The 70719-nt window shown below is 45.9% G+C and overlaps 2 protein-coding genes across 2 annotated transcripts; one reads left to right on the forward strand and one right to left on the reverse strand.

Moving 5' to 3' along the window:
- Nucleotides 1-1454: 1454 nt before the first annotated feature.
- Nucleotides 1455-30332, reverse strand: LOC125338778 (CGRP receptor component). Its single transcript, XM_048329778.1, has 6 exons — nucleotides 30235-30332; nucleotides 21336-21372; nucleotides 15665-15763; nucleotides 13408-13502; nucleotides 7813-7870; nucleotides 1455-1735 (listed from the first exon to the last, which is right to left on the reverse strand). Exons 1-6 carry the CDS (start codon nucleotides 30240-30242, stop codon nucleotides 1586-1588), a joined length of 447 nt encoding a protein of 148 aa, XP_048185735.1. The 5' UTR covers nucleotides 30243-30332; the 3' UTR covers nucleotides 1455-1585.
- Nucleotides 30333-37433: 7101 nt separating this feature from the next.
- Nucleotides 37434-47590, forward strand: Asl (argininosuccinate lyase). Its single transcript, XM_048329535.1, has 17 exons — nucleotides 37434-37457; nucleotides 37864-37916; nucleotides 40956-41150; nucleotides 41470-41553; nucleotides 41740-41796; nucleotides 41911-42008; nucleotides 42564-42641; nucleotides 42730-42807; nucleotides 43775-43827; nucleotides 44116-44178; nucleotides 44361-44475; nucleotides 44612-44696; nucleotides 44795-44854; nucleotides 45198-45281; nucleotides 46969-47049; nucleotides 47203-47309; nucleotides 47400-47590. The coding sequence occupies exons 2-17, from the start codon at nucleotides 37905-37907 to the stop codon at nucleotides 47542-47544; spliced, it is 1395 nt and encodes a 464-aa protein (XP_048185492.1). The 5' UTR covers nucleotides 37434-37457; nucleotides 37864-37904; the 3' UTR covers nucleotides 47545-47590.
- Nucleotides 47591-70719: the final 23129 nt, after the last annotated feature.

The raw sequence follows: 70719 nt of genomic DNA on the forward strand, positions 1-70719 counted from the left end.
AAAAAGCCGGAAGTGGCACTGTGGCTCAAGTGGTAAGAGTACTAGCCTTGAACAAAAAGAAGCCAGGGGGGGGCTGGGGATATAGCCTAGTGGCAAGAGTGCCTGCCTCGGATACACGAGGCCCTAGGTTCGATTCCCCAGCACCACATATACAGAAAACGGCCAGAAGCGGCGCTGTGGCTCAAGTGGCGGAGTGCTAGCCTTGAGCGGGAAGAAGCCAGGGACAGTGCTCAGGCCCTGAGTCGAAGGCCCAGGACTGGCCAAAAAAAAAAAAAAAGAAGCCAGGGACAGTGCTCAGGCCCTGAGTTCAAGCCCCAGGACTGGCAAAAAAAGTTTGGTGCAAGCTGTTCAGGGCTGCAGGCCTTTGTAATTGGTTGCCTGCAGACCGCAAACACTCCAATAAAGACTCCAAAATTCAACCTCTTAACATGTGGCTTCTCTTTTTCCTCTGGACTGGATTTATATCTGATTTAAGGTATAGTTTACTACACAACACCAACAGCGCTGTAAGCACCTTCCCCAGGAACTTCCTGGGGAAACAGATGAAATCCATTACATCCTAGCTCATCAAAGGTAACAGGGGTAGTTTACCAACTGTGTGCTCAGCCTCTCCAAAGCTGTGGCTAAGCTGTGGCTAAAAGAGTCTCTACGGGACTGGGAATGTGGCCTAGTGGTGGAGTGCTTGCCTCATGTACATGAAGCCCTGGGATCAATTCCTCAATACCACATACATAAAAAAAGGCCAGAAATTGTTGGGAGTTTTTTTGCCCCTCCCGGCTCAGACTCTTCCTTCTTTCTTTCCACCCTCCTTTTTCGCCCTCTCCCCTAATCACCCGACCTGCAGGTAAGTTAGAGTGGAATGGGGGGCCAGCTCCGACCTGACGTGCACGGGATCTGCCGCAGATATGTGATCGCCTCCTTATGCTAGAAGTCTGGCAAACATATGCAACGGGGCCGGCTTCTTAGAGCGAACTGACTTTATTAAGAGAAGGACAAGGGGAGATGATTCTGAGGGAGGGGTTTGGCCAGGATGTCGATAGGCTGAAAGCTATCACCTGACCCCCACGGGCTAACGTCACTCGAGCACGCCAAACCAGGGCGGCGCCAGGCTGGCTAGAGGGTTGGGGGGCTGTTTGCCCAACCGGTTCCTCTGGATTCCAATCCAGAGGGGGTAGAAGGGCCGCATTCCCCAGGGCTGGGGGAGGTGCATCAAGCCCCTTCCATCAAGGGGAAAGATGGATCCCAACAAGAAATGGTGGTGTGGCTCAAGTGGTAGAGTGCTAGCCTTAAGCAAAAAGAAGCCAGGGACAGTGCTCATGCCCCGGGTCCAAGCCCCAGAACTGGCAAAAAAAAAAAAAAATCTCTACAATGGAGGACCCAGTCATCACCCTCCCCTTTCATTCTTGGCCTGTTTTGTGTTTCTTTTCCCGGAGGCATCGATACTTCTTTTCAGCTTATTTTTGTGATTTCTTCCCAACCTACCATGAAATCAGGGTAAAATCAAATAAACAACTCCATCAGTGTCCAGGAAATGGCTGCTGGGCCCTAACTCCATCACAGTCCTGGGCCAGCTGCATGTGCTCTTCTAGGCTGGGTCCTCCTCCTCCATTGCCTTCTCGTTGCTGGAGGTTTTCTTTTCCTCAGCCTCAGGCCCTGCAGGCAAGATGCTGGTAACCGTGAGGAGAAGGGCCTCAACCTGTTCCTCTGTGAGCCTCTCTTCACTCTCTTCCACCATCTGCACAGGAACAAGACCCCTGGGGTCAGTGAGCTTCCAGCCCCAGCCCCAACCCACTCTGTCCCACTCTGTGACTCCTGCCTCATGGCACAGAATAACACCCAATCCTGAGCCACACCTGATGCCCATGTCCTCATCTAGGCTCCACAGCAGGATGAAGCCAGCTCAAACCCCAGGCTAAGCCAAAGTGAACACTCAAAACAGATCAATGAAAAATCTGAGTTGCAGGATACTATTTCTCTTAAAGAAAAAGGATGTGCCTGGCATCCCAGCTGCATGATAGGCTGAAATTGGGTGGATCAGTAAGATTTGGGGTTCAGGGCTGGGAATATGGCCTAGTGGCCAGAGTACTTGCCTCGTATACATGAAGCCCTAGGTTAGATTCCCCAGCACCACATATATAGAAAATGGCCAGAAGGGGCCCCATGGCTCAAGTGGCAGAGTGCTAGCCTTGAGCAAAAAGAAGCCAGGGACAGTGCTCAGGCCCTGAGTCCAAGCTCCAGGACGGGCCAAAAAAAAAAAAAAAATGATTTGGGGGCCTGGGAATATGGCATAATGGTAAGAATGCTTGCCTAGCATGCATGAAACCCCTGGATTCCATTTCTCAGTACTACATAAACAGAAAAAAAAAATCCAGAAGTGGCTCTGTGGCTCAAGTGATCGAGTGCTAGCCTTGAACAAAAGAAGCTCAGGGATAGTACCCAGGCCCTGAGTTCAAGCCTCAGGACTGGCAAAGAAAAAGAAAGAAAAAAGAAAAAAAAAAGATTTGTGGTTGGGCAGGGAATGTGGCTTAGTGGGGGAAGGCCTGCCTAGCATGCATGAGTGAAGCCTTGGGTTTGATTCCTCAGTACCACATAAATAGAAAAAGGCAGAAGTGGCACTGTGACTCAAGTGGTAGAGTGCTAGCCTTGAGAAAAATAAATAAATAAATAAATAAGCTCAGGGACAGTGCCCAGGCCCTGAGTTCAAGCCCGATGACTGGGGGTAGGGGGGTGGCGGTGTGAAAAAAAAAAAAAAAAAAAAGAAAGGTTTGTGGTTAACCCAGTCAGGAAAACTTTGAATGACTCTATCTCAACAGCTACCCTGGCTACAACAGAAAGCCTAAAATAGGCAGATTTCAATCCAGTTCCTACCTGGGCAAGAACTGAGACCTTACCTCAGAAATAACTAGTGTGTAAAGCCGAATGCTAGTGGCACATGCCTGTAATCTTAGCTACTCAGGAGGCTGAGATCTGAGGATTGAGGCTCAAAGACACTATAAACAGGAAAGTCCAAGAGACTCATTGCCAATCACAGAAAAGGCCAGAAGTGGTACTGCTATAGCTGAAGTGGTAGAGGGCTAGCCTTGAGCAAAAGCTTAGGGACAGTGCCAGTGGAGTTCAAGGGAGGAGGGGGGAATAACCAGTATAAAAAAGGGCTGGAGGGTATGGGAATGTGGCCTAGTGGTAAAGTACTTGCCTTGCATACATGAAGCCCTAGGTTCAATTCCTCAGTACCACATACACAGAAAAAGCCAGAAGTGGCACTCTGTGGCTCAAGTGGTAGAGTGCTAACCTTGAGAAAAAGCAGCCAGGGACAGTGCGCAGGCCCTAAGATCAAGCCTCAGGACTGGCAAAAAATTAAAAAAAAAAAAAAAAAAAAAAAGGGCTGGAGCAGTAGAGTATCTGCCCAATAAGCCTGAGGCTAAGATCAAACCACAGTACTGTCCCCCTCCAAAGCAGTAATCTAACAGAGTATCCACAAAGAACAAAGGAGGGAAATGAGAAAAGGACATCTCCAAGCATATGATAAATAAATTTTTCCAACAGTGTATCTGTGCAGTGCTCTGTAGCTTTTGAGGGGCATTCCAGAAATCACTGCCAACAAGGCAGTGAGGAGGTACTAAAGTCAGAGCCTAAAACCTATGTCAAGACAATTACACTAATTACAGTAATCTAAGGAAAACTTCAGTGGAAAATTCCACAATTGGCCTCCCATGACCAGCTGCAGTAAAAATGCAAATATACCAAAACTTATATATAAAATTATACAACGCCTATGTGTTAGGTACATATGAAACCTCTGTGAATTAATTCTGTATTGAATCTTGACTCCTATTCCCCATGTACCTCACCAGGTAGGTATATTGCAAACACACACACACACACACACACACACACACACACACACACACACACACAACCTAGAAAAACCAAACATTTCTGGTCCCAAGCATCACAGATATGGGATACTTGACCTAAATGGAGCAAGAGTAGTAACTTTGAACTATCTGTCCCAGAACAGTCCACAAAACCTCTCTAAATGTGAACTTCCTCTAAGGTCAAATGAAAGTGAGAATATGGAACAGTGAGTTCCAGGACTTGACCTGACTCAGACCAGAGGCCCCAAAAGAACACAGTAGGCATGCTGGAGTCACACAGCCAGCCTCATTTGCTCACAGACACTCTCAGTCATTGGCAGACACCAGAAGTCACAACAACCATGGCTGGTTTAAAGAGGCTGGACACTGACAACATGGGGTGATGGCCTACGTTAGCCACTCCGCAGAACACATGACTGCAAGGTTGATACAGGGGAGTTCCTCTGTTCTTTCCACTCTACATCACACTCATTTCTACCCTTCTCTGGGCTACAAGCCCTTGAAAGTGGTTTATTATCTTTGTTTCCAAATCCTAGGGTGGGAAAATTTTGGCTGTAAAATGGCCCAAGAGGGGTGACATTATCCAAAAGGAAATGTACTCACCATCTAACTTATATAACTGTAACCTTTCTGTACACTGTATTTAAAACAGCAATTAGGAGCTGGGAATATGGCCTAGTGGTAGAGTGCTTGCCCTGTACATGTGAAGCCCTGGGGGGTTCGGTTCCTCAGTACCATATAAACAGAAAAGGCCAGAAGTGGCACTGTGGCCCAAGTGGTAGAGTGCTAGCCTTGAGCAAAAAGAAGCCAGGGACAGTGCTCAGGCCCTGAGTTCAAGCCGAAGGACTGGCTAAATAAATAATGGCCCAAGGCCAGGCACTATAATCAGGATTGCAGTTCAAAGCCAACCCAGGCAGGGAAGTCCATGAGACTTATCTCCAATTAACCACCAAAAAGCCCAATAATAGAGCTGTGGCTCAAGTAGAAGGGCATTAACCTTGAGGAAAAAAGCTTGGGGACAGCACCTAGACCCTGACTGAGTTCAAGCCCCAGGACCAACACACAAAAAAATCTTCATGGTGGGGGCTGGGGATATAGCCTAGTGGCAAGAGTGCCTGCCTCGGATACACGAGGCCCTAGGTTCGATTCCCCAGCACCACATATACAGAAAACGGCCAGAAGCGGCGCTGTGGCTCAAGTGGCAGAGTGCTAGCCTTGAGCGGGAAGAAGCCAGGGACAGTGCTCAGGCCCTGAGTCCAAGGCCCAGGACTGGCCAAAAAAAAAAAAAAAAAAAAAATCTTCACGGGCTGGGAGTATGGCCTAGTGGCAAGAGTGCTTGCCTCGTATACATGAAGCCCTGGGTTCGATTCCTCAGCACCACATATATAGAAAATGGCCAGAAGTGGGGCTGTGGCTCAAGTGGCAGAGTGCTAGCCTTGACCAAAAAGAAACCAGGGACAGTGCTCAGGCTTTGAGTCCAAGCCCCAGGACTGGCAAAAAAAAAAAAAAAAATCTTCACATTATGTACTCTGTGGAAAGAAGAGAAGCACTGAGGAAAGGCCACACAGACCTTAGTTGTCATGGTAGAGTTCAGGAGCTAAACTAAAGAATATCCAGAGAATTAGTCAAACATAGCTTTTAGGTGGGGCTAAAGAGCCTGGTGTGTGAGTTAGTTTGGTGGAAGGCCTGAAGGGGAAAATCTGTGCTATGTTGATAACATCTTAGTGGCAAGGGCCAAGATGGACCTCTCTCACCTTCTGCTCTTGTCCCGGAACAAGGGCACTCTGGTCAGGACCTTGGTCATCAGAACTCTAGGCCTCTGAACTCAAAAAATGCAGGCAGGCATCTGGCCTTAGCCTGAATCAAACCACCAATTTTTTTCATTCTGAGAATTTTGCTTTTGGTGGATTGAGCCATTCTATTGGTATCCCAGGATCTTCAGCTTATAGCTGGCCTACTGTGAACTTCTCAGCCTCCACAGGCCCATTCTTCTAATGAATCCCTGTTCACATTCTCTGTTCAGTCCCTCTGGGACCTTGGACTAACATACCATGCCAAGTTTATGGCTTGAAAGAAGGAACCAGACCCCAGGCAGCCACCACATAGTCCTCTAGCTAAAATGGACAGAATACCTGTCCCCTTCCAATACTCTGGTGAGGGTATTCAAAGTGACGCAGACAAAGCTCCCTGGACATACTGACACATACTTCATACTCTTAATAGCAGGTACCAAGCAATGGTAGAGCTTTCTACAGGCTTAGGGATAAAATCATCTAATCCTCCCCATGCCTCTTTTGCCTGTGGCTCAGCCACAAGTAACACATGTTACTGATTAAAGCTAGAGGAGACAAGACATGTGATCTTTCACCCAGAGGGCCAGAGATTAATTTCTTGCTGTTTTGTTTGTCTTTTCTCTCCTGTGAGCCGGGGTCTCTAAGTCTAAAGCATTATAGTAATGAGGATATACAAAAGGAAGCTCTATTTAGCCCAAAGGCCAGTTCTCCCAGAAAGATACACTGTATGGAAGGAATTTTCTAATTTAATTTGGAGAAAATTTGAAGGACAATCAACTCTAGGAGAATAATGAAGGTTTGAGTCAAAAATTAAATACAACCCTCTATCCTTTCTACATTTTCTAGAATATTTTTTTTCTTTTCTTTTCCTTTTTTTGGCCAGTCCTGGGCCTTGGACTCAGGGCCTGAGCACTGTCCCTGGCTTCCTTTTGCTCAAGGCTAGCACTCTGCCACTTGAGCCACAGCGCCACTTCTGGCCATTTTCTGTATATGTGGTGCTGGGGAATCGAACCCAGGGCCTCATGTATACAAGGCAAGCTCTCTTGCCACTAGGCCATATCCCCAGCCCTTCTAGAATATTTTCTTCCATACTTTTCTGATGGAAATTCAACAAAGAACTGAACATTGCTTAAATTTTCTTTTCCTCCTCTTCCCCTTCTGCAATACTAGGGTTTAAACTCAGAACCTCCTGCTTGGTGGGCAGGCACTCTACAGCTGAGCCATGCCTCCAGCCCTTCCTCCTTCCTCCTCTCCCTTTCCTTTCCCCTTCTCTCTCCTTCTCCCTCTTACTCAGGATTATATAATCTGTTTAAATAGCTGCAGATTGCTGATAGCCCTGCCTAATAGAAGGAAACTGCCAGTGTCCATCATGGCAGCCTCTCATTCTGTACCACTAGCCCTCATCCTCACTCTCCTTAACCCTCCTAAAGCCTCCAGCTTGCTGCTTGCTTTCCCCAGTTCTGAAACATATGTTTGCAATATGTTTTACAAATGCTGATGCTCCACTGAAAGCCTTTATGCAGAGAAACAAGAACACACTTGTGGTTAGAAAGTGATCTTCAATAGTGGTGGAGAAGATGAACACAAGGCAGCCATGCTGGAGGCAGAGAGACTGGAAAGACAACTTCAGGGGAGGGTTGGGAAATGGCAGAAATGAATGCCATGCAATAGGGAAAAGAAGAAAGAGTAAGAGTAGTTAGAAGCAACAGGACTTAGGGATGAACTAATGTGAGGTAAAAGGGAGAGGATGATTCCTGGGTTCTGGCCTGGAAGACTAGGTCAGGAGGGTGAAAGGAAGAGAACATATGAGAATGTGCACATATGCTCTATTAACTAAGAAGGAAAGAGTGGAGCTGAAGGGTGGGAATGGAGGACATAAATCCCACTGGCAACATGCTGAGCTTGATGTTTTCAGCAACATCTGGTTGGCAACAACCTCTATGGACACTAGGGCCAGAATGGCCAAGGACATCGGAGAAGACAAGGCCACTGAAGTCCATGGAGAAGTTATATTCCCTCCAGTCTTCTACAGCGGTTGTGAGGTCTCCTGGCACTTGTAAAATGGGGAGTCTAGGCAATCTCAGCCTTTCTACATGTCAGCTCCTGAATACAGCCCCTCACACAAAGCGTTCCCCCCAACTCACCAGCTGGATTTCAACAGCAGTCACAGGCCTGTGATTCACCAGCTGAAGCTTTTCTGCTCTGTCAAAAGAAAAGTACAAAACATGTAAAACCCCTCCAAGACTTGGGTCTTGACCAAGCTGTTAGAAAAATACTGTTAGATAAAGAGTAGGAGAACCACAGCAGCACACCCTCAGTTTCCAACTGTAAAAGCAGAGTGAGAATGGGCCTCACCTAGTAACACAGACACACAGCAGAGTCACAAGGGTTGTAAGGCATCATGCTTAGCAAGTAATGACCTGGGTGTGGGGGCAATGCCTATTATCTTAGCACTTAGGAGGCTAAGGTAAGAAAATCATAACTTTGAGGCCAGCCCGGGCTACATCATAAGCTACATGGAGACTCTCAAAAAATTGAAAAAAGGGTGGGACAACAAAAGTGTAGCTCTAAAAACCATAATTGAGTTGGGCAGCAGTGGCTCACAGCTATAATCCTAGCCACTCAGGAAGCTGAGATCTGAAGATTGAGGTTCAAAAGCCACCCCGGGCAGGAAACTCTGTGAGACTCTTATTTCCAAATAACCACTAGAAAGCTAGAAGTGGCACTGTGGTTTAAAGTGATACAGCTTTGAGCTCAAAAGCTCAGGGTCAGTGCCCAGGCCCTGAGTTCAAGCACCATGACCAACTAAATAAATAAATAAAAGCCCTAACTGATAACAAGGAGACAGTGGTTCATGCCTGCAATCCTATCTACTCAGGAGGCTGAGACCTGATGATCATAGTTCAAAACCAAAAATTAATGCCAAAGAAGGGAAGTCAGAAGCAAAAGGAGTTAGGAATGAACAGATGCAAGATAAAAGGAGATGGGTGCCAGTGGCTCACGCCTATAATCCTAGCTACTTAGGAGGCTAAGATCTGAGGATCACGGTTTAAAGCCAGCCAGGGCAAGAAAGTCCATGAGACTCTTGTCTCCAAAAAATCACTCAAAAAAAGCCCGAAGTGGCACTGTGGCTCAAGTAGTAGAGCTCTAGCCCTGAGCCAAAGGAGTCAAGGACAGTACCCAGGCCTAGAGTTCAAGCCCCAGAAATGGAAAAAATAAAAAGATAAAAGGAAAATGAGGGGGCTGGGAATGTGGCCTAGTGGTAGAGTGCTTGATTAGCATTCATAAAGCCCTGGGTTTGATTCCTCAGCACAACGTATACAGAAAAAGCCAGAAAAGGTACAGAAATAGCTCAGGTGCCCTACAATGGACAAAAGAAGAAAATGTGGTGTACATATACAATGGAAGTTTACTCAACCATCAGAAAGAATAATATTATGTCATTTGCAGAGAAATGGATGGACCTGGAAAAATTATGTTAATTAAAGTAAGTCAGGCTCAGAGAGACACAGGATGCATGTTTTCTTTCAAATGTGGAAGTTAGATCTAAGTTATAAACATACATAAATATATATATATAGTCACATGCATGTGTGTGAAGAATATGAGCCTAAGCTGCAGAGAAACTGGTAAGGCACAGAACATTTTAGCAGGGATTTTGCAGACCTACCTGTAATGAACAGTCAGAGCCCTCACTATAAATAACATGATTACTTTTGGGTTTTGCTTTGCTTTTTTGGGGGGGGCCAGTTCTGAAGTTTAAACTCAGGGCCTGAACACTGTCCCTGGCTTCTTTCTGCTCAAGTCTACCATTTGAGCCACAGCGCCACTTCTGGCTTTTTTCTATATATGTGGTACTGAGGAATCGAACCCAGGGCTTCATGTATGCAAGGCAAGCACTCTACCACTAGGCCATATTCCCAACACCTTGCTTTGCTTTTTTAACTACCACCACCACCACTAATATGAATGAAGAATGAGAAAAGAACAGAGCAAAGATACAGTGGAATAAATGAGTAATGCCACCCCAAGTCAGGCAAAATAATGGAATTCAGTTCATCAAACTGTGATCCTTTTACCAATGGAAATGTTTTTATGGTCACCACAGAAGGTCTCTTAGCAACAGAAACATCCACAGGCACTCTCTAAAGAGCCTGATTCAAAGTCAAACGGGGCAGAGGAGAATGTCTGTAATCCCAGCTACTAAATTGAAGATAGAAGGTACAAGTGATAGAGTACTTGCCTAGCAAGGTGAAAAGGCTTTGAGTTCAAATCCCAGATGGCATGATATCAAAGTAATCTGAACTCAGACAATGAAACTTCAACTGCCAGAAGGGCACAGGAGAAACAAGTTGGAGAACTGTGGAGAGACATGAGGCAGGATTCTATGCTCTGAAAACAGATGGGATAAACAAGACAATACGGAAATCTGGTCCCTGAGATATGTAAGTCTAAGAAGCCTAATCCAGCTACTTAGGAGGCTGAGATGTAAAGATTGCTGTTCCAAGCCAGCTCAAGCAGGAAAGTCCATGGATTCTTATCTCCAATTAATTACCACAGAAAAGAAAGAAACAGGCAGGAAAGTCCATGGACTCATCTCCAATTAACTACCACAAAAAAGGGAAGGAAGGAAGGAGGGAGGGAGGGAGGGAGGGGGGAGGGGGGAGGGGGGGAGGGAGGGAGGGAGGGAGGGAGGGAGGGAGGGAGGGAGGAAGGAAGGAAGGAAGGAAGGAAGGAAGGAAGGAAGGAAGGAAGGAAGGAAGGAAGGAAGGAAGGGAGTAGAGCTGTGGCTCAACCGGTAGTTTGCTAGCCTTAAGCAAAATAAAAGTTCAGGGACAGCACCCAGGCCCTGAGTTCAAGCCCCAGGTGATCAACACCAATAAATTAATTAAGTAAAATAAATAGGGCTGGGAATGTGGTTTAGTAATAAGAGTGCTTGCTTAGCATGCATGAGGCTCTGGGTTCAATTCCTCAGTACCATATTAAAAGTTTTTTTTTTTTTTTTAATTCACTGTCAAGGGCTGGGAATATGCCCTAGTGGTAAAGTGCTCACTTCGTATACACAGGAAGCCCTGGGTTCGATTCCTCAGCACCACATATATAGAAAAAGCTGGAAGTGGTGCTGTAGCTCAAGTGGTAGAGTACTAGCCTTGAGCAAAAAGAAGCCAGGGACAGTGCTCAGGCCCTGAGTTCAAGCCCCAGGACTGGCAAAAACCAAAACAAAATAAAAAATACACTGTGAAACCTTAGGAGTAACTTGTGCACAGAAGAGTTTTGTTTTGTTTTTTGACAGTCCTAGGGCTTGAACTCAGGGCCTGAGCACTGTTCCTGGCTTCTTTTTGTTTGCTCAGGCTAGGACTCTACCACTTGAGCCAATTCTGGCTTTTTCTATATATGTGGTGCTGAGGAACTGAACCTAGGCTCTATGTGTATGAGGCAAGCACTCTACCACTAGGCCATATTCCCAGCCCTCACAGAAGAGTTTGTAGGGACTCAAGGCCATTTATAAACCTAAGCTGGGCTATAGGGCAAGGCCTCCCCCTCTATTCTTAGAAGACATGGATGTGTGTCATGATGGCACCAAGCACTGAGAACTTAATGTTTCAAGCAACAACTAAAATGATTAAAGAACCAAAAATCTTTGGGTGGCAGGAGAATAAACACATGAAGAATTTAAGTGGGGCCAGAGTTGAGCTCCAACCTAAAGTTTTGCCGAGTAGGGCCATGAAGTCAAACAAAAAGTGGTCCAAGTCCACTCTAAAGATTCTTGTAGGAGTGAGCCAGGGAAGGGGTGACATTATCCAAAAAGAAATGTACTCTTTAACTGACTTATGTAACTGTAACCCATCTGTACATCACCTTCATAATAACACTTAGCCACTGGGGATATTTAGACAAAGCAGTTTCCTGTCTTAAACTGCTCAAGCCAGCACAAGCAGGGCCATGCAGGGCAAGTAGCCAAAGAGTTTGTCCACCAGGCCAGGAGAGAGAGGAACAGCCCCAGTGAAAGAAGCCTGCTTGCGCCCTCTACTGGCTTCTGCTTGGACAGTCATAGAACCAACTAAAAGGCACAGATTACAAGATCAAAAAGGGCCAGGCAACAGTAACCCATACCTGTAATCCAGCTACCGCAGAGGCTGAAATCTGAAGACTGTGGTTCAAAGCCAGCCCTGAAGAAAGTCCATGAGAGTCTTATCTCCAATTAATTACCGAAAAGCCAGAAGTCAAGCTGTGTCTCAGGGGGTAGAATGCTAGCCTTAAGCAAAATAAGCTCAGGGACAGGGCACTCAGGCCCTGGGTTCAAGCCCCCAAACCAACACACACATATTAGACACAAAGGATTTTGTGAGTCCTCAACTTTGGGATCACATATGGAAAAAGGAAGTTAATTAATCCTTGAGGGCCAAGTGCTTTGGAGGCTCACTCCTGTATCCTAGCTACTCAGGAGGCTGAGATCTGAGGATCATGGTTCAAAGCCAGCCTGGGCTGGAAAGTCCATGAGACTTTTATCTCCAATTAGTCACCAAAAAAAACCTCGAGGAAAAGAAGCTCAGACAGTTTTGAGGCCGGAGTTCAAACCCCAGGCACCAAATTATCATCATTAGTCATCATTGTCATCCTTGAACATCATGTAGATTACAACCAATCACAAATCAGCTTGCAAGGTATTCCTATTTGTGGGTTTTTTGAATGGTAGCCAGGTCCCTATTTATAGCAGAAAAGATGTAGGGATTTGGAAGTGAAATATGAGCCCAGATAAATCAATGCGAAGCGACTTAAACATCAACTACTGCAACTACACAACATGAAACAAGCCTACTAACAATATCTCAAGAAATTACAAAAGCAATAATCAAAGCATTCCGAAAAGCAAAAGCAGGTGGGTTGGAGGAAATGTTCCCAGCTAGATAGATGTGAATTCTCAGGGTTGTTTCCCTGGCTGAGGAAGGGGAGCCCCTAGGATCTGGAACTTGAAGTGAAGCTCACAATGCAAGGCCTGCTCATAGATGAAGCAACAGTAGCAGGTGAGGTCAGGAAGGAAACCCACTTTCTCTCCCTGCCCCACATCAGTACAGTAAACACCCTGCAAGTAAGCCTGTTAAACCAACACTCCAGTCTCACACTAAAAAACAAACCAACAAACTAATGTGCAGGGCAAAGGTCTAGACAAGCATTGAAATTTCTCCGACGGAAAGATTTACTTGAGGTCTAAACATAACTAGGTTGATCACATGATCACATTCTATATGAAAAAATGAAACCAACACAACTCAGCAATGTTGCCCAGACTTTCAGCAAAACACAAGTGTTTAAAAACTATTTGAGTAATACTCAAAATGCACAGGATACAATTTAAAACTACTTCAACCTGGAAAATACAACTCAATTCACAAGGGAAATGGAAAATCAGATCCAGATCTTGGCGTTATCCATATTAGCTACAGGGGCTGGGAATGTGGTGTAGTGGTAGAGTACTTGCCTCGCATACCTGAAGCCCTGGGTTCGATTCCTCAGCACCACATATATAGAAAAAGCCAGAAGTGGCACTGTAACTCAGGTGGTAGAGTACTAGCCTTGAGCAAAAAGAAGCCAGGGACAGTGCTCAGGCCCTGAGTTCAAGCCCCAGAACTGGCAAAAAAAAAAACCCCAAAACCCAAAGCTCAACTAAATATAAATACAGTGGCTGAGGATAGCTTCTCACTATTTTACTCTTCTCACTTAGGATAACCTTTACTTACTTGGTCAATTTGTGGCTTTTCATTGCTGTGAGAAATTCTCTGACAATCTCAGGACTCTGGTGTCTGCATGGTGTTTTGGATATGTATTTTAATGTCTATAAAAAAATGAAAAAAGCAAGCATAAGATGAAGAAATCTAAATAAGAAAAAGGGAAAACAATGGTTACAATTTAGTGTTAGGAAATTTTAAGAAACTTCTAAGCCAGTGGCTCATGCCTATATTCCAAGCTATCTAGAAGGCTGAGACCTGGAGAATTGTAGTTCGAAGCCATCTAGGCAGAAAATTCCAGAAGACTCACTTGTTTCCTATTAACCAACAAAAAGTCAAACTGCAGGACAGTTCAAGTGGTAAAATGCCAACTATGAGCAAAAAAGCTGAATCAGAGCTCAAGGCCAAAAGTTCAGCCCTGGCACCAGCACTAAAGAGGAAAAGGAAGAGAAGCCAAGCACAAATAGTTCATGCCTATAATCTTAGCTACTCAGGCTACGATCTAAAGATCACAGTATAAAGCAAATCAGAAGCAGAAGCATGACTGTACTGGAAGAGTACAAACTGTTAAGAAAAAAATGCAAACAAAAGCCAAATGAGAGCTCCAGGACCTAAGTTCCCAGTATTAGGAAAAAGAAATATAAGTATATAAAGAAATATAAGTTTCCTTTGCTCGGCACCAGTGGCTCACACCTGTAATCCTAGCTACTCAGGAGGCTGAAATCTGAGGATCATGGTTCAAAGCCAGCCAGGGCAGGAAAGTCTGTGAGATTCTAACATCCAATTAACCACCAGAAAACCAAAAGTGGGGCTTTGGCTCAAAGTAGTAGAGCAAAAAAGCTCAGGGCGGGCTGGGGATATAGCCTAGTGGCAAGAGTGCCTGCCTCGGATACACGAGGCCCTAGGTTCGATTCCCCAGCACCACATATACAGAAAACGGCCAGAAGCGGCGCTGTGGCTCAAGTGGCAGAGTGCTAGCCTTGAGCGGGAAGAAGCCAGGGACAGTGCTCAGGCCCTGAGTCCAAGGCCCAGGACTGGCCAAAAAAAAAAAAAAAGACTTAAAAAAAAAAGCTCAGGGCAGTGTTGGGGATTCATCTTGGCCTTAAGTGGGGGAAGGGTGATGAGAGCACTACCGAGACACCGCCCTTCCCCCAGCCGTGGGGCAGTGTGGAAGTGAGCCACACCTATCTCCTTCTGGGTCCGAACCAGAAGGGATAGCTTTGAGACCATCCCCCACCTTGCGCCAGCGAGTACATGTGCTCCCTTTTCGCAGGCTTTACCCAGAGGGTGGTACTATGGGAAGTGACATTAGCCCATGAGGGAGGTCCTTGGGAGCAGCTCTGGGATGGACAAGCTCGCCAGCTTATCGCCAGCTCATGCTCAATCCTCGTCATCACTACTATATTACTGTGAGCCCCTCCAGAATAAACCGGATTGCTCTCCAAAGCGTCTCTGAGATCCGTCTGCGCCTGGCTTCCTTGGTGGGTAAGGAGGGAGGAAAAGGGGATCTCGTTCGGCTGCGTGCACTTTAGGCTTGCCCGTGTCCCTTTGCTCCACCTTGGCCGCCCGCGGGTCGGGTGCCCAGGGGAGAGGGTGAAAAGGGGAGCACTGATAAGGGAGTAAGCTTAGCATCCCCACACCAGGGGAGGTAAATCTAGCCCGGCAAGGGCAGTGCCTAAGCCCTGAGTTCAAGGCCTAGGACTGACAAAAAAATAATTTAGCTTTCCTCAAAGTTTTCATCCTTGCCCCAGGCTTCTGGGGATGATCCCTGAGCCCTTGGAATGCTCTGTCTAATAGGCATATAGTTGCCCAGGCCCCAATTACAATAGATAGGTTTAGCTATCTGACAGACAGTAGAGGCTAATCCTATCTGTAGTTTTAGATGTCTTGGCTGGGAGGGAGGAGGATGATCCTGCAATGTTTCCTAAACTATTTCTTCTTCTGTTGGCCATTTCCCTATAACATACTATAGCTGTCAACATAAGAGGTTTGATGAGTTCTGTTGGTCCTTCCAGGGAAATACAGAAGCTGACAGTGGTTCTAAGTAGGAATTCCCAAACTTCAAGTGTTCACTGTGAGAGAAGTTTTACATATTACTCCTAGCTTTGAAGTTTACTGATCCTGGCAGCTGGCCAAACACCTTTCACTTTTATGAGAATACCATCTGGATCCAGGTAAAACTACCCCAATCAGGTGAGAGGTAGCTAGTCTTCAGCAGAACAAACCAATGTCCCTCATGACAGGGAGGCCTAGAGCAGGCCAGTCTTACTTCATAGGTGATGGTATTCAAGTTCTGTTGCCCAGAACTGTGCTTATTTTTTCCACTCTCTTTACGCTGCTCTTTCAGATCTGTTAGTAACTGGAACACCTGAGAAGAGATACACAAGACTTTTGTGAGTAAATTTGAGACGTATACTCCAAGGTCTATGATTTTGAAGGAAAATCAGGAAATACCTCCTTTCTTTTAACAAACCCACTTCCCAACTTTTGGTTTTCTTTCTTCTCAAAAACCTACCTCCAAACTTTTGGTGTAGAGAAAATAAAACCTTTTAAATGCGCTAAGTCAAATATCCCAAATTCATGAGTTTCCTTACAATATTTAAAATGTTTCAGGGGCTGGGAATATGGCCTAGTAGCAAGAGAGCTTGCCTCGTATGCATGAAGCCCTGGGTTCGATTCCCCAGCACCACATATATAGAAAACGGCCAGAAGGGGCTGGAGATATGGCCTAGTGGCAAGAGAGCTTGCCTCGTATACATGAGGCCCTGGGTTCGAGTCCCCAGCACCACATATACAGAAAACGGCCAGAAGTGGCGCTGTGGCTCAAGTGGCAGAGTGCTAGCCTTGAGCAAAAGGAAGCCAGGGACAGTGCTCAGGCCCTGAATCCAAGGCCCAGGACTGGCCAAAAAAAAAAAAAAAAGGCCAGAAGTGGCACTGTGGCTCAAGTGGCAGAGTGCTAGCCTTGAGCAAAAAGGAAGCCAGGGACAGTGCTCAGGCCCTGAGTCCAAGGCCCAGGACTGGGAAAATAAATATATATATGTATACATATATATATATTTAAAATGTTTCATATCAACACATACCAGATAACTAATATCCTCTGGTTTCAAGGCTATATTGAGTATATGAAAGTAAATTTTCCTCAAAGAGGGGTTCTAGCCAAGTGCTGGCATCTAATGCCTATAATCCTAGCTATTCAGGAGGCTGAGACCTGGAGGATCACTGTTCAAAGCCAGCCCAGGCAGGAAAGTCCATGAACTCTTTTCTCCAATTAGCCACCAGAAAACTGGAAGTACTGCTGTGGCTCAAAGTGGTAGAGTGTTAGCCTAAAGCAAAAAATGCCCAGGCAAAGAAACATATGAGGAAATGTTCAACATCCCTGGTAGTAAAGGAAATGCAAATAAAAATAACCCTGAGATACCACCTCACTCCAGTTAGAATGGCCTATACTCTGAACTCAGGTAACAACAAATGCTGGAGGGGGTGCGGGGAAAGAGGAACCCTTCTCCATTGTTGGTGGGAGTGCAAATTAGTACAACCACTTTGGAGAACAGTATGGAAGTTTCTCAAAAAGCTCAATATAGACTTACCCTATGACCCAGCCATACCACTCCTAGGCATCTATCCTAAACAGCAAGTCCCAAGATATCAAAAAGACATTTGTACTTCCATGTTTATCGTGGCACAATTCACAATAGCCAAAATATGGAAACAACCCAGATGCCCCTCCACAGATGAATGGATCCAAAAAATATGGTACCTATACACAATGGAATACTACATAGCGATTAGGAATGGTGAAATATTGTTATTCGCAGGGAAATGGTCAGAACTCGAACAAATAATGTTGAGCGAGACAAGCCTAGAACACAGAAAACAAAGGGGCATGATCTCCCTGATATATGACTGTTAAAGTGGGGGGAGGGGGAGACAGTAGAGACCAGGTCTATGAAACCAAAAACTACTTGTCAAATGGTATTGGTATTTCCCACAGGATTGGGGCAGCGACCCAACAGTATGTAACTAAAACCAAACAACTACTCAACATATAAAGGTCAAAAATCGACCTCTCAGTGGAATACAATAGCTCAAAAGCTATGTATGTACGTTCATATAAGACTACTGTTGACATATTGTCTAATATCGACATTACATTTAAAGCCCTAGGCGAATTTTCTTGGGCTTGGCCACGTGGCTACTGTATATGTTCTTGATACATTGTATACTGTATATATGCCTACCTGACCTAGAGAAGGGAAAGAAAAACAGGGCGTAAGATATCACAAGAAATGTACACACTGCCCTACTATGTAACTGTACCCTTTTTGCACAACACCTTGTCAAAAAAATTTGTGTTCAATTAATAAATAAATTAAATTTTAAAAAAATGCCCAGGGGTAGTGCTCAAGTCTTGGGTTCAAGTCCCAGGACTAACAAAAAATAAAAAAATACAAATAAAAAATAACTTAATCAAAACAGGCTAGAGCAACTGAAAGAGCACTTGACTAGCAAGTACAGGCCCTGAGTTCAAACTCCAATCATTAACAAATACATAGTTTAGTGATAGCTTATACATATATAACAAATAGCCAACAACCACTTCTTTCCTGTTACAAGGAGCAACTACTTGGGATAAGCCTTTAAGGGATAATCTAGCCAACTGTGTGTTGTTTTTGTTTTTGCCAGTCCTGGGGCTTGAATTCAGGGCCTGGGCACTGTCCCTGAGCTTCTTTTGCACAAGGCTGGCGCTCTACCACTTGAGTCACAGCGCCACTTCCGGCCTTTTCTGTTTATGTAGTACTGAGGAATCAAACCCAGTCTTTCATGTATGCTAGGCAAGCACTCTACCACTAAGCCACATTCCCTGCCCCAACTGTGTTTATTCTGTAATACTTACCTGATATGCACAAGGCCCTAGGTTCAATCTCTAATAACAATCAATCAACCAATCAACGAAAAAAATATAGATTCTTAAAAGGAAACTTCCCCACAAGAAAAAACAATTGGTGTTTCGGTGGGTGGGAATCTCTTTCCTATTTTTTTTTTGTTTTTTGTTTTTTGTTTTTGGCCAGTCCTGGGCCTTGGACTCAGGGCCTGAGCACTGTCCCTGGCTTCTTCCCGCTCAAGGCTAGCACTCCGCCACTTGAGCCACAGCGCCGCTTCTGGCCGTTTATCTGTATATGTGGTGCTGGGGAATCGAACCTAGGGCCTCGTGTATCCGAGGCAGGCACTCTTGCCACTAGGCTATATCCCCAGCCCCTCTTTCCTATTTTTAAGAGCCTAAGCCAGGCACTAGTGGCTCACACCTGTAATCCTAACTACTCAAGAGGCTGAGATCTGAGGATCATAGTCAGAAGCCAGCCCAACATAAAAGTCCCCCAGAGGCTGGGAATGTGGCTTAGGGGTAGAGTGCTTGCCTAGCATGCTTCATGAAGCCCTGGGTTCAATTCCTCAGCACCATACAAACAGAAAAAGTCGGAAGTGGCACGGTAACTCAAGTGGTAGAGTGTTAGCCTTGAGCAAAAAGAAGCCAGGGACAGTGCCCAGGCCCTGAGTCCAAGCCCCAGGACTGGCAAAAAAAAAAAAAAAAAAAAAATTTCATGACAGTCTCATCTCCAATTAACCAGCAAAAAGAAGCAGAGCTGTGTCTCAAATGGTAGAGTGCTAGCCTTAAGTGAAGAAGCTAAAAGACAGGGCCCAGGCCCTGAGTTCAAGTCCCAGTATCAACACACACAAAAGTCCATCAGAAATTTAAGAAAGTATGGTCTTACAGACGCCTACTAGAGACAATGTAGTCCCACCTCTTTTGGTGAGACCCAATGATTGCAAATTTTCCCCAAAGAACAAACACCTAGCATAGTCCAGGCTGGACAAGGAGACTCCTAAAAGCCAGTGGCTTTTTCTGTTATAAGGAGCAACCACTTGGGATGAGCCTTTAAGGAAAAATCTGGTCAAGTGTGTTTATTCTATACACACAATTCACACAATGGAAATCCAGACTTCCTCTCTGTTTTTCTGAGTTTAGACTTAGACATAGGGAAAACTGACAGTGAATATATGAAAGGTCTTCTGACACCTACAATTAACCTGCAACACCTAAGAGGACCCAGGCAAAATAAGAGATATTACCTAGAATTTTCCTCTCACCAACCTACTTCTTTCCTTCTTTTCACTAGCCCTAACATCAACAAAAATTATAAATCTGTTATTCTTACTAACAATGGTAAGTCAGCTAAATTTGTTTCTTCTTTTTTTCCTTTGGTGCCAATACTGAGGCTTAAACTCAGGACCCAAGCTCTGGCTTGGCTTTCTTTCTTCTTGCTCATGACTGGCACTGTATCACTCAAACCTCATCTGCAGTCCAGTAATTTTTTGCTGGTTAATTGGAGTCAAGAGTCTTACAGAATTTTCTGTCAGGACTGGCTTTGATCCATGATCTTAGATCTCTGCCTCCTGAGTAGTCAGGCTTACAAGTGTGACCCTTAAGCATCTCACCTAAACTCTCTTTCAAATTTAAGATGTTAATACCATTGAGACTATTTCAAAGCATTTTTATAAGGATGGTAATTAGGAAAAGGCCCTAAATACTTTATCTGGTAAAGGCCCTAAATATTTTATCTGGTAAATTTTTTGCACACAGAAATGGCTCTAAAAGGATTGGGAATATGGCCTAGTGGTAAAGTGCTCACCTCATATACATGAAGCCCTGGGTTCAATTCCTCAGTACCACATCTATAGAAAAAGCCCAAAGGGGTGCTGTGGCTCAAGTGATAGAGTGCTAGCCTCGAGCAAAAAGAAGCCAGGGGTGTCTACGTAAACCCGGAGAACTGCTGAGGGGCTCAAATACCTTAAAACTATGGATCATCTACATTTGCTCTGAGATATGCTTTAGATTTCTGGAAACTCTGTGACTACTCTAAAAGTTGAATGTATTTTAGAACACACCTATGGCCAATGGTAGCAGAGTCAACATAGAACTATGCTTTGTAGTGTTCTGGGAAAAGCCTTTCAACTTGTTGGCTGTGCTTTTGAATACATTGGTGGTGTTGTAATGTGTTCTGGACCATCAATGGAGCCTATAATTCATAATTCAGATATTGTCTTTGCAGAAAATCTTAGTCGACACTTTTATGGTATCCAAAGAGGTAACATTGTGATTGCAAAAAGTCCGAGTGATCCAAAGTTCAACATTTGTAAACAAGTAATTGGTCTGGAAGGAGACAAAATCCTCACCACTAGTCTATCAGATTTCTTTAAAAACCATAGTTATGAAGAAACCATTCATCAGAGGAAAAAGTGATAGTAGAGAGAAGAGCAATGGCGTCCTGACCAGACTATTCCAGTTGTGAACAAGCAGTGATCCATCATCACTGAAAATGTACTAAATTCATGTAAGGAAAAGTGCTGAGCAGAAGAAAACAAATGAGCTTTCTGTTTTCCAAGGTCAAGTGCTGAATAATTCATGTGAATATTAAACTTAAGCAAAAGAAAAGGGAATATTTGGAAGGAAAAGAAGTCTATGAGCTTTTACCCAAACTAGAAGAATACTATTAAAATTATATTGAGAAATGAAAAAAAAAAAAAAAGAAGAAGCCAGGGACAGTGCTCAGGCTCTGAGTTCAAGCCCCAGGACTGGCAAAAAACAAACAAAACAAAACCCAAAGAAATGGCTCTAAAATAAATACTTCCATTACATGAAGCCACTGCAAATGATCTAGAATCACTAGGACTTAGAGAAGAATATCTTCTGAAAATGAAAGCCTTCCAGCTTCCTGAAGTATCATTATAATTTACTAAGCTTAGAATATTATTCCAAGGTCCTTAAGATAATAAAATTTGTCCAAATTGAGTTTAGTAATTTCTAACCAAAATTAATTCTATAATCATCACAAAGGACAAACTGAGAGGAAATTACAACAGTATACTTCAAAGCTATTTACCTCATAGTTACAGAGCAGCGCAGAATTGGCATCTTTTCTGCAAAAGAAAAGCAAATGATCATCAGTCTTTGCTCACATCATTTTCTGGGTATTAAATGTCTGTAAAACAATTCCTTAATCAAGATCCAGGAGACAAGTACAGGAGTGTGGGAATACAACCTAAAACTCAGAAATGGCCTAAGGGCTACATGGAGATAGCTGGCAATAGAGACAACTTCAGGGCAAACTTTCATTTTTATGACCATAGCATACATCCATCACCAGGTAAATGACTGAGATACTACATTCATCCCAATCTTTTTTCTTTTTGGCCAGTCCTGGGGCTTGAACTCGGGGCCTGGGCATTGTTCCTGAGCTTTTTTTTGCCCAAGCTAGCACTCTACCACTTGAGCCACAGCGATACTTCTGGCTTTTTCTATTTATTTGGTACATGAGGAATCAAACCCAGGGCTTCGTGCATGCCAGGCAAGCATTCCACTACTAAGCCCCATTTCCAGCCCTCAACCCAATTTATGTAGGCAAAAGTAAGAGCCATCAGACACCTGGCAGGAGTTAGTTATGGGAAGAGGGGAAGGGTAAAAACTACAAAGGAGGAAGGGACTCAAAAGGAAGTTCGGGTGCTTTTCCACCCTGAACCTTTGTTTCTCTCCCACATTACCACCTATCTCCAACTGGCTACTGACATAATTAGCAGAAAAGGTCTATGTTATAGTAACATTACCACTAGGAAATTCAATAATCAAGAATCCTTAACAGGAACGAGCACGCACGCATACACAGTACATGTACATACACACAATTTGTTAAAAAGCTAGAAAATGGGTTGGAAATATGGCTTAGTGGTAGTACTTGCTTAGCATTCATGAAGCCCTGGGTTCAATTCCTCAGTACCACATACACAAAAAAAAGCCAGAAGTGGTGCTGTGGCTCAATAGGTATAGTGAAAAAGAAGCTCAGGGACAGTGCCCAGGCCCTGAGTTCAGGCCCCACAACTGACAAAAAAAAAAAAGCTACAAAATCTCAAAATGTGTTCTTCTTCTTCTTCTTGTTTTGTTTTGTTTTTTTTTTTGGTCAGTCCTGGGGCTTGAAACCTTATAGGGCCTGGGCATTGACCCTAAGTTTCTGCACTCAAGGCTAGTGCTGTACAGTGCACTGTGCAGTTTGAGCCACAGCGCCACCTCTGGTCTTCTGGTGGCTAATTGAAGATAAGAATCCCAAGGACTTTCCTGCCCAGACTGGCTTTGATCTGCAATCCTCAGATCTCAGGCCTCCTGAGTAGCTAGGATTACAGGCATGAGCCACCGGCACCTGGCTGTGTTCATCTTCTTTAGCAACAGGTCGAGTTTATAAGTCAAAAAATGACTAAAAGCCTAGCACCTCTGTGTAAAAACTGACCAAGGTAAAATCATCTGTCATATGTGATTGAACACATGTGTTCAGTCTGTGAAATCTCATCAGAAATTATTTACAGCTCTCAGGAAATACAGTATAACTATTAAAGACATAGTTTTGAGATCAGATTTGAGATTTTAGCTCTGTCATAGACAAGGTGTTATGGGTTTTAATTTCTCTCTATATTTACTTCCTCTAAAGCAAAAAAATGGGCCAGGTACCAGTGGGTCACACCTGTAATCCTAGCTACTAGGAGGGTGAGAGCTGAGAATTACAATTCTAGTCCAGCCCAGGCAAAAAAGAAAGTCTGAGATTCTTATCTCCCACTAACCACCAAAAACAGCTGGAGGTGGATCTGTGGCTCAAGTGGTAGAGTGCCAGCCAAGAGTGAAAAACTGAATGAGGGGTCATGGCTCTGAGATCAAGTCTGAGTACTGGTACAAAAATATAACAAAACAAAATAAGCTGGGTGCTGGTGGCTCATACTTGTAAATCAGGAGGCTGAGATCTGAGGATTATAGTTCAAAGTTAGCCTGGGCAAGGAACTCTGTGAGCCTTTTATCTCCAATTAGCTACCAAAAAAAGCCAGAAGTGGAGATATGGCTCAAGTGATAGAGCTCTTGAGCAAATCAGTTCAAGGGCAACACCCAAACCCTGAGTTCAAGTCTCAGGAACAATACAAAAATGAATGAATGAATGAATGAATGAATGAACAGAAAAAATAATAGAACCCATAAATGGTGGCTATTATTTTAAAAAGATATTTTCACTTAATTCTTGCTAAATAAACATGACTCCTACTTTATAAATAATGAAACTAACACTCAGAGATTAAGTAACTTGTTCCAAGTCTATATAGTAAGAAGCCTAAGAGAAAAGGAAGACAAATATTAAATTGTGTAGAGACTAGATAAGTGAAAAGTAGTAACCAGAATCCTAAAAAATTCATGTGGAGCTGACATAAAGTTCAACAGAGAATACCACAGGTAGAGTTAGATGAAGAAAACCACCATTAACATAAAATATGAAAACTATGAACTAAACTATGGGTGATTTCCCCAGCCAACAAATACAATAGAACTAGGAGTTTACCTACAAAATTGACCTAGACCTTAGATCATCAACACAGCAATGTCAGCACTGTGATCAAACCAGTGGCTGGACCAACCAGTATGAGTAACTAAACAAACAAGTACAATTTCATAAGTGTACTGCTTTGCCTAACTGAGCACACTGCACTTTGGTCACAAAGGAGTTTTAGGAAAGATAAATGCATAATTAGTGTTATGTGGTATACTTCAGTTAAAATTGAAAATGACAAATCAAATCATTTGTCCTCTGAATCAGGAAATTAGCTCACAAGGCTTCCTCCTATTTTTGCTTGAAATTGAGTTATAATTCTCTGTATCTCAAAGCAGCCTTGTGCCCATGATGTCAAGACACAAAAGCATGACCAGGGAGAAAAGACAATGCTAATTCTCCTCAGAGTCAGTCTAGATAAATGTCATCCATACAACTTCATTTCCAAATCATACCCCACCCTCTGTCATATAGAACATTTCATACCCCGAGAACAGTCCTTGTCCTTTCAAGTTTACTGGCCTACTACTGACGTCAATATTGCTAATGCAAGAATCCAAAGAACCCATACACATCTTTTCCTACAGCACACAGAGGGAGGAAGTTCTCTTTCACATATTCTATTTGCTTATTTACTGGGGATCAAGCAAGCGTAAGCAAGGGTTCTAACACCAGGCTACATCCTAACCCCTCATACTTTTTTTTTTTGCCAGTCCAGTCCTGGGGCTTGAACTCAGGGCCTGAGCACTGTCCCCGGCTTCCTTTTTTCTCAAGGCTAGCACTCTACCAACTTGAGCCACAGTGCCACTTCTGGCCTTTTCTAGATATGTGGTGCTGAGGAACTGAACCTAAGGCTTACTCTTGCCACTAGGCCATATTCCGAGCCCCACCCCTCATATATTTTAATGTATCTGTTTGGGGACCAGAAGAAAAATGGATCTGAGGATCAGAGTTTGGGGCCAACCAGATCCACAAGACTCATCTCCAAGTAGCCACCAAAAGGTCAGAGGTGGAGCTATGGGTCAACTGGTAGAGCACCAGTCTTGAGTAAAAAAACTAAGGGACAGGGGCTGGGGATATGGCCTAGTGGCAAGAGAGCTTGCCTCGTATACATGAGGCCCTGGGTTCGATTCCCCAGCACCACATATACAGAAAACGGCCAGAAGTGGCGCTGCGGCTCAAGTGGCAGAGTGCTAGCCTTGAGCAAAAGGAAGCCAGGGACAGTGCTCAGGCCCTGAGTTCAAGGCCCAGGACTGACAAAAAAACAAAACAAAACAAAAACTAAGGGACAGTGCCCCAACTCGTGGGTTCAAGCCCCAATACTAGTGTGTACACACACAAGCACACACACACACAACTAACAAATGATAAGATGACTCTGGGTAAAGTATATACAGGTATGTACAGTGCTATTTTTATAACTATTCCTTAAGTATGAAATGTTTCAAGCTGAAAAGTTGAGAAAAATGGAAACAAAACTAAAAAATGCCATATGGTTAAAAAATATGTACCTATGATTTATAATTAAGGGGATAAAATGCATTTCTCCCAATGTCTTTTAGAGCTACTAGAATCAGTCCACTGATACATCTGTCAATTACACACTTAGGAACTACTGATACTACTAATACTTAAGTATTATGTAATATAGTCATATGCAATCAGACTGCTAGAAACCGCCTACCTCCACAAAACTTCATATTCTCCTGCAGGACTTAGAATAAATAAATAGCACTGCTGTTACTTGCAGGTGTTTATGTATTGCCATTTAATCATAAATTCATGCTACTATAAGCTCAGCTCATTCATGAATTTACTTTATGCCAGTACTGGGCTTGAACTCTTGACTTTCTGGCTCAAGGCTAGTGCTCTATCACTTAAGCCAAACCTTCACTTCCTATTTACAGGGGTTTAAAGCAAGTATTCCAAGTAAATTTCAAAGACTGAATCTATGTTACAGGGAAACAGTTACTGAATTTCCTTAAGTAATGAGTTAGTTGGCTGAAGCTATTTGAAATTTAACCTGTGAAATCTGCTAAATTTGCTGAGTCAATTTACTTTCCACTTTGAAAAATCAAATTCTGAATATACAGAACAAAATGATCTATTGACACTTTCCACAGAAGCACATACAGACACAAAAACCCAAACACTATTACCGCAACAAACTGCAGGGCTGGGAATGTGGTTTAGTGGTAGAGTGCTTGCCTAGGCATGCATGAAGGCCTGGGTTCAATTCCTCAGTACCACATAAACAGAAAAGGCTGGAAGTAGTGCTGTCGCTCAAGAGGTAGAGTGCTGTCCTTGAGCAAAAGAAGCCCAGAGACAGTGCTCAGGCCCTGAGTCCAAGCCCCAGGACTGGCAAAAAAGAAAAAGGAAAAAGAAAAGAAACCGCAAACTTTGGAGTCAATGAACAATTTAACGTATAGCATCTTTTCAGAGCTAGCAAACAAATATCATCTTTAATCCTATTACTGAGTTGTTATCTACCTATTCACTTTTCTAAATATCAAGCTCAGTATTCTCTAGCTATAAAAATGGAAGAAATTCTGACATAACTTCAAGAAGAGAAATAGTGTGTATGATTTCCCTGCCATGTTAAAGTTCAAGAAATGTATTGGCATAGTAGGTACTGGCGTAGTGCTGCATGTGCATAATTCCAGTACTAGGGAGGCTGAGGTAGGAGGATAGTGAGTTTGAGGCCTGCCTGGGTAGGCTATGGAGGCATGGCTCAAGTAATAAGAGCACTAGATTCTTGGGAGTATACATAAAGCTCTCTGAGCATTAAATAATCCTGAAGTACTACACAACATCAGCCTAATAGCAATTACCTTATGTCCAGAAGCATTTAATTTTGCTGTTTTATGTCCTTTTACTTAGAAAAATGTATTTCCAAATGATGCTCAAGAAGTTTTTCTGAGGGCCAGGAGCATGGTTCAAGTGATAAGAGTATCAACCTAGCAAGCACCAGAGTTCAAACTCAGTACTATACACACGCACGCACAGTTTTTCTGGGCCAGGCTCCCATGTCTTCAGCATTCACTAAGCAGTCAAGATGATCACAGCTCTCAGGCCAGCTTGGGCTACATAGTGAGTTCAAAGCCAGCCTGAGATACACAGTGAGGCCCTGTCCCTCTCCCCCAACATGCACACACATGGTTTTTTGGTTTTCTTTTGCAGAACTAGACTTTGAGTCCAGGGCCACACAATACTCAATAGTTCCCGGATGCCCTGTGCATGGACTAAAGCACTAGGTTAACAGACACTGGCCCTTGTTCTCAGGCACTGAACAAGTAAGCACACCTACTATTACAATTTGTAATTACTTTTTTTCAGGGGGGCGAGGTAGGAGGCAGTACTGGGGCTTGACCTCAGTGTCTTGCACTTTTGCTTACCTTCCTGGCTCATGGCTAGTGCTCTATTACTTGAACCATGCTTCTACTTTTAGCTTTCTGGTGATTAACTAGAGATAAGTCTTTTGGATTCTGTCTGTCCAGTGTGGCTCCAGTGATTCTCAGACCTCAACCTCCTGAATAGCTAGGATTATAGGTGAAAGCCACCAGCATCTGACTCAACTTGTAATTATTTAAAGGAAAGGTTTCTATTAAATCAAAGTGTACAAGAAACAAAAACAGAAGAGACATTGCCTACTAAGGGAGCCAGGCTGGAGGAATACACAACACAGAAGGAACAATAACTCAACAATCTGGATGCAGGAAAGGGCTTGGATACTGTCCATCCAAATGTTTGCAGCAAGTTTGTTTTAGGTAGGGAAATGGCAAGGGATGAGTCTGGAATAAGGAAGGAAGGGATTTTCTTCTAAGTACAAGGCAAAGCTATAAAAAAAAATTAACAGGCCAGGTGCAGGTGGCTCATGCCTGAAATCCTATTAACTCAAGAGGCTGAGATCTGAGGATTGCAGTTCGAAGCCAGCCCAAGCAGGGAAGTTTCAGAGACTACTATCTCCAATTAACCACAGAAGCCAGAAGTGGAGTTGTGGCTCAAGTGGTAGAGCACTAGCCATGAGCAAAAGAGCTTAGGGTGGCATGCAGGCCCTGAGTTGAAGCCCCAGTATTGGTCATACAAAAACAGAACTTCACAATACAAAAAGGGCAACTTGGTCCAACTAATGTGTAAGACAGCTCTGAGTCTGGCAGGATGGTGAGTGCTCGGGATTACAGACCTTTGGAGGCAGGAGGATTATAGAATTTTTTTGTGCAAACCGCACTACACAGAAAGATCTTGTCTTTAAAAAAAATGCTGGTTGCTGTGAAGAACAAAATGATGAGAGTGAATAGAAGCCAAGATATTGCCTAATCTAGATCAGAGATAACAGACTACATAATCAAGAGCAGAGATGGTGGGAAATAATTACATTCAAAATATATTCTAGACTCATTCACTCACATTTCCTACATGGAGAATAGGAGATCTTTCAATTTCTCCCTACTTTATTGTTATACTAAAATAAATCCTTGCAAAAACTTACACACATATTCTAAAAGTAAAGGCAAGATTGCTTGACTGTTAGGGTAAAGAAAGAATACTAGGCTTTTGGTCTAAGCAAATAGACAGTGAGAGAAAAGGGCTAGAAAAAAAGCTATTGGCATATAAATACGTAAAGTGACAAAGAGAAAGAATGAAAAATAAGGATACCAGGACTAAGCCCTAGGATATCCTCTCTCTCTGCTGGTACTTGGTTTACTTCTTTTTTTTTTTTTTTTATTGGCCAGTCCTGGGGCTTGGACTCAGGGCCTGAGCACTGTCCCTGGCTTCTTTTTGCTCAAGGCTAGCACTCTGCCACTTGAGCCACAGCGCCACTTCTGGCCATTTTCTGTATATGTGGTGCTGGGGAATCGAACCCAGGGCCTCATGTATATGAGGCAGGCACTCTTGCCACTAGGCCATATCCCCAGCCCCTTGGTTTACTTCTTATGGCAAGTGCTGTACAACTTGAGCCACATTCTCAGCCCAGCTTTTTGCTAGTTAAATTGGAGATGGAATCTAATAGATTTTTCAACTGAGATCCCATATCTCAGATTCTTGAGTAGCTGGTGTAAGCCACCAGCTATGGTCTCCTGCTTTATCAACTGCTACTGAGAGATGAAGTTGAGACCAGAAAAATTCAACAACTGAATTTGACCAGATGGAGGGATTATAGACTCTCAAGAGCCATTTCAATCCATTCTGAGAACGATAGGCCAATAGAAAAGTTTAGAATTCAAGAAGGGATGAAAATTTTTTCAAGTATTGTCAATGTAGTTGGGCATACTGACACATACTTGTCATTGCTGTACATGGGAGGAGAGGCAGAATTACAAATTCCAAGCCAGCCAGGGACCTCACATCAAGTTCAATGCCAAATTGAGCTACATAGAGACCCTGTCTCAAAAAAAAAAGTTTTGTTGTGTAAGCAGAAATGGAGCAACAGGTAGAAACAAATATGAGGGCAAAAGATCTTTTAGAAGATATTTTACAGAGAGAAAATAGTATAGAAAAGAGGGAAATTAAAATTAATAACAAGAGCCTGGAATGTGGCTTAGTGGTACAGTGTTTGTCTATCATGCATGAAGCCCTGGGTTTGATTCCTCAGTATCACATAAACAGAAAAAGCTAGAAGTGGTGCTGTGGCTCAAGGGGTAGAGAGCAAAAGAAGCTATGGGGCAATGCCCAAGCCCTGAGTTCAAGCCCTGGAAATGGCAAAATAAATTAACTAATTAATAAAAATAATAGTTTAGATTGAGTAACACAATGCAAATGACCCTTATCTGCAAGTTCAGCATCCTTGGGTTGAATTAAGTGCTACTCAAATATACGAGGGGAAAAAGTGTAACGGTACTGAACATGTAGACTCTTGTTCCAATCCAGTATAGCAATTGTACACACAGAATGCTGCATTAGGTATTGCAAGAAATCTACAGGAGGAGATGTGGTTATCACATGCAAATATTAAGCCACTGTATTTGAAGGATTTGAGCACCTTTGGATTTTGGTATCTGTAAGGTCCTGGAACCTGGAGGGATGACCACGTTATATTTGTCAAGCTGCGAATTAAGCTCCATCGGTAGGTATGCAAAATTAATTTAGTAGGTCAACATTCTGTTCGGTAAAGAGAATGTCAGAATATCCTGCTTACTTCACGAGCTTTTCATCTCAGTTACGTACGTACATTAAGTCAACAAGCTCCTCCGACCCGGCCCGCCCCGGCCCGCCCCCGCCCGCCCCGGCCCGCCCCGCTCCACTCCACTCCACTCCACTCCCCGGGCACTTCCGACTTAGTCCGCGCCCGCTCCTCGGATCCCTCCGGCTCGGCCGGCACCGCTCCCCGGAACCCTCCGACCCGACCCGCAATGGCTCCCCGCCCTCTCACGGGTCTAAGGCCCGCAGCTAAGCCCCGCGGCACCAGGGAACGCTCCGAGAAGCTTACACTTCCATGTCGCCCGCGTCCGGTCGCCCGGAGACAAGACGCCTCACTGCACAGGCGGCGCGTTACCGCCGCCGCCGCTCTACGGTAGCACTTCCGGGTCACGGTCCCACGCGCCGCGGTGCACACCGGGAGCTGGGCGGGCCAGGCGCTTCCATCCCGGAGCCCGGCGCCGTGCTTCTCGAGGGCTGGGCTTCGGTTTTCGGGGTCTGGTTTTCGTCTGGCGTTAGTGGTCTGCGTTTCACCATCCATCAGTAATGGCCTGCCTCATCATCCCGTACTGCTGCGACTGGCAGGCTTTGGGAAAGTCAAGGAAGTCTACACTGGGTGAACCAAACGTTGCTGCTCAGGAGGCTGAGACCTGAGGACCGTGGTTCGAAGTCAGCCTGGGCAGGAACATCCGAGAGAGAGTCTTAACTCCAACTATCCAGAAAAAAGAAAACAAGGAATGGAGCTGTGGTTTAAGTGGTAGAGCACCAGTCTTGAGTGAAAAAGCTCAGGGAGGGGCTGGGAATATGGCCTAGTGGCAAGAGTGCTTGCCTCTTTTACCTGAAGCCCTGGGTTCAATTCCCCAGCACCACATATATATAGAAAACGGCCAGAAGTGGCGCTGTGGCTCAAGTGGCATTCCTATAACTATTCAGTCCTATCTACTCAGTAGGCAGATAGTGGGCAAAAGTGGAAAGGCTTGTCTGCAAAGTAACAGAAAAAAAAAAAAAAAACCTGGCAGGGATGTGGCTCAAGTGGTAGAGAACCTGCCAGCTTGCCTGCTTCGCAAGTTTGAAACCCTTGAGTTCAAACCTCAATAATGCCAATAAAAAAAATAAATGTCCTGAACTAAGCGTGGCAGCACACACCTGTAATTCAAGCACAGGAAGCAGAGAGGGAACTATGGAGAGTTCTAGGACAGCCTAGGCTACAGGTTGAGACCCTTGTCAAAAAAACACTACAAGGGGCTGGGAATATGGCTTAGCGGTAGAATGCTTGCTTTGCATGCTGAAGCCCTGGGTTTGATTTGTCAGCACCACATAAACAGAAAACGCTGGAAGTGGTGCCCAAGTGGTAGAGTGTTAGCCTTGAGCAAAAAGAAGCCAGGGATAGTGCTCAGGCCCTGAGTCCAAGCCCCGGGACTGGCAAAAAATAAAATAAAACAAAAATCAGACCACATGGACCCGGGGTAACATTTCATTTACTTGATTTAAATATATGTACACACACAAATATGGGGAGACATGCATACATACATATATATGTATGTGTGGAGAGAGGATTGTTTTTTTTTTTTTTGTTCCTTGTTGTTGTGCTGGTCCTGGGGCTTGAACTTAGGGTGTGGGTGCTGAGCTTTTTTGCTTTGGCTAGCGCTCTACCACTTTGAGACACAACTTCTAACTTTTTAGAAGTTTACTGGAAATGAGAGTCTTTTGGATTTTCCTGCCTGAGCTGGTTTTGAACTGTAAAGCTCAGATCTGGCTTCTGAGTAGCTAGGACAACAGGTGTGAGCTACCACTGAACCCAGTTATATAGTGTTTGTTTTTGTTTGTCTTTTCATAGCTGAGGAAAAAATTCAGGGCCTTGCATTACTAGGCAAGCACTCTTCCACTGAGCTAAATTCCCAGCCCCTATTGTGGTGTTTTGTTTTGTTTTTTTAACCCCCAGTACTGGAGCTTGAACTCAAGGCATGAGCACTGTCCCTGGCTTCTTCTTTTTGCTCAAGGCTAGCACTCTATCACTTGTCTACCAGCACTCTACCAGCTGGTCTGATTTTGGGTAGAGGGTTCATCCCTGCAGGAACAAGGCCCCTACAAAAACACGCCAAAAATGTTCATTGTGCTATTCATTCAAGAACCAGGTAGAAATAGCCCATGGGGAACTGATGATACAAACTTCAATGCTACCCATGCTCTGCCCTGGCTGGCTGACAGCCTGGCTGGGGAACCAGCTCTGGGTATAAATAACTACAATGCACTCACTGCATAGAGAAGCAAAGGAGAGAATGACTAATGGGGTGGAGCAGCATCCCAAAGCTGGGGGGTGTTTATGGTGGTGAGGGGAGGAGCACAAGAGGCTAAGGGTTCTGAGAGAGGCTTCAAGAGAAGGGAGTGAGTGCCTCTAAGACTCCACTATAAAATAGCTCTGATGTGACTCATAGCAGGGAATTAGAAGGGTCCTACCCTCAAATAGTGGCCTGGTGCCAGCTGCTAGGTCATTTCTTTTCATCCAATAGGTCAATGAACTGGTGTTAAATAGCTCCATGACCTTGATGGAAATGCTTCTTTGTTAAATATGCTCTCAGAGCCAAGTTTCTAATGATCAGGGAATGTAGCAATGAGCAGATCCATTTAAAGTAAGCAGTCTGTACCTGAGTGTTCCAATGAGACAGGTCCCTAAATGATACCATATAGATGGGAAATGTGAGGAAAGAGAAGGAAGAGAGAACACATGGACAGTTAGAGAAGAGAGATTTCCACCTGGAGAGCTGGAGGAGTTAGAGGTGTTGTCTAGGCTACCAGTAAAGAGTGGGTAGAATCTGTGTAAGGGAAGAGCCCAAGTATCTGATAAAGAAAATAGGCAACAATCACTTCCTGTTTTCGGCGCAGCTGTTGTTACCTAAACCGCAGTGGCGGCGAAGATGGCGTCTACCAGCCGGGCACAGGAGCTGCAAGCTTTGATGAGTTTGGCAATTCCAAGTACCATAATCGGAGAACAATGAGTAGTTCTGATCGAGCAATGATGAATGCATTCAAGGAAATCACTACTATGGCAGACAGAATCAACCTTCCTCGAAATATAGTTGATCAAACAAATAATTTATTCAAGCAAGTGTATGAGCAGAAGAGCCTGAAGGGAAGGGCTAATGATGCCATAGCTTCTGCTTGTCTGTACATTGCCTGCAGACAAGAAGGGGTTCCTAGGACATTTAAAGAAATATGTGCTGTATCACGAATTTCTTTTTTTTAATTTAATTTATTTATTAATTGAACACAAATTTTTTGACAAGGTGTTGTGCAAAAAGGGTACAGTTACATAGTAGGGCAATGTGTACATTTCTTGTGATATCTTACACCCTGTTTTTATATCCTTCTCTAGGTCAGGTAGACATATAGACAATATACAATGTATCAAGAACATATACAGTAGCCATGTGGCCACGCCCAAGAAAGTTCGCCTAGGGCTTTAAATGTAATGTCGATATTAGACCATATGTCAACAGTAGTCTTATATGAACGTACATACATAGCTTTTGAGCTATTTTATTCCCCGGAGAGGTCAATTCTTTTTAATTAATTTATTTGTTTATTAATTGAACACAAATTTTTTGATGAGGTATTGTGCAAAAAGGGTACAGTTACATAGTAGGGCAGTGTGTACATTTCTTGTGATATTTTACGTCCTGTTTTTCTATCTCTTCTCTAGGTCAGGTAGGCATATATACAATATACAATGTATCAAGAACATATACAGTAGCCACGTGGCCACGCCCAAGAAAGTTCGCCTAGGGCTTTAAATGTAATGTCGATATTAGACCATATGTCGACAGTAGTCTTATATGAACGTACATACATAGCTTTTGAGCTATTGTATTCCCCTGAGAGGTCAATTTTTGACCTTTATATGTTGAGTAATTGTTTGGTTTTAGTTACATACTGTTGGGTCGCTGCCCCAATCCTGTGGGGAATACTGTATCACGAATTTCTAAGAAAGAAATTGGTTGGTGTTTTAAACTTATTTTGAAAGCATTAGAAATCAGCGTGGAGTTAAGTACCCACACCTAGAAGAAATTGGAGATACTGCTGGTGTTGCTGATGTTACAATTAGACAGTCCTACAGATTAATCTATCCTCTATTTCTCATGCCTTAAGATGAATAAAAAACAACTCTTGGAAATTGATAGAGATGTGAGCAATCTATACTTTTTTTTTTTTTACCATCCTGGGGCTTGAACTCAGGGCCTGAGCACTGTCCCTGGCTTCTTTTTGCTCAAGGCTAGCACTCTGCCACTTGAGTCACAGCACCACTTGTGGCCATTTTCTATATATGTGGTATTGGGGAATTGAACCCAGGGCTTCATGTATAGGAGGCTAGCACTCTTGCTACTAGGCCATATTCCCAGCCCCTAGATAACATTTTTGTAGTAGGTATGTAAGACAAGGTGCTTTACCACTTGAGCCACATAGCTAGCCCCTCCCATGCTTCTTTAATGCCAAGGCTGCTTCTCTGAGATCAAGGATCCTGTCCTCTCTCAGGTTTCCTACCAGGGTCCCAGGTACAGAGTACTTTGACTTTGGCTGAATATTGTTGTTGTGTTTTTTATCAGAATTGGGACTGGAGGGGCTGGCAATGTGGCTTAGTGGTAAAGTGCTTGCTTAGCATGCATGAGGCTCTGGGTTCAATTCCTCACTACCATGTAAATAGAAAAGGCCGGAAGTGGCTCTGTGGCTCAAGTGGTAGAGTACTATCCATGAGCAAAAGAAGTTCAGGGACAGTACCCAGGCCTTGAATTCAAGACCCAGGGTAGCAAAAAAAAAAAAAAAATTGAGGCTTGAACTAATGGCCTAGATACTCACTGTCTTTTAGGTTTTCCACTCAAAGCTGGTACTCTACCATCTGAGCCATAGCTCTCCTTTCAGCGTTTTTTCTGGGGGGGGGGGGGAAGCGGTTGTGGGCCTTGAATTCTGGGCCTGGGCACTGTTCCTGATCTCTTCAGTTTGGTTAGTGCTCTACCACTCAAGGCACAGCGTCACTTCTGGTTTTCTGGTGTTTAATTAGCGATAAGAGTCACAGACTTTCCTACCCTGGCTGGCTTTGAACCATGATCCTCAAATCTCAGCCTCCTGAATACCTAGGATTACAGGCATGAGCCACCAGGACAGCCACTTTGGGCTTTTTACTGGTTAATTGGAGAGAAGAAGGTTTGAAACTTTTCTGTCTTGGGCTGGTTTTGAACCACAATCCTCATATCTCTGCCTTCTGAATAGTTAGGATTACAGGTGTGAGCCACCAATGCCTGGCTCTGACTTGTTTCTTCAATTGGCCGTCTGGCAGCTTTTTCTTTTAGCCAGTCCCAGGGCTTGAACCAAGGGGCCTAGGCTCTGTCCTTGACCTCTTCTGCTCAAAGCTAGCACTCTATCACTTGAGCCACACCCCATTCCCGGCTTTTTCTGTATATGTGGTACTGAGGAGTCAAACCCAGGGCTTTGTGCATGCTAGACAAGCACCACTAAGCCACATCTCCAGCCCCCTTCTAGCACCTTTTGTCTTGTTCCTTTTCCTCACCCCCGTTCCCCTTCCCCTCAGTGTGGTGTCCACATTTCCCACCTTACCTAGACACTCTCTGGCCTCCCATGTGGTGCAGTACGAGCAGCTATATGGTCTGTCTTCTTCATCTTAGGCAACTGGGATCTATTTCCTGCATCCTGAGTGCCTGTATCATCCTCTCACACCCCTAACCTTGCAGCTTTCTGATTCTGCAAGTGGAACTCTTGTGAACATAAAATGAAAGTAACTGTGTGAAAGTTGTAGACGAGAAGCCTCATGCCCCATGACTGCTGGGCTATATCACAGCCCTGCTGGCAAACACCTCCTGAACTCCCAGTCCCTCTCAATTCACATGCTAAAACATTCGGCACCTGGACATTGCACAATGTGCACTCAGATTTGCAGAGTGTTGACCTCATTCACATTCAGTCTCTCAAAGAGGGCTGTCAGACCTCCTGCACCAGCTGATAGACTCCAGAGGCTTGTGGTTCCACTTCTCTCATTCCTCAGGACCCTATAGCTTACATCTGGTCAAGACCATCTGCTTGCAGCCCTGTTCTGAGGCTTCTTGGGAAGACAGGAGAAGGATGGAGTCAAGTTACTGAACCAATGTGAGTGCGCTCACAGCAGCCAATGGAGAAGACTTGGGAGCAATCGTGGTACCCCATTTTTTTCCATTTCTTGTTGATCCCTACTTCTAGTCCCATCTCTAGCCTCCATCCATAGAATGCTGTCTGCTTGGTCCTGACCAAAGCTGAAAAATATCCTCACCCCTAATGATCTTTTAGCTCCTGTGAACCACTACTGGCATATGGTTCTGACCTATACAAACCCTGCCCCATTGGAGGTTGCTGCTGCTCTTGGCCTTTCCAGGGCAAGACAGTAGGACAAGACAGTCACTTACAGCCAAATAAAACTCCTTCATCACCTTAAATCGTGGCTTTGTGGATTTTCTCGACTCCGAGGTCATTATACAATCACTGCCACTGCAGTACTTCTAAATACCAGGAAAGGCTGTTAGAGTTCCTGTGCCAGGATCCCAGTCAGATATCTGAGTCAGCTTGGAGTCAACTTGATGCCGACCTTTAGCTAGAATTCTGAGGGCCAACTGTTAGGTTGAGAATCAAGAGAGTGGAGAGGAAGGAGCTTCTCAGACCCTCAAGGCATGTCCCTGCCCCTTCATTCCAACATTGTTGCCAGATTTAACTTCTCATTCTCAAATCAGCTGGCTACTAGTTACTGTAAGGTCCACCCCGGGAGAGCTCCATGCAGATGCCCCCCACAGTTACCTATAGGTTCAACAAACTCTGGACATTTAGTGTCTCTTCCCCACCCCCTCCCTGCCGGGCCCCCAGCTCAGGACTTGAAGGGAGAAGCAGTGGGGAGGGCCTGCCACTGGGCCAGGAAGGTCAATCATTTGACATTCAGGCCCCAATCCGCGCACACCTTTGAGTGTAAGTGTGTGTGTGTCTGTGTGAGAGAGAGAAAGCGCCACTTCCAGCTTTTTCGGTTTACGTGGTGCTGAGGAATCGAACCCAGGGCTTGCCGGGGAAGCACTCTACCACTAAGCCACATTCCCAGCCCTCACGCTCATTTCTTTTTCCTAGATTTTTCTGTTAGCTACCATGGAGGTGCCTGGAATGAATTTGTTGAATGAACAAAAGAGCAGGTGTGCCATTTATTGCACCTGTGGATCGCGTGAGCCAGCCAAGTGGAGTTGACTCTCCGCCTAGGTCTTCGGAGCCCCGGGGTAGCCAGAGCTGTAACAACGCCTCGGCCTGGGGCCCCGCCAGAGTGGGCCCCGCCCACGGCAGGGGTTGGAGGGCCTGGGAAACGCCCACCTGCCTGTGCCACTCAGATTGGTTCAGCCGCCTCAAGGAGGCGGGTCTAGAGAAACGTGACAGTGACGTCACCCCGGGCAGAAAAGCCCGGCGCGCTCCCAGCTGGATACTGCGGGCGCAGCTAACCTGGTGAGTACGAGGTGTCATCGTGGGTGGGCGGAGGAGCGCGGGGGACAGAGGAGCACGGGGGACGGGGCCTGGAGGACCGGGATTACCAGGAGGACATGCACCGAGCTGGGCGTTGCCGGGAAGGGCGCTGGGAAGGAACTTGGGCCAGGAGGATCGGGAGTAGCGCCGGGGACAGGGCCCGGGAGGATCAGGAGGAGTGACGCGGAAGAGGTCGGTAGGACGGAGAGGAGCGCCGGGGATGGGGCCGGGAGGATCGGGAGTAGCGCCGGGGACGGGGCCGGGAGGATCGGGAGGAGCGCCAGGAACGGGGCCCACGGCTGCGCTCGGTCGAGCCCGGAGCTCCGAGCTGCCCCTGGATCCTCGGGATCACGCGGGCCAAGGTCGCCATTCGGGTTTCGTCCTCCAGATCCGGCAGACCGCGGCTCCGGGCGAGAGGAACCTCCTGACATGGCATCGGAGGTGAGTTGGAGCGCACCGGGAGGGCTGCGTGGGGCTTGGTCCTCGCCGGCTCCTGGCGGCCGGGGCTCACGTGCGCTCCGCCCTCGCCCGCACTCCCGGCGCCCTCGGGAGGCCGGGGCTGCAAACACCACGGCGGGGTTGACCTATGGGACCGGACCTGGGCGGTGGCGAGGAAAGGTGCCGCCCCCTCCTGCTGACCCCCTCTTGGGTCAAGATCGCGCCGCCCTCTGTCTGCTTGGTGCTGGTGAGGGGAGCCAGGGGTCTGGGAGAAGCTCCCTGGGTTCCAGGCCTTTCTGGCCCTTATTAGCTGCCCAGGCACTTCCTCTCCTTCTGTCCAGCCGAGTATATCAGTTGAGAACGCTTTTTCATGGTGGAGAGCTTTGAGCCCAATCTGGACTTTGGAGCCAAACAGATTTGAGCTCTTTAGACCTCTTTTGCTCCTTTGTAAATCAGGGACCACAGCACTTAGCTCACAGGAGGGAGTATTTCATATGCACAGTCCCACAAGCCAAGCATTTTTCCTTGTACCTGCTAAATTAACTGTTCATTCTCCTCCACCTGGTTTGCCTCCCTGTCCTAACTCCATTCTGGATCAGATGCTTGTTGTCTAAGAGCTGCGTCCACTCCTCCAAGTGGGCTTTTCCCTCTCCTCAGTGCCCTGTTGGAGGTGCCTTTCTGAAGCCAGAGGGGTGGGAGGAAGCTTGGTCCTGGAGCATTATGGAAGCACAGTCTGTCTTCAGACCAGGCTCCAGATGTTCCCCGGCTTGCCCTAGGCCATCCTGTGGGTTAGTACTCATTGTTCTGGCTGCAGCAGTGCTTGTTTACCACTTACTACTAACAAGCCAGGTCCAACAGCTTGCTAAGAGGCTGTGCCAAACCCTTTCTTGGGCATCCCCTCCAGCAGGCCCCTGGCTGGCTCCCAATTCTGACTAGCTGGAGTTAGCCCTGAAGCTGGTGTCAGGCCCAGAGCTCCACCAGGTGCTTTGTAGAGATGAGTCTTGGTAGGGGACCTGAGGGGTTGAGGTGCCCCACCATCAGATGGAGGGGGATGGAGGCTGTCTCTGCAGGTCAGAGTCCTTTGGCAGCCAGAGCTGAGCACTGAGGGGTCAGGGGTCATCTCTCACAGCCTGGGCATAGTGGAGGTCTCTGGTGTCCCCGCAGGGATCAGAAGAGGATGTAAACCCACTTTAGCTTCTCCCTTCATCACAGCTGCATTTTCCAAATCCATGTAAAAGGCACTGTGCTATGCGTTCACTTTGCAAGCCTCTTCTAACTGAATACCACAACAAACCTGTCATGACACTTTCATCCCTGCTTTATGAAAGGCAGCCTGTTGTTTGGATTTTTATGATAACATACTATACAGTGCAATACATCACTGTGTTTTTTGTTTGTTTTGTTTTTACCAGTCCTGGAGCTTAGACTCAGGACCTGAGCACTGTCCCTGGCTCCTTTTGCTCAAGGCTAGCACTCTGCCACAGCCCCACTTCTGGCCATTTTCTGTATGTGTAGTGCTGGGCAATTGAACTCAGGGCTTCATGTATACGAGGCAAGCACACTTGCCACTAGGCCATATTCCCAGCCCCATCACTGTGTTTTTATATATAATCACCTGAGGTTCTGGTGTTCACAGACATCCAAGGCAGGACATTGCAGGGGGACATACATACCCCACAGCCCTTCTCGACCTCCCCCCACACACATAAATTAAGCCAGTGATGTCACATGTGCTGCACCCCCCTTCCCTCTGCCCCATGCCCTGGCCTATATCCTCTTTCAAAATGCAGGTGTCTCTCCCCTTGCCTCTGTCCCATCCCTCTGTCCTCAGCAGCTCCTAGGGGTGACTCCCTAGAAGGGCAGTGACTAGTGAGGTGAGGCAGAGTGGTGGGAGTTGGCATGTTAGCCCCCCTCCACCAAGCTATGGGGAGAGATAAAACTATCTGAAGACGGCCCTCAACTGTCTCTTTGTCCCTGTCATGGATGGTCAGGACACCAGAGGCAGAGAAGTTATGGTGGAAAATATGTTCTGACCTGGCTGTCCATCATTCCACCCAGCTCTACCCAGTGTCCCACCCCTGGTCACAGTGGTTACTCTGCACCAGAGGGGGGAGCCTTTTAGGTGGGAGCAATGAGGCTGAGCTGCACAACTCTGTGCCTTGGGCTCCCCCATCTCTATAGCAGGATGGTATTGGTGCCTACCTCAGAGGGTTGCTGTCAGTGCCCAGCACATAGTGAGACAGTGATAGATGCTGGCTAATAGGCTTATAAGTATTCTTACTGGACAGGTTGTGATAATGCCAGCTATGCTGGGGGACGTGGGAAGATCAAGGTTTGAAGCCAGCCCAGGCCAGAAAATAAAGCCTGGTTCTCAACAAATAAGACAGTGTGGGGCTGGGAATGGCTTAGTGGTAGGGTGCTTGCCTAGCATGCATGAAGCCCTGGGTTCGATTCCCTCAGCACCACATATATAGAAAAAGCCAGAAGTGGTAATGTGGCTCAAGTGGTGGAGTGCTAGCCTTGAGCAAAAAGAAGCCTGGGACAGTGCCCAGGTCCTGTGTTCAAGTGCCAGGACTGGCAAAAAATAAAAAATCATTTGGTGTTGGGAATGTGGTGTAGTGGTAGAGTACTTGCCTAGAATGCATGAAACCCTGGGTTCAATTCCTCAATACCACATAAACAGAAAAAAAGCTGGAAGTGGTGCTGTGGCTCAAATGGTAGAGTGCTAGCTTTGAGCAAAAGCTCAAGGAGAGTGCCCAGGCCCTGAGTTCAAGCCCCAGGACTGGCAAAACAAAGCAAAATAAAACACCTCAGGTTTCCAGGATGACTTCTCACTTTGGTCAGTGGCAAGGTCCACAGATTTCTGTTATAGTCCCAGGCATGCCGGCATCTGCAGTGGGGGAGAATGCTGCTGTTGGTGTCCAGCTACATCCCCACACTCATGCCCTGAGTTGCTGACCTCTGAGTTCTAGAACCCTGCCTTGTAGTCCCCACTGAATGCTTCCTGAGGGCCCTTTTTGAGAGGCTCTGTTCTCTCTGCAGAGTGGGAAGCTGTGGGGTGGCCGGTTTGTGGGTGCAGTGGACCCCATCATGGAGAAATTCAACTCGTCTATCTCCTATGACCGGCACCTGTGGGAGGTGGACGTGCAGGGCAGCAAGGCCTACAGCAGGGGTCTGGAGAAGGCAGGGCTCCTCACCAAGGCAGAGATGGACCGGATCCTGAATGGCCTGGATAAGGTATTTCCCAAGACCAGAGCCCCTCCCTGGAGCCCCTTCCTGTGGCCCCAGGCCCCCACCATATTCCTACGCATGGGACCCTAAGCTGGCATCTTGCTGTGTGGTAATTACACAGTCAGCAAGGATCTTGGTAGTAATTACACAACAAGGTGTGGTATCCCCGTATGCGAGTGTACTGGGCCTGAGATGAGCTCTCAGGACTCAGGGGAATGGGACTCTACATAAGGACCACTGGCCATCTAGAGAGGAGGAGGCAGGCAGGGCCCTCACGGTCACTAATTCCTGTCCACTTGTCCCCCTGGGTTGCTCCTTACTATAGGTGGCTGAAGAGTGGGCCCAGGGAACCTTCAGACTGAACCCCAATGATGAGGACATTCATACGGCCAATGAGCGGCGCCTAAAGGTAGGACGCCCCTCTTCTGCTTTCCATCATGCCCTTGGCCACCTTGTCAGAGAGCAGGCAGAGTAGAAATATGAGACCTCAGCTGGACCAGGGACTCGGGCAGCAAGGGAGGGCAGCTGGCCTGGGTGATGCCCTGTGCTGTGGGCACCAGCCACTCGCTGACCCTCTGCTTCCTTCTACTCCCAGGAGCTCATTGGAGACACCGCCGGGAAGTTGCACACTGGACGAAGTCGGAATGACCAGGTGCCACCAGCCCCTCTGACCACAGCCCTCCATTCAGGGGCACAGGGCCCCACAGCAGTCCTGATCTCCCAGGAAGGGACTGCCTCCCTGAGTGCCACCGCCTTTTCTCCACAGGTGGTCACAGACCTCAGGCTGTGGATGAGGCAGACCTGCTCGAAGCTCTCTGCTCTCCTCTGGGTGCTCATCAGAACCATGGTGGACCGGGCAGAGGCGTGAGTCCTGAGGTGGACAGGTGGCAGGGAGGGCTGAATAGCTAAACTTGTAGTGAGTATTTATTTTTGAGATAGGGTCTTGAACTTCTCTGCCTGGGCTGGCCTCAGACTATAATCCTACTTTCAATCTCCCAAGCAACTAGGACTACAGGCATGAGCACCATATCTGGGGTCATTACACATATAGACTTTTTCACAAATATAGCCTTACTACCAGGCAGTGCCACAAACCTCCTCCCCTTGGGCCCCGCTTGGAGCTACCAACAGGCTCTTCCCAGTGGCTCTGCTTACTGGCTTGGCTAGGTGCCTTTGCCCAGGCTAAGGAAAAACCTCTCCGTGGTCCATCCCCGGACCTCACTGTCCCACTTCTGGCCTCTTCCTGTGAGACCTGTTTATCCACAGGAGTGCACCCAGTCCTCTGTGCAGGAAGTTCTGCAGCACTGCCCTACTCTTCCCTGGAAAGATCCAAGCAGACACAGCCAGGCCTCACCGAAGCCTCCCCCTGAGGCTCAGCTGGACCAAGCCCTGAAGTGTCCTGTTCCTCTTGCCCTACAGGGAGCGTGACATCCTCTTTCCTGGGTACACACACCTGCAGAGGGCTCAGCCCATCCGTTGGAGCCATTGGATCCTGAGGTGAGCCGGTGTGGTTCCAGACAGCCCGGGTGCCATGGTGGGGGCAAGGCCTGGGGCAGCCCTCATTTCTAGCCCTGGCTTTTCCCAGCCATGCTGTGGCACTGACCCGAGACTCTGAGCGGCTGCTGGAGGTGCAGAAGCGGATCAATGTCCTGCCCCTGGGAAGGTAAGCAAGGCCTTAGGGCCCCCGAGGCCTGGTGGGGGTGAGACCTCATGGTGAGTTTGTCCCGTGAGAGTGGATAGAAAGGGAGATGCTGAAAGAAGGAAAAGAGGGTGATTGATTAGCTGGGAGGACCGTGTGTGGGCCTCTAGTTCTCTCTAGAAGGGAGATAATCAAGATAATGAGTGTGTCTGAGCAGAACAAAAGCTCTCTCAGGACAGAACTGGAGGTACAACTCAAGTGGTAGAGCAACAAACCTGAGTGAAAAAGCTAAGCAAGAGTGCAAGGCCCAGGGCTGTGAATATGGCCTAGTGGTAAAGCACTCACCTCGTATACATGAAGCCCTGGGTTCAATTCCTTAGCACCACATATATAGAAAAAGCCAGAAGTGGCGCTGTGGCTCAAGTGGTAGAGTGCTAGCCTTGAGCAAAAAGAAGTCAGGCCCTGAGTTCAAGCCCCAGGACTGGCAAAAATAAACAAAACAAAGCAAGCAAACAAGAGTTCAAGGTCCTGGGCTGGGGATATAGCCTAGTGGCAAGAGTGCCTGCCTCATATACACGAGGCCCTAGGTTCGATTCCCCAGCACCACATATACAGAAAACGGCCAGAAGCGGCGCTGTGGCTCAAGTGGCAGAGTGCTAGCCTTGAGCGGGAAGAAGCCAGGGACAGTGCTCAGGCCCTGAGTCCAAGGCCCAGGACTGGCCAAAAAAAAAAAAGAGTTCAAGGTCCTGCATGCAATCCCCAGTACAATTTCAGAAAATAAAGGCTTTCCAAGGATGCTCCCAGAGGCCATCCAGGGCCCACAGCCACTGTTTCCCCTACACAGTAGACAAGTTCTGGTGCTCAAGATGGTTAGGCCAGGGAAGGGACCATAGACCTGGCAACTAAGGCTGAGTTCTGGGTGTGCACATGTGGTTATGCCAAGGCCTGCCTGCCAGGAGCCCTGATCACTGGGCGTCTTCTGTCTCTACAGTGGTGCCATTGCTGGCAACCCTCTGGGTGTGGACCGGGAGTTGCTCCGAGCAGGTGAGGTGCTCTCCCATTCTCCCTAGGGAGGACTGCAGGTCCCACAACTTACACAGCACGAGACGGGGCAGGGTCCTTTGTTCATTAGCTGTGATCATGGGCTTGTCTGTGGCCAGGGAAACTGAAGGTGTGTGCTGCCCTCCTGGAACCTATGCAGAGATTCCTTGCCTATTGCCTGCCCCTCCCTGGGGCTGGGCCTTCTAGTTCAGATGAGAGACACCCCCCCCCACACACACACACACCAAGCCCTTGCCCTTCTGACCAGCCCTCTTTTCTCCTCACTTCCAGAACTTAACTTTGGGGCCATCACGCTCAACAGCATGGATGCCACCAGTGAGCGAGACTTTGTGGGTAAGTCTTAGATGCCAGCCTTCTGCTTTGTCTCCAGGCCAGCCTTCTGCTTTGTCCCTGGCCACAGCTTCTCTCCAGCCTCTTCCCATCACCACAGGGTCTACCCTCAGCTCTTGGATGGTGGTGGATGCAGTGAAGGCATGGTGGCCTCAGAGCTTTGTCTCTCTCTTCTTTCTTCCAAGCCGAGTTCCTGTTCTGGGCTTCGCTATGCATGACGCACCTCAGCAAGATGGCCGAGGACCTCATCCTCTATGGTACCAAGGAATTTGGCTTTGTACAGCTCTCAGATGCCTACAGGTAAGGCCCAGGCCGCACCTGCTGCTTGACTTCCTTCCCTCCTCCTCACCCCACCCTTGCCCAGACCCGAACTTACCCTGCCAGCAGACTGGCTGAGAGCCAGGCAAGCCTCCATCCCCAGCATCTTTGTCCCCAGCACAGGAAGCAGCCTGATGCCCCAGAAGAAAAACCCAGACAGCCTAGAGCTGATCAGGAGCAAGGCAGGGCGAGTGTTTGGGCGGGTAAGCAGAGCTGAGAAGGGACTGGGCTACCCAGCAGGCCCTGAGGGGACTGGGACAGCTCTAGGGTCCCAGCTCCTGAGCCTCACTCCCCCCTGCAGTGTGCTGGGCTCCTGATGACCCTCAAGGGACTACCTAGTACCTACAACAAGGACTTACAGGTACGAGGCTGGGGACAGGGAAGGACCTCCTGTCTCCCTGCCAAACAGCAGTGCTTGGGAGTCTGATTCACCTTAGCAGGGACTCAGCCATTCTCCTGTGCTGGCACTGCACCCTGGCCTCTCTAAGAGCTTGCTGCTATTCCTTGGTGTGGATATGTGAGGTGCCTAGTGTCCCCAGGGAGGCAATGGGGAGGTCTCCTCAGAGACACAGGGAGGCAGTAGGGTATCCCCATAGAGAGACACGAGGAGGCAGTGGGGAGTCCGGGAGTCCCTGTGGAGGCAGCGGGGTGGTCCCCACGGAGACAGAGTTGCTGGGCCTCACTCTGTGACATGTACCTCCCAGGAGGACAAGGAAGCAGTGTTTGAAGTGTCAGACACCATGAGTGCAGTCTTGCAGGTGGCCACTGGCGTCATCTCTACACTGCAGGTAAGCCCCACCCTTCTCCACCTCACCCCACTCTTCTCCCAGATTCCTACGTGCATGGTGGGCGTGCTAGGAGGAGGTCTTGAGAAGTGGCCAGGGAGGCTCGAAGGCATTTTGTGCCAAAAGTTGTAGCAACAGAGTAGATATGTGTATGGGCATCAATAGGATAGGTGTGGACTGGACATCAATAGACATGGATGGACATCAGTACGGTAGATGTGGATGGACAGACTCAGGGCTCCAGGTCCCAACAATTGCGCAGAGTAGATTTGGGGGGAAATTTCAGGGTACGACAATTACAGCCAAAGAAGCCCTGTGTCTCCCACTACCTTTCCCGAATAACCAGCTCATGGCCATCTTCCTTTAGTTACCTCTACCCACTACCTCCAGTCTTCACTTCATTCCATTGCTGAGTAGTTCAGGAGACTCTCTAAACATAACTTGCTATTTTTTTGTTTTGTTTTTATGTGGTACTAAGGAATTGAACCCAGGGCCTCATGCATGCTAGGCAAGCACTCTACCACCAAGCCTCATTCCCAGCCCCTAATCACCTCTTATTGAAGCTGTATTTTTTTTACCTTCATAGAACAGATCTGTTTTAGAGCTCCCCAAATTGACAATCTTTGGGCAGCCATCCCTATCCTCCTGCATGTGCATTCTTTCCAACGTAGGGATCAAGATGCCAGGCCTCCGCAGGTCATACCCCAGCCCCGGGGAGATGGAAGTTACACTCCTCACAAATGCATGCCAGGAGTCACTGATCGCAGACTTACCACCACATTGTCCTCAGTCTTCGAATGGTGGCAGGAGCCTGCTTGCAGCAGAAGACCAAATCAGGGTGGTGTTTAGCCACACCTCCTACCCTAGCTAACTACTGCAAGCTTCTAGACCAATCTTATTTTTAATAAATCTTCCAAGTAGTTCTCTTTCTTTCTCTCTTCCTTCCTTCCTTCCCCCCCTCTCTCTCTTTCTCTCTTTCTTTCATCAGTCGTGGGGCTTGAACTGTAGGCCTAGGTGCTGTCCCTAAGCTCTTCAGCTCAAGGCTAGCGCTCTACCACTTGAGCTACAGTGCCACTTCCAGTTTTCTGGTAGTTAATTGGAGAGTCTCATGGACTTTCCTACCCATGCTGGCCTTGGGGGCTGGCCTTGAACCATGATCCTCAGATCTCAGCCTCCTGAGTAGCTAAGATTACAGGTATGACCCAGCAACACCTGGCGCAAGTAATTCTGATACGAATTTTTTTTTTTTTTTTTTTTTTTGGTGCTGATCCCAGGGGTTTGAACTCAGGCCTAGGTGCTAGCTGTGATATTTTGTGCTCAAGGTCAGCACTCTACAACTTAAGCCACAGCTCCACTTCTGGTGCTTTTTTTTTGTAGTTTATTGGAAATAGGAATTTCACAGGCTTTCCTGCCTGGGCTGGCTTTGAACCTTGATCCTCAGATCTCAACCCAAGTAGCTGAATTACAAGTGGAGCCACTGGCTCTCAGCTTGATGATAAGAACAAAGGCAGTACAAAGCAAGCCTAAAAATTAGCAGTAATTATGAGAAATCTCAAGTAGAGAGGCCAGTGGTTAAGAGCAGGTCTGCCCAGGTCAGGGGCATCCTGTGTAGGGGTGGAAGCAGGCCCTGGACCTGGCGGCTTCAGGGCTCAGGAGCCCCAGAGCTCACAATTTGTGGTCGGGTCCCCAGATCCATCGTGAGAACATGGCCCAGGCCCTTAGCCCTGACATGCTGGCTACTGACCTTGCCTACTACCTGGTGCGCAAAGGGGTGAGTGTGAAGCCATCCCCAGAGGTGGAGGGGCACAGGGGTGTGGGTATCCCTCAGCTGTATGGGGGCGAGGTCTGGAAAGGGTGTGGGTACCCAAAGCAGTCCTGAGCCAAGGAGGCCCATGTCAGCACTCCCCACCCCCTCGTTTCCCAGATGCCGTTCCGCCAGGCTCATGAGGCTTCAGGGAGAGCTGTGTTCATGGCAGAGAGCAAGGGAGTCTCCCTCAGCCAGCTATCACTGCAGGACCTGCAGACGGTCAGGTGTGGCCTCTCCCTTCCCTCCACCACATCTGGGGGTGGGGGGGAGCCAAGGGGACGGGCAAGGGCCCTCATCGTCCTCTCCCTCCCCAGTCCCCTGTTCTCAGGAGACGTGAGCCTCGTGTGGGACTATGGGCACAGTGTGGAGCAGTACAGCGCTCTGGGTGGCACGGCCCGTTCCAGCATCGACTGGCAGATCGGCCAGGTGCGGGCACTGCTGCAGGCACAGCAATCCTAGACACCCACAAGCCTGCTCCCAAATAAAGTAGACCCCACAGGAGATGCGCATGCCTCCTGGCCCAGCCCGTCTCCCCCTTGGGGGGCTGGGGTGGGGTCTTGTGAGCTGGCCCATGGGGCCACTGCAGACCAAAAGAAGTCACTCCTGCAGAGGGGAGGGCTTTCTACCAGAGCCCCTACCCCATCCAGCCTCACCCATGCACCATAGGGCATCATAGGGACTCGCTGCTGGGGGTATCCACTTGGAGTCCTGGGTGCCCCTGGTGGTCATGGTGGACAAGTCAGTGATTAGCCATCCTTCCTTCTCAGCATCTTCTAGGTTCCCCTGTGCTCATTCTCCTCGTGCTCAATCCAGCCTTACCCTGACCCTGCACCATCTATCCCAGGGTATCCCATGGGCAAGGCCCATGCAAGGCCATGGGGTAACCTGAACACTCCTGAGAAGCATGGTGCACATTCATGGAGCTAGTTATTCAGTCAGTGTGGGATGCCATGCTCAGGTCACATAAAAAAGAGACAGAGCAGGGTACCTGTGGCTCACGCCTGTAATCCTAGCTACTCAGGAGGCTGAGATCTGAGATTGTGGTTTGAAACCAGCCTGGACAAGAAAGTCCATAAGACTCTTATCTCCAGTTAACTACTCAGAAAAAGCTGGAAGTGGTGCTGTGGCTCAAGTGGTAGAACACTGACCTTGAGCACAAAAACTCAGGGACAGTGCTCAGGCCCTGAGTTCAAGCCCCCGGACACCCTTCTCCCCCCAAAGACAGTGCTTCTCCACCTAGAGAGTGTCATGCTGATCTTGCTCTGTCTCTACCCGTGATGTGAGGGACACAGATGTGATATCCTGAGTGCCCAACCCTGGCAGCAGCGAGGGAGGGATGGAGAGCAGGCCTGGTGTGTGGTTAAGTGTTCTGAAGAGCCCTCAGAGGCAGCAGACATCCACACAAGCTCACAATCTTACAGAGCAGTGGAGCTCATAATGTGGCTCCTCACCAAGGAATTTAATAGAAATACCAATTTCAAACCATACCTCACTGAGCTGCTGGGTAAGGCCTGAGCCTGCTCTGCAGGTATTCTTGCTGATTGCTGATTGGGAGTCTGAGGTCTGTAGAGTCTAGTCGTGCTTAGCTGGTGGAGGACAGCAATATTACCCACCACCCAGGGACACTGCAGACCGCTTCATTTTACCACGAATTCACAGGTGCCTACTGGGTGTGCTAGGTCAGAAATTCCAATCCTGAGAGAATGCCAAAAAATGAGTCTCAGAACTGGAAGGGGGGGGGGGGGCTGGGAATGTGGCTTAGTGATAGAGTGCTTGCCTAGCATATGTGAGCCCTGGGTTCAATTCCTCAGTACCACATAAACAGGGGGGGGGGGGAAAAAAAAAGCCAAAAGTGACACTGTGGCTCAAGTGATAGAGTGCTAGCCCTGAGCAAAAGAAAAGTTCAGGGACAGTGCCCAGGTCCTGAGTTCAGCCCCAGGACTGGCAGAAAAAAGAGGAAGAAATGGAAGAGGGCCTTTCCTCTGACAAACAGCAGCAGCGTTATGATAATTACATAGAATGGAGTGAGCAAGGTGGCTGTGATGCCTACTGTAACTCCATCGATGAGCACACACACCAAGACATATGTGAGAAATCTTTCACTCCTGCTAAAAGTTCCAGGCCATGGTCCAGCCACAGCACAAGCAGGGGCTCCAAGGGGGAAGGGGATGGTAATGAAGGAAACCAAGAGGCTGATAGCACAACTCTGTTTATTCCAGCAAAAGCCTTAGCTATATGCACCTGTCACATGCTTGCGTAATATCCTAGGACCTGCCTCACTGAAAAGTGCAGACAACATGCATCCTTCATTCTATTTCAGTCTTTGTCCACCATGCTCCTTCAGCTAAGCCCCCAGGCCCAGAAGCTTAAAGAAAACACTTCTCCAATCAAAAGGGCCAGTACTTGTAGCCCTGAGGGTTGGAGTCAATGGTGGTGGAGCCTTTGCTTACACTGCTAGCTCTTGGCACCTCAGGGTCTGCAACATCTCCCCCTATTTTGTTTTTTAAGTTGAGCAAGTGTATATCAGCCTGGACCCGGATCTCAGGAGGAATGGCAAAGAAAGAAACACCAAAATAATTAACAGGAAAATGCCCAACAAATACCAAAAGGAATGTTGCAATACATTTCCCAGGTTGGATCCCTTTAGGTAATGGAAAACGGAGGCAGCTAATTTCTCAGGATCTGCTACCTTTAGGGTAGAGTGGCCAATATATATCTGTCCCTGAAGCTCCACAATGTCAAAGCTCAAATCATTACAGGACCAGATTCCTGAAGTATATTGCTGGATATCAGTCCAAGTTACATTTCCATCATATTTAAGAGGGGTAATGTACTGACAATTAGCATGGCACCTCATTTTTAACTGGGTCTGTAGCAGTTCCACCTGATTATCAACATACAACATGGCTGTTTCCAAAGCATCCAGATGTTCCCCCCCCCCTTTTTTTTTTGGCCAGTCCTTGGCTTGGACTCGGCCTGAGCACTGTCCCAGCTTTTTTTGTTCAAAACTAACACTGCCACTTGAACCATGACCACTTCCAGCTTTTTCTGCTTATGTGGTGCTGAGGAACCAAACCCAGGGATTCTTGCATGCAAGGCAAGCACTCTTACCACTGAGTCATATTCCCAGCCCTTCCACAATCTTTTTTATCTACTCTCACCTGTGTCCCAAAGGTGCCAGAACCATTTTTAGCTAAAGTGCTATACATATATCCTGTATATATGGTTTGGGTAAGGGTCACAGTGGAAGCAGTAGCACTAGCAATTAGAGTTATGATAGCAATAATATTGGCAAGCAATATTCCCAAAAATCTGTGGGAGCAGCTAAGAGCCATCCGGACCTCAATAGCAAACTGAAGCCCAAAGTTACTATACCATGGTTCTATCAACAGGCAATGTAAGATAAGGGGGTTGCATAGTTACAAACACTGTGCTCCAGGAAGTCTGAGGTTACTTATGCAGTTACTGAGAACATAATTATTCCTGCAAGAGGCATGTAAAGCATCCCCATCCTTTACAATCACCTGACCCAACCACCAGCATGTATGGATGCACAACACAAGCTTGCACAGTAAATGATACAAATCCGTGGAATGGGATAGGTCTCTGGAAGGTACTGGAAGGTGAGAGGCATTAGTCCAAGTTGGCCTCAAGGCAGCAGCCAGTCTCCAGATGTCAGGGTGAGCTTGTCCACATGGGCTGACCAAGATGGTGACTGGAAAGGTCCCATTGATCACATCACTCTGAGACTAGTTCTGCAATACATAGTGGGGGTCTCCACCACCAGAACAGTAGGCAAGGTGTGTTGAATCCACAGGCTGTCCATGGTGGCTGGTCATTGGCAGCTTTGGAAACCTCTGGGCATAGTGGAATCCAGATGGGGGGCCCGGTATCTCCTGTCAAAGCAACTCTTCGAAGTGTTATGTATAAGCTCCATCCTTTTCCATCTATACATCTTTTCCTCCCAGAGGAAGTCAGAGCCATAATCTATCCCCGAATACCTTACCATACATGTCCATTCTACCACACTAACACATCCATGCATGCTGTCCAGGGATATGCAAATAGGCAGGCTGGCAGACAGCCCAGTCCATTCTGTTGGTTTAGAACATGGCTCCAGAAATCCAGCACTCTCCCCTAAGGAACCCTGTGGGATTGGTGTACGCTCTCATGGATGGCTCCTCCCACAACACTGGGCAGGTAAGAGATGGGTCAGGCAAGTAAGCCCAGTGGACTTTGGCTGACACTTGGGCACTGGTTATCAAGGCAAACATAGCCACAAACAGGGTTTCAGGCATGGGGGACTTCTCTACCCCTTTAACTATCACTTGACCCTTGGAGGTAAGGACCTTTATTTGCCCCTATGTTGGGAATGGGGCCCTCCAGCAGTGGGTTGCTCCTTCAAACTCATTCTCTGGAACGACTGATGGAGTCTCAGCATGGCACTTCTGCATCCTGTGGAAAAAACACAAGCATATCCTCAGCTCCATCATAAAGAGGGATCTGGACCATTCCAGACTCCATCAAGGGATCTTTCCATTTTGCCATTGCCGTGGGCAGGGAAGCTCTCTCCCACCGGCAGTGGGCAACAGTGAAGCCATCCTCGGAGACAGTTAAGAAATTTAAAACAAAAATGGATAGGGATATAATGATATGTGGTAAGGCCTTCGGGTAGCTAATTCCTCCTTTTTTATTTTTTGAATTTGATTTTTTAAAGTAGCATGGGCTTGCTCTACCATGCCCTGTCCTTGTGGATTATAGGGGATATTCGTGGTAAGAGTAGTACGTAGCAGTGAGCACAGTGTTTTAAAGGCTTGGGAGTATAAGCAGAACCGTTGTCAGTTTTAATTTGTTGAGGCAAATCCATAAAGGCAATAAATAAATAAATGTCACAAATAAATGTGTAGCAACATCTCTATAAGCCTCTCCTTTGTGACAGGAGGCAAAAAGCAATCCAGAGTAAGTGTCTACAGAAACATGAACATAGGACAAGTGCCTAAAAGAGGGGACATGGGTCACATCCATTTGTTATAACTGCCCAGGCAGGAGACCCTGTGGGTTAACCCCAATGGTGGGAGTAGCATGAGCAAGTGGACAATGGGCACATTGGTGACCTATTGCATGAGCTTGCTTGTGCATTCATCTATAAACTGTTCACAAAAGGAGGCCACATTCTGATGAAATTTTTGGTGGGTGTGGCATGTAGCATCAACGGGGCAGCAAGAACATTGTCATGTTAAAGGTCCAGGTAAAAGAGAATGAGCACGTATATGACAAATACAGGAGCTGTGTGTTGTAACAGTTGCTACTGGAGAATAGTTAAAAAAAAAAAAAAGAAGAAGAAGAAGAAGATGGGGCTGGGGATATGGCCTAGTGGCAAGAGTGCTTGCCTCGTATATATGAAACCCTGGGTTCGATTCCCCAGCACCACATATATAGAAAATGGCCAGAAGTGGCACTGTGGCTCAAGTGGCAGAGTGCTAGCCTTGAGCAAAAAGAAGCCAGGGACAGTGTTCAGGCCCTGAGTCCAAGGCCCAGGACTGGCAAAAAAGAAAAAAGATGTAGCAGCTCCTCATCTATTGTAATAGTAATGGCATCCCAAATACATTGTAAAACAGAAACAACATACTGGCTATCTGAGTACAAATTTATAGCAAAAGAATACTGCAGCTGGGCGCCGGTGGCTCATGCCTGTACTACTGAGGAGTAGCTACTGAGGAGGCTGAGATCTGAGGATCATGGTTCAAAGCCAGCCAGGTAGGAAAGTCTGTGAGACTCTTATCTCCAATTAACCACCAGAAAGTGGCACTGTGGCTCAAGTGGTAGAGTCCTAGCCTTGAGCTGAACAGCTCAGGGACAGAGCCCAGGCTTAGAGTTCAAGCCCCATGACCTACCGGAAAAAAAAAAAAAAAAAAAAACTGCTGTAAAGCCAAAGTAGCAGCAAACAGCTCCACTCTTTGTGCAGAAGTGCTATTATATTGAACCTGTATGGTGGAAGTATGATGAGGGCATTGTAACACAAGCCTCACATTTCCATTCTTAGACCCATCAGTAAACATATTGGGAGTATTAGCAATAGGCTCAGGGGAAATAAAGGAACAGGCAGTAATATAGTGATCATCAGCAAAATGTAACAATGGCAATGAGGGCAAGTGGAAAAGTACCTGCACAGGAAAATTGGCCATGGTAGTCTGCCATTCCAAGGAAGTTTGTAACAGGCTATCAAACCCAGTCCTTAGTCATGTGCAGGCTCAAGGTATCAGGCTCATGCCCAACCAATTGAATACAATGCTGCCTGCATCCCTTAGAAATAAGTGAGGACTGGGACTGGGAATGTGGCTTAGTAGTGGTAGAGTTCTCGCCTTGCATGCATGAAGCCCTGGGTTTGATTCCTCAGCACCACATAAACAGAAAAAGCTGGAAGTGGCACTGTGGCTCAAGAGGTAGAGTTCTAGCCTTGAGGAAAAAAAAAAAAAGCCAGTGACTGTATTCAGGCCCTGAGCCCAAGACCCAGGACTGGCAAGTAAATAAATAATATATTAAATGATGGGTTGGGCATAATGTGCATGCACAAGTAGGGCCTCACTAATTGCACACTCAACAACTTTTAAGGCCTCAATCACTTTAGGTGTAAGGACTCTTGGAGAGGCTGGGTGAGAGTCACCCTGTAGAATCTGGAAAAGAGGTTGCAACTGTTTGGAAGTGATTTGCAATGAGGGGAAATCCAATTAATGTTCCCTAATAACTTCTGAAAATCACTGAGAGTTTGTAACTTCTCAGTCCTTAATTTAGCTTTTGGGGAGTGATTCTCCTGCTGGAGATGTGATACCCTAAATATGAAAGAGATGTCTCTGAACTTTCTCAGGGGCCACCATCAGGTTATACAGCTGTAAGGACTGTTGCATATCCTGGAAAATAAGATTAACTTGTTCCTCACTGGATGCTCCAATTAAGATATTGTCCATGTAATGAAGTATATAGGCAGAGGGATACTTTTCACATATGGGCCATTATGGCCTTGTCCACATAGAGTTGGCATAGCGTGGGGCTGTTGGCCATTCCCTATGGCAGCACTGTCCATTCATATCTGTCATAGGGCTGAATCATATTAATGCTGCACACAGAAAAAGCAAAATGTTTCCCATCCCCTGGATACAGAGGTATGGTGAAAAAAAAAAAAGCAATCTTTTAAATCCAGTGCCAATAGAGCAAAAGAAGGGGATAGCTGTTGGTGAGGGCAAGCCAAGTTGCAAGGCACCCATAGGGGATATAGCCTTATTAATTGCTTACAAGTCTTGGGGAAGTCTCCATTTTCCTGATTTTTTTTTTTAGTAACAAAGGAGGATATTCCAGGAACTAGTGGAAAGCTTAACACAGCCTGTGACAATTGCTCATGAACCAGAGCCTTGGCAGCTTCAAATTTTTCCTTAGGTAAGGGCCACTGATCTACTCATATAGGTGTTGAAGTCTTGCAGTGTATAGGTTCTGTATGTAAAGCTTCCATTATCAGTGGCCCTGTAGAAAACCCAAGTCCTGTCTGTTTGGGTTTGCAACAGGCCGGTAAGGTTCTAACCTACCTTTCCCTTTTGGTCCCAGACCCAACATCCCCTCATACCCTTGACTAAGCATTTGTTGAGAAACAACTGGGCTGAGACTGTAGATGCAATCACCCTCTGACACAGCACGTCATGGCCCTACAGATTTACTGGGAGATCAGGCAAAACAAAGGTTGAAAGAAGCTCAGATGACCCTCCTTGGTTAGCCACCTCAGCGTGGCAGAACTTTTCTGAATAACTTTGGATGTGCCTATACCCTGCTATCTTTTGACCAGGGACGGGGGGCAGTGTAGGCTAGATATAACAGAAACATTAGCTTCAGTGTCAAACAGATCTGTAAAAAGCTTTCCTCCTATTTATAGAGTTTTAATTCAGCTCGCTCTTGTCCAATTCTCTGAAGCCGAAAGGCCTTGTCTGCGGAGCCAAAGCCTATATTTCCCAGTTAGGTTGAAGAAATTCATTAGAATGAGGAACCAAAGGAAGTAAAGTCAATTGAGCAATGCGAGTATGTGCATGGACAAGCAAGGTTCCTTTACCAGTCCAGCCATGATTTTAATCTCTACTGTGAATCATTATCAGTGATACCTTGGTAGACAACCAGTCCTTTCATAGTCCAGCTAGACCTGCTTAACACTAACCCTACTGTCCCCGGAGGCAAAGGCCCTGTGGGGATGGTGACCAGAGGAAGAGCTCCCTCCAGATATATCCTTTCTGCTGTTTATAAATCTAGACCAGCCTCTATTTTATTTTTATTTATTTATTTTGTCAGTCATGGGGCCTGAGCTCTGAGCCTGGGTGCTGTCCCTGAGCTCTTCAGCTCAAGGCTATCACTTGAGCCACAGTGCCACTTTCAGTTTTCTGGTAGTTAATTCTTGATGAGATTCACAGTTTTTCCTGCCTGGGCTGACTTTGAACCACGACTCTCAAATCTCAGCCTCTAGGATTACAGGTGTGGACCACCAGCACCTGGCTTCTAATGGTCTCCCCCACTTTGTTTTTTGGCCAGTCATGGGGCTTGAACTCAGCACCTGAGCACTGTCCCTGAGCTTCTTGTGCTCAAGGCTAACACTCTACCATTTGAGCCACAGTGACACTTCTGGCTTTTTCTGTTTATGTGGTACTGAGGACTCAAACCCAGGGCTTAGTGCATGCTAGGCAAGCACTCTACCGCTAAGTCACATTTCCAGCCCACTGGGTGCATTCTTACCTCCTGCACTTGGTCTGTGAGGCAATTCTTTTTTTTTTTTTAACCAAGTTAAATCATTTCTTTTTTTTTTTTTAAGTTTTTATTATCAAACTGAATTACAGAGAGGTTACAGTTTCATACATTAGGCATTGGATACATTTCTTGTACTGTTTGTTACCTCGTCCTTCATTCCCCCTCCCCCCTCCCCCTGTGAGGCAATTCTTGGTGTTCTGCTTTGTTTATTTAATTCAACTCTGCCAATCTCTGACCTCTTCTTGTGTCCCAGCCTGCGTTGTTTTCTGTATCAGAAACTCAGGGACTTCAAAGGAACAAACTCAGTTCCTGGCTCTCAGGAAACTTGTTGGCTCCTCCCAAATCTCTATAGTCACATAATAAAAACTAAGTATTTGCTCTCTTCCCATAGTCCTTGAACCCAGCCCCTAAACACCTTGGAATCTCCATAGGTATATGTTTGTTTGTATCTAATGATACAACTGAGGTCTGGGGCTCCCACAGCCTCCTGTGGGGGCTGCCCAGGCGAGCAGGCTGTGATAACTAGGTTTGGGAAGTTGGCATGTTTCACTTCCTCCCGACTCTGCAGAGGAAGAGATGAAGGTGATCACCAGTGCTGATGATTTAACCAGCAATGCCTAAGCAACTAGCTTCTATGCAAACCCCAAAGGGTGACATTTGGAGAGCTTCCAGGTCAGGGAACACGCCAAGGTGGCTGGAGGGGGCTGTGCCTGGAGGTAGCTCCTTCCCCTGAAATTTGCCCTGAGTTCCTTGCCTTGTACTTTGCCCTGAGCATTTTGCCCTGAGCTCCTTCCTCCGTACTTTACCTTGAGCTCCTTCCCCATCACTTCGTTTTTATTTTTTATGTTCAAGGATATTTATTTTTTTATTATTTCATTTTTTATTAAATTTTATTGACAAGGTGATGTACGGGGGGGATGGGTACAGTTACATAAAAAGGTAGTTGTTGTAGGGAGTATAGCTGACTCCATCTTGACTAGGGAAACATGGTAGGAAATGTTGGTGGCGACCTAATGGTCGACCTGACCCCAAAATTCTGCTTCTGTAAATAGCTTGCCTAACTTGTTTGTTGCTTGCTCTACCCCCTGTGTCAACCTCCTACATCTGTGCCATGCTTGCTTGTTGCTTGCTCTACCCCCTGCGTCAACCCCCTACATCTGTGCTACACTTTTACCTTTATAAACCCCAACTTGAGGACTGCTCGGGGTCACGGTGTCAGCTCCTGAGTCTGCATTGTGTCCCTGGCCGGTTGGCCTGCTTTTCACTGTTGCAGTTTCAGCTCCTGAGTCTGTGCTGTGTCCCTGGCCAGTCAGTTCACTTTATGCTTCTCCAATAAACCCATCTTTTTGCTCGAGACTGTCTGAGTGGTGGACTCTTGGAGGGATGGAGAATTCCACCCCCCTCAAACCCCGTAACAGTAGTGAGTACATTTCTTATCATATTTGTTACATCCTCCCTCATTTTTCTTTCCCTTCCGTAGTTCAGATAAGCATATATACATAATAAAAATTTGAAAAAAAAAGCATATATACAATATCCAGTGTACCAAAATAATATACAGTGGCCACAGGGGGTACGCCAAAAGAAATTCACCTAGTACATTAAACATAATGACAACAATAAAATACTCCTGTTTCCATTTCTTTTTTTTTTAATTTAATTTATTTATTAATTGAACACAAATTTTTTTGACAAGGTGTTGTGCAAAAAGGGTACAGTTACATAGTAGGGCAGTGTGTACATTTCTTGTGATATCTTACGCCCTGTTTTTCTTTCCCTTCTCTAGGTCAGGTAGACATATATACAATATACAATGTATCAAGAACATATACAGTAGCCACGTGGCCAGCCCAAGAAAATTCGCCTAGGGCTTTAAATGTAATGTCAATATTAGACCATATGTCGACAGTAGACTTATATGAACGTACATACATAGCTTTTGAGCTATTGTATTCCACTGAGAGGTCAATTTTTGACCTTTATATGTTGAGTAGTTGTTTGGTTTTAGTTACATACTGTTGGGTCGCTGCCCCAATCCTGTGGGAAATACCATTTGACAAGCAGTTTTTGGTTTCACAGACCTGGTCTCTACTGTCTCTCCGTCTCCCTTTCTTAACAGTCATATATCAGGGAGATCATGCCCCTTTGTTTTCTGTGTTCTAGGCTTGTCTCGCTCAACATTATTTGTTCAAGTTCTGACCATTTCCCTGCGAATAACAATATTTCACCATTCCTAATCGCTATGTAGTATTCCATTGTGTATAGGTACCATATTTTTTGGATCCATTCATCTGTGGAGGGGCATCTGGGTTGTTTCCATATTTTGGCTATTGTGAATTGTGCCACGATAAACATGGAAGTACAAATGTCTTTTTGATATCTTGGGACTTGCTGTTTAGGATAGATGCCTAGGAGTGGTATAGCTGGGTCATAAGGTAGGTCTATGTTGAGCTTTTTGAGAAACCTCCATACTGTTCTCCAAAGTGGTTGTACTAATTTGCACTCCCACCAACAATGGAGAAGGGTTCCTCTTTCCCCACACCCCCTCCAGCATTTGTTGTTGCCTGAGTTCAGAGTATAGGCCATTCTAACTGGAGTGAGGTGGTATCTCAGGGTTGTTTTTATTTGCATTTCCTTTACTACCAGGGATGTTGAACATTTCCTCATATGTTCCTTTGCCATTTTTATCTCTTCTCTTGTGAAGTCTCTCTTTAGTTCCTTTGCCCATTTCCTAATTGGTTTACTGGGCTTGGAGGGGCTTAGTTTTTTGAGTTCTCTGTAGATGATAGATATAAGGCCTTTGTCTGTTGCTGTGCTGGTAAAGATCCTTTTCCATATGGTTGGCTATCTTTCTAGTTTGGTGGCTATGTCCTTAGCTGTGCAGAAACTTTTTAATTTGTAGTAGTCCCATTTGTCAAGTCTCTCCCCTATTTGTTGTGCCCCTGGGACTCTATTCAGGAAGTTCCTTCCTGTGCCTATAAGTTCTAGCATCTTTCCTACTCTATCCTTCAGTAGTTTCACGGATTCAGGTCTGATATTGAGGTCCTTGATCCATTTTGAGTTGATCTTGGTGCATGGTGATAGGCTTGGGTCTACTTTGAGTTTTCTGCATATGGCTGCCCAGTTCTCCCAGCACCAGTAGTTGAAGAGGCTCTGTTTATTCCATTGTATGTCTTTAGCTCCTTTGTCCAATATCAGCTAAGTGTAAGAGTGCAGTTTTATTTCTGGATCTTCAATTCTAATCCATTGGTCTTCCGGTCTGTTTTTATACCAATACCAGGCTGTTTTTGTTATGATGGCCCTATAGTAGAGCTTAAAGTCTGGTATTGTGCTACCTCCTGCACTGATTTTTTTGCCTAGAACTGTTTCCATTTCCTGGAGTTCATTTTGCTGAGCCTCATCTTATATAATCATATGTACATAGCTGTTGAGCTATTGTGATCCTCTGATAGGTCTATCCTAGACACTTTTATGTTTATTTAGTAATTGGTTTTAGAGACATGATGTAAAGTTGCTGACCAAAACATGTAGAAATACCATTTGAAAAGAATTTTGTTATTTTCAGACATGATCTCCACTGTTCTTCCCCCGACAACATCCACATATCAGGGAGTCCATGCGCCTTTGTTCTCTGTGTTCTAGGCTTGTCCCACTCAACATTATTTGTTCAAGATCTGACCATTTCCCTATGAATGCCAATATTTTATCATTTCTAATCGCTATGTAGTATTTCATTGTGTACAGGTACCACGTTTTTTTTATCCATTCAACTATAGTGGGGCATCTGGGTTGTTTGCATATTTTGGCTTTTGTGAATTGTGCAGCGATAAACATGGATGTACAGGTGTCTTTGTGGTATCCTGGATCCTGTTGTTCTTAATAGATGCCTAGGAGTGGTATGGCTGGGTCATAGGGTAGGTCTATGCTGAGTTTTTTGAGGAACCTCCATACTGTTCTCCAAAGTGGTTGTACTAGTTTGCACTCCCACCAACAGTGGAGGAGGGTTCCTATTTCTCTGCATCCCCTTCAGCATTTGTTGTTGCCTAGTTCAGAATATAGCCATTCTAACTGGGGTGAGATGGTATCTCAGGGTTGTTTTTATTTGCATTTCCTTTACTGCCAGGGATGTTGAACATTTCCTCATATGTTTCTTTGCCATTTTTATTTCTTCTCCTATAAAATCTCTCTTTAGCTCCCTGGCCAATTTAATAATTGGTTTGCTGGGTTTGGTGGGGGTTAGTTTTTTGAGTTCTCTGTAGATGATGGATATTAGGCCTTGTCTGTTGCTTTGCTGGTGAAAATCTTTTCCCATATGGTTAGCTGTCTTTCTAGTTTAGAGGTTATGTCTTTTTTTTTTTTTTGCCAGTCCTGGGCCTTGAACTCAGGGCCTGAGCACTGTTCCTGGCTTCTTTTTGCTCAAGGCTAGCACTCTGCCACTTGAGCCACAGTGCCACTTCTGGCCATTTTCTATATATGTGGTGCTGAGGAATTGAACCTAGGGCTTCATGTATGCAAGGTAAGCACTCTTGCTGCTAGGCCATAGTCCCAGCCCTAGTGGCTATGTCTTTAGCTGTGCAGAAACGTGTTGTTTTGTAGTAGTCCCATTTGTCTAGTCTCTCCCCTATCTGTTATGCCCCTGGGACTCTATTCAGGAAGTTCCTGCCTATGCCAATAAGTTCTAGTGTCTCTCCTACTTTGTCCTTCAGGGTTTCAGGCCTGATGTTGAGCTCTTTAATCCATTTTGAGTTGATCTTGGTGCACAGTGATAGGCTAGGGTCTACTTTGAGTTTTCTGCATGTGGCTGCCCAGTTTTCCCAGCACCAGTAGTTGAAGAGGCTATGTTTTTTCCATTGTATGTCTTTGGCTCCTTTGTCAAATATCACCTGATTGTAAGTATGTGGATTTATTTCTGGGTTTTCTATCCTATTACATTGATCTTCAGGTCTGTTTTTATGCCAGTACTAGGCAATTTTTGTTATGATGGCTCTATACTAAAGCTTGAAGTCTGGTATGATGATACCTCCTGCGCTGCTTCTTTTGCCTAGACTTGCCTTGGCTATCCTAGGTCTTTTGTTGCTCCATATGAATTTATGGGTTGTTTTTTCTATTTCAGTGAAGAATGTAGCTGGGACTTTGATAGGGATTGTGTTGAATTTGTATAACATTTTGGGCAATATGGCCCTTTTCACTATATTGATTCTGCCTACCCATGAGCATGGGAAGTCTTTCCATCTCCTTGTGTCCTCTTTGATTTCTTTTTAGATTTTTATAGTTCTCATTAAATAGATCTTTGGTTAGGTTAATCCCTAGGTGTCTTATTCTTTTTTTTTGCTATTGCAAATGGTATGGTTTGGGCTGGGAATGTGGCCTAGTGGTAGAGCGCTTGCCTAGCATGCATGAAGCCCTGGGTTCGATTCCCCAGCACCACATACACAGAAAAAGCCTGAAGTGGCGCTGTGGCTCATGTGCCAGAGTGCTAGCCTTGAGCAAAAAGAAGCCAGGGACAGTGCTCAGGCCCGGAGTCCAAGGCCCAGGACTGGCAACAAAAACAAAACAAACAAACAAGCAAATGGTATGGTTTCCATAATTTCCTTTTCTATTTGTATATTGCTGATATAAAGAAAGGCTGCTGATTTTTGTGGATTGATTTTTTTCTGTAATTTATTTATTAATTAAACAAAAAATTTGCTATTTCTTTTTTTAAAATTTATTTATTAATTAAAAAAATTTTTTTGATAAGGTGTTGTGCAAAAAAGGTACAGTTACATAGTAGGGCAGTGTGTACATTTCTTGAGATATCTTTTTTCTTTTCTTTTTTGCCAGTCCTGGGCCTTGGACTCAGGGCCTGAACACTGTCCCTGGCTTCTTTTTGCTCAAAGCTAGCACTCTGCCACTTGAGCCACAGCGCCACTTCTGGCCATTTTCTATATATGTGGTGCTGGGGACTCAAACCCAGGAGGACTTCATGTATAGGAGGCAAGCACCCTTGCCACTAGGCCATATTCTCTTGTGATATATTACACCCTGTTTTTCTTTCTCTTCCCTAGGTCAGGTAGACATATATACAATATACAATGTACCAAGAACATATACAGTAGCCACGTGGCATACGCCAAAGAAAATTCGCCTAGGGCTTTAAATGTAATGTGGACAATAGACAATGTGTCAACAATAGTCTTATATGAACGTACATACATAGCTTTTGAGCTATTGTGATCCACTGAGAGGCAATTTTTGACCTTTATATGTTGAGTAGTTGTGTGGATTTACTTACATAATGTAGGTCACTGACACAAACCTGTGGGAAATACCATTTGACAAGAAGTTTTTGGTTTCACAGACCTGGTCTCTACTGTCTCCCCCACCCCCCACTTTAACAGTCATATGTCAGGGAGATCATGCCCCTTTGTTTTCTGTGTTCTAGGCTTGTCTCGCTCAACATTATTTGTTCAAGTTCTGACCATTTCCCTGCGAATAACAATATTTCACCATTCCTAATCGCTATGTAGTATTTCATTGTGTATAGGTGCCATATTTTTTGGATCCATTCATCTGTGGAGGGGCATCTGGATTGTTTGCATATTTTGGCTATTGTGAATTGTGCAGCGATAAACATGGAAGTGCAGATGTCTTTTTGATATCTTGGGACCTGTTGTTCAGGATAGATGCCTAGGAGTGGTATGGCTGGGTCATAGGGTAGGTCTATGTTGAGCTTTTTTAGAAACCTCTATACTGTTCTCCAAAGTGGTTGTACTAATTTGCACTCCCACCAACAATGGAGGAAGGTTCCTCTTTCCCCACACTCCCTCCAGCATTTGTTGTTGCCTGAGTTCAGAGTATAGGCCATTCTAACTGGAGTGAGGTGGTATCTCAGGGTTGTTTTTATTTGCATTTCCTTTACTACCAGGGATGTTGAACATTTCCTCATATGTTCCTTTGCCATTTTTATCTCTTCTCTTGTGAAGTCTCTCTTTAGCTCCTTTGCCCATTTCCTAATTGGTTTACTGGGCATGGAGGGGCTTAGTTTTTTGAGTTCTCTGTAGATGATAGATATAAGGCCTTTGTCTGTTGCTGTGCTGGTAAAGATCCTTTTCCATATGGTTGGCTATCTTTCTAGTTTGGTGGCTATGTCCTTAGCTGTGCAGAAACTTTTTAATTTGTAGTAGTCCCATTTGTCAAGTCTCTCCCCTATTTGTTGTGCCCCTGGGACTCTATTCAGGAAGTTCCTTCCTGTGCCTATAAGTTCTAGCATCTTTCCTACTCTATCCTTCAGTAGTTTCACGGATTCAGGTCTGATATTGAGGTCCTTGATCCATTTTGAGTTGATCTTGGTGCATGGTGATAGGCTTGGGTCTACTTTGAGTTTTCTGCATATGGCTGCCCAGTTCTCCCAGCACCAGTAGTTGAAGAGGCTCTGTTTATTCCATTGTATGTCTTTAGCTCCTTTGTCCAATATCAGCTAAGTGTAAGAGTGCAGTTTTATTTCTGGATCTTCAATTCTAATCCATTGGTCTTCCGGTCTGTTTTTATACCAATACCAGGCTGTTTTTGTTATGATGGCCCTATAGTAGAGCTTGTAGTCTGATATTGTGATACCTCCTGCACTGATTTTTTTTTGCCTAGAATTGCTTTGGCTATTCTAGGTCTTTTGCTGTTCCATATGAATTTATGGATTGCTTTCTCTATTTCAGTGAAGAATGTAGCTGGGATTTTGATGGGGATTGCATTGAATTTGTATAACAGTTTGGGCAATATGGCCATTTTCACTGTATTGATTCTGCCTACCCATGAGCATGGGAGGTCTTTCCATCTCTTTGTGTCTTCTTTGATTTCCCTTATTAGCTTTTTATAGTTCTCATTAAATAGGTCCATCACGTCCTTGGTTAGGTTGATCCCTAGGTACTTTATTCTTTTTTTGGCTACTGTAAATGGAATTATTTTCACAATTTCCTTTTCTGCTTGTATTGCTGGTGTACAGAAAAGCTGCTGACTTTTGTGGATTGATTTTGTATCCTGCTACTTTGCCAAATTGATTTATTAGGTGTAGGAGTTTGGGGACTGAGTTTTTTGGGTCCTTCAGATATAAGATCCTGTCATCTGTGAATAGGGATAGCTTGATTTCTTCCTTGCCGATGTGGATCCCTTTGATGTCCTCCTCTTGCCTTATTGCTATGGCTAGGGATTCCAGCACTATGTTGAAAAGAAGTGGGGAGGGCTGGGAATGTGGCCTAGTGGCAAGAGAGCTCGCCTCATATACATGAAGCCCTGGGTTCGATTCTCCAGCACCACATATCTAGAAAACAGCCAGAAGTGGCGCTGTGGCTTAAGTGGCAGAGTTCTAGCATTGAGCAAAAAGAAGCCAGGGACAGTGCTCAGGCCCTGAGTCCAAGCCCCAGGACTGGCCAAAAAAAAAAAAAAGAAAAGAAGTGGGGAGAGTGGGCATCCTTGTCTTGTTCCTGAGTTTAGGGGGAATGATTTGAGTTTCTCCCCATTTAATACGATGTTAGCAGTTGGTCTGTTGTATATGGCTTTTATTGTTTTGAGGAATGTTCCATCTATTCCTGTTCTCTCCAGAGCTTTTATTAAGTATGGATGTTGTATTTTGTCAAAGGCTTTTTGGGCATCAACTGAGATAACAATGTGATTCTTGATTTTAGTTTTGTTTATGTGGTGAATTACATTGATTGATTTACGGATGTTGAACCATCCTTCTGACTGTGGGATGAAGCCTACTTGGTCATGATGTATAATTTTCTTGATCAGTTTCTGGATCATGTTAGCTAATATTTTATTGAGGAGCTTTGCGGCTGTGTACATTAGTGATATTGGTCTGTAGTTCTCTTTTTTTGTTGGGTCTTTGCCTGGTTTGGGGACAAGTATAATATTAGCTTCATAGAATGAGTTTGGGATTTCTCCATCTGTTTCTATTTCACGGAAGAGTTTGAGGAGTATTGGTATTAGCTCCTCACTAAAGGTTTTATAGAACTCATTGGTGAATCCATCTGGGCCTGGGCTTTTCTTTGTTGGGAGGTTCTTGATTACCCCCTGTATCTCGCTGTAAGTTATTGGTTTATTTAGTTGATTTATTTCTTCTTGGTTCAGTTTGGGCAGTTTATACTTCTCTAAGAATTGATCCATTTCTGTAAAATTATTGTTTTTTAGTGAGTAGAGGTTCTGGAAATAGTTCCTTATGATTATTTGAATATCGTGTGTATTTGTTGTAATTTTTCCAGTGGAGTCTCTGATTTTACATATATGAGTCTCTTCTCTTCTTTTTTTGTAAGTCTTGCGAGGGGTCTGTCAATTTTATTTATTTTCTCGAAGAACCAGCTTTTAGTCTTATTTATTTGTTGAATGGTCTTTCTTTTTTCAATCAGATTTATCTCTTCTTTAATCTTTGTGATCTCTCTCTTCCTACTCATTTTAGATTCGATCATTTCCTGTTTCTCCAGTTGTTTTAGTTTCATCGTGAGATTATTCACCTGCTCTGCTTCCATTCTTTTTTTTTTTTTTTTTTTTTTTTTTTTTTTGGCCAGTCCTGGGCCTTGGACTCAGGGCCTGAGCACTGTCCCTGGCTTCTTTTTGCTCAAGGCTAGCACTCTGCCACTTGAGCCACAGCGCCGATTCTGGCCGTTTTCTGTATATGTGTTTCTGGGGAATTGAACCTAGGGCCTCGTGTATCCGAGGCAGGCACTCTTGCCACTAGGCTATATCCCCAGCCCCTGCTTCCATTCTTTTAATGTGAGTGCTGAGGGCAATGATCTTGCCCCTCAGCTGCCTTAGCTGTATCCCATAGGTTTCTTTGTGATGTATTTTCATTGTCATGTGGCTTATGAATTCGTTAATTTCATCCTTAATTTGATGTGTGGCCTAAGTGTTAGATAATAGTGAGGAGTTTAGCCTCCAAGAATGTGTATAGCCTCTGGTAACCATTGTTATTGAGGGTTACCTTTATTCCACTGTGGTCAGATATAATACATGGGATGAAGTCAATACTTTTGTATTTGCTGAGGTTCTTTGTGTGGGCTATGACATGGTCTATTTTGGAGTATGATCCATGGGCTGCTGAGAAGAAGGTGTATTGGGTCTCTGTAGGGTGGAAGATTCTGTATAGATCTATCAGATCCATTTGGGATATGGTGTTACTTAGGTCCTCAGCTCCCTTGCTGATCCTCTGGGTGTTGGATCTGTCTCTTGGAGAGAGTGGGGTATTAAAGTCACCCACTATGATTGTGTTTGGGTCTATCTTGTTCTGTAGTTCTGTGAGAATTTGCTTGACATATGTAGGGCCTCTTTTGTTCGGTGAGAATACATTTATCACTGTGATGTCTTGATTCTGGATTCTTCCTTGTATTAAAATGTAGTGTCCTTCTTTGTCTTTTTGAGTTGATTTTTTTTAACCCAAAAGTTGCTGTTGTGTATTTATTTACTGCTCTTCATTACAACTGTACTGCATAAAAATGAAGGTAAACCTACATGCCTATGTTGCAGCCAAGACTTGAAACAGCTTGACATCAACCTCGGAACAAAATCCAATACAAATCCAGTGACCTCCAGCTCATCACACTTCTTGAGTTGATTTTAATGAGAAGTCCAGCTTGTCTGAGATCAGGATGGCTACTCCTGCCGTTTTGGTAGGTGCGTTTGCTTGGAAGATCTTGCTCCATCCTTTCATTCGGAGCCTGTTTTTATCCCTTGTTGTAAGGTGGGTCTCCTGTAGACAACAGATGGCAACTTTTTGTTTGCGGATCCACTCTGCCAGTCTGCTCCTCTTTATCGGAGAGTTTATGCCATTTACATTCAAAGAGATCAAGGATAGGAGTGTTTTTTCCCCTTCCATTTTCCTGTTAGGCTGTTTTTCCTCTCTTTTTATTTCTTGTCTTTAATGAGCTGCTCTTTCTGTTGGGCTCTGGCTATTGTAGTTTCTTTCTGTTTCTATCTCTGTGTCCTGTGCGATTTCTGTTGGGTGGGGTTCCCCTCTTAGAATTCGCTGTAAGGCTGGTTTTTTATTCACATACTCCTTTAGATCCTCTTTGCTATGGAAATATCTGGTTTTACCCTCGAATATGAATTATAGTTTAGCTGGATATCTTATTCTTGGTTGGCAATTGTTGACCTGTAGGACTTGGATTGTGTTCTTCCACTCTCTTCGTGCGTGGTAGGTTTGTGTGGAGAGGTCTGCTGTTATTCGGATCCTTTTCCCATTGTAGTAAATCTCTTTCTTCACTTTGGCTGCATTCAAATTTTGCTCTTTATTCTTGAGATCTGAAGTCTTGATTATTATGTGCCTGGGTGAGGATTTTCTAGGGTCTGGTCTGCCAGGTGTCCTATAGGCTTCGGTTACCTGGGTGAAGTCTCTTGTGAGATTGGGGAAGTTTTCTGCAATAATTTTATTGAAAATATGTTGAAGCCCTTTGCTCTGGTATTCGGCTCCTTCTATTCCAATTATGCGCAGATTATATATCTTGTCTTTGTCCACTAGCTCCTGGATTAGTCTGTCCTGGATCTTTACCGTTTCTTGGAGTGTGGTAATTTTCTGGTCCTTATCGGCTGCATCATTGTCCAAGAGAGAGAATCGGGAATCATTATGGTTAATTCTTTGTGCTGTGGATTCAAGTGTGGAGTTTATGGATGTCAGGGAGCTATTTATGGTTGCCAGACCAGCTCTGATCGTGGAAATTTCTTCCTTTAAAGAGGTGTATTTTAAATCTATTTTTTTCATGCATTTCACTTCTCAGGATGTTAAGGTCTTCTTTAACGGAAGATTTCACTGTCTCCATTTTTGCTTCCATTTCTTTCTTGATTTCCTGAACGTCCTTCGAGACTTCCATTCTAAACTCCTGGAATTGTTTTCTGAATTCGTTCCTGAGGCTTTCCATCATTTCTGCTATCATAGCCTCTGTTGTTTTTTTTATTCTCCATCTCCTCTTCGGTCGTATTGATTTTTGGAGCTGGCGAGTTGGCTTGCCCTTTCATGTAATTTGTAATATTTCTTTGTGATTTGCGCATCTGGAGATCTGTAGGTGGCTTCCTTGGGTTGGCTTTGTGCTGGTTCCCACTGGTCCATCAGTGGGAGACTTGTTTGTGTCCTGGCTCTGGGTTTGAGTTTGGCTGTTGAACCTTACTGCCCAATGGGTGAGCGTGACTGTCTCGATTGTTGCTGAGGTGATCACCCTCCCTGCTCTTGGGGGTGGGTTGGTTCTGTGTCTTTCTTGTTGTGCTGACCCTAGCATGCCCCTGGTGGGGGTTTGTGGGTTGCTGATTCTGCATGGCATGGAGGCTTTTCTCTTCTTTGGTTCTTTTTTCCACTCAGTATCTTGGTCAGAGGCACTCACCTCTCAGATTGAGGTTTGCTGCTGACAGGCGGCTCGCCCACCTGTGTGGATTGCTCTGGCTGGTGTTGTTGTTGAGGGGCGGCCCACCTACCTGTGCAAAATGTGCCTATCTTAGCAGGTGCTGTCACTGGGAGGCTCTGCCCTCCTGTGCGGGGTGCGCCTATCAGAGCGGGTGTTGCCACTGGGGGCCCTGCCCACCTATACGGAGTGCACCTACCAGAGCAGGCACTGACACTGGGGGCCCTGCCCACTTGTGCGTAGTGCGCCTATCAGAGTGGGTGTTGTAGTTTGCCCGCTTGTGTGCTCCCACAAAGGGTTGGGCAGGAGATCCTCCTGCTGGAGGGCTAGCACGCTGGCCCATGCTGGCCCTGCAAGGTGGGGGGGGGGGCGTGCGTGTGCACTCTAGTGCTTCCTTTGGGGACGTGCTGCCCCGAGTTGTTGGAGTGTGTTTGTGCCCTCTTGCCAGTTTGCTGTGGGGGGCAGTATGCGTGAGCCCCAGCAGGGTCAAGTGTCTGGGCGCAGGTTGGTGCCCACAGACTCTGTGCCTCTGCTGTGAGGGGAGGGGGGCGTGTGTTCGGGTCCAGGTGTCCCTGCTGGGCTGGTATTGCCCACCAGCGAGCCTGTGACTATTGTTCAAAAAGTCCTCGAGGACCAGGCGCCTCAGGTGGGGCTTCCAATGCCTACCGGTCCCTGGGCCCCTGTTGGGGAGGGGGCGGGGCCGGTGCGCCCCGTTCAGGCTCCTCTGCTGCCTTGGCGCTGCTCTGCCCCTGCTAGCTCCTGTGTCCTCCCAGAGTCTGTAGGGACCTTTTGCTGCCTGATTTGGGGCTCCTTTGTTCCCTTGGGGGAGGGAGGGAGCTCTAGCTTCTTTGTAGGTTTTGGGTCTCTGCTAGAGCTGGTCTCCTGTTGGGGGGGGGGGGGGTAATGGGGAACTTACTGGTCCTGGATTGTATGTGTGTCCCACACTGCTGTGGGCTTTTCGGGGCTGTGGTGCTGGGGTGTGGCGATCGGTCGTTTGGTGGTGGCAGCCCCGGCTTTCCCCTTCTGCGCTGCCCGGTTCCCCCGCTGCTTACGTCTGATCCCGGCCGTTCGGTCCTACAATTCCAGTCCCTCGCCGCCACCGTCTGTCTCGGTCGGTCTGTGCTCTGTCTGGGGTCTGTGGAGCTCCTGCTGTCTGGACTCTGCGCTCCTGGCATGACTTTTCAGCAGTTGGTTTGCTGGTGCCAAGTCCCCTTTCCCAGCCTGGCCCTGTTTGGGTCAGGGTCGGCGGTGGGGGGGGGGGGGTACCTCAGAGATTTTCTGGCTCCGTGCAGGTTATAGGCTCTTCTTTTTTTGTTGTTCTTTTTTGTTTCCTGAGTTTCTCTGTTGCTTCTGGTTGTTGGGTTTGATGGATTCTTGATGGGGTGTTGGGTGCTGGAGTTCCCAGCTCGCTATTCAGTTGGAGCGAGTTGGGGTGCCTCCCTACTGTGGCAGCGCCATCTTCTATGAGCTTGTGGATTGATTTTGTAACCCGCTACTTTGCCAAAATGGTTTATTAGTTTTAGGAGTTTGGGGGCTGAGTTTTTTTGGGCCCTTCAGGTATAAGATCATGCCATCTGCAAATAGGGATAGTTTGATTTCTTCTTTTCCAATGTAGATCCCTTTAATGCCCTTTTCTTGCCTTATTGCTATGGCTAGGGATTCCAACACTATATTGAATAGAAGTGTCTTGTTCCTGATTTTAGGGGAAATGCTTTTAATTTTTCCACATTTAATATGCTATTAGCAGTTGGTCTGTTGTATATGGCTTTTATTGTTTTAAAGAATGTTCCTCCTATTCCTATTTTCTCCATGCTTTTAACATGTATGATTGTTGTATTTTGTTGGAGGCTTTTGGGGCATTGACTGAGATGATGATGTGATTCTTGGTCTTAGTTCTGTTAATGTGGTGAATTACATTTATTGATTCGCGTATATTAAACAACCTTGCATCTGTGGGATGAAGCCTACTTGATAGTGGTGTATAATTTTTTTGATCAGTTTCTGGATTCTGTTAGCTAATATTTTGTTGAGGAACTTTTATTTATTTATTTATATTAGAAACTCCTGCAGCCAGCTAAGCTGCACATGCCTAGCTCTGTGCCCAAAGCACCATCCCCTGTATTTTGTCCTGAGTACCTCTCCTACCAGGCCAAGACTGAGTTGTATCCTAAAAGACAAATTGAGAGGCTTGTTATCTCCAATTAACCAGCAAAAAGCCAAAAATGGAGCTATAGCTCAGCTGGTAGAATACCAGCCTTGAGTGAAAAAAAGGCTGAGGGAGATCCTGAGTTCAAACCTCACTCACTACATGTATGAAAAGAAAGGAGAGAGAGATAGAGAGAGAAAGAGAGAGAGACACACCCCTTGTTAGATTCAGGTCCCTTGACCTTGGACTTGCCATCCTCCAGAACTGTAAAGATTAAGTCTGTTTTTTCCGGGCTGGGAATATGGCCTAGTGGCAAGAGTGCTTGCCTCGTATACATGAGGCCCTGGCTTCAATTCCCCA

The sequence above is a fragment of the Perognathus longimembris genome, chromosome 1 (assembly GCF_023159225.1).
Source record: "Perognathus longimembris pacificus isolate PPM17 chromosome 1, ASM2315922v1, whole genome shotgun sequence".
NCBI classification, from domain to species: Eukaryota; Metazoa; Chordata; class Mammalia; order Rodentia; family Heteromyidae; genus Perognathus; species Perognathus longimembris.

What these genes read in the sequence shown, in the direction of transcription:
- Asl (XM_048329535.1), top strand. An exon ending in CCTACAACAAGGACTTACAG is followed by an intron (nt 44,855 to 45,197) that starts GTACGAGGCTGG and finishes TGTACCTCCCAG; the next exon opens with GAGGACAAGGAAGCAGTGTT. An exon ending in CAGGACCTGCAGACGGTCAG is followed by an intron (nt 47,310 to 47,399) that starts GTGTGGCCTCTC and finishes CTCCCTCCCCAG; the next exon opens with TCCCCTGTTCTCAGGAGACG.
- LOC125338778 (XM_048329778.1), bottom strand. An exon ending in CGCTGCTCTGTAACTATGAG is followed by an intron (nt 15,764 to 21,335) that starts GTAAATAGCTTT and finishes ATCTCTTCTCAG; the next exon opens with GTGTTCCAGTTACTAACAGA. An exon ending in CTGCTGTTGAAATCCAGCTG is followed by an intron (nt 1,736 to 7,812) that starts GTGAGTTGGGGG and finishes GTTCCTGTGCAG; the next exon opens with ATGGTGGAAGAGAGTGAAGA.